Raw genomic sequence first — 72,089 nt, forward strand, 5'->3', positions numbered from 1 at the left:
CCTGGGAAGCAGGTGCTATAAAATTTCTTCCCACCTCACAGCACCTCTTTCCATCACCTCTGGGCGTGTGGCATCGTCCTCGTTTCTGCAAAGAGCCCAGATAGGCTTGTATCTTGGAGCGCACAAAGCCAAACACAAGAATGGCCGAGAAGGAACAGTGGAGACAGGTTATGGTCTGGGACAGGTAACTATGGCGGCTGTCTACAGCACAGGTCCTTTCTGGAGCAAGGAAGTATGAGGACTTGATTCTTGGACTCTCGCACGTTCCTGTGAGGGTGGCACAGTGCTGTGCATGCTCACTGAAGTGTGGGGTGAGAACACACATTTCAGCATGCTTTGCCCAAGGTCATGGACGCATGCTCCAAGGTCGAGATGGCCCACAGGACATTTCTCAGCATGTTCAAAAAGTGACCGAGGAAGGCTTCTGTACCTACGTCCCTAGCAGCTGACAATCCCAGCCGCTTTCTGCATCTCCTCATTGGCCTGGACACAGAGTGTGTGTGTGTGTGTGTGTGTGTGTGTGTGTGATCTTCAAGTCTGCCCATCTGTAAGATCAGCTGTACACACTCTCCATCCGCCCCAGATCACGTAGGGAGCAGACGGAGATAGAGCTGAGCCACTGATAGTCCTGTCTGTGGGGACCCGCTGCCCCTCCCTCCACACTGGACAGATAGCCGGGTGGCCTCACCCTTGTGTGAACCCTCGATGAAGTGGCCGATAGAAACTGCCTTTAAATTTTACAAGACAGTTTAAGCTTGCACGCAGGTGAAAGACCTCCATTTGTCTGGGATGCAGATTTTTCTCTGCTCTCCCGGAAAACCACCCAGAGGACCTTTAGATATGCAAATGCAGATCAAAGACTCTTCCAGAATGGGTTTTAACTGCTGTGGAAAACACCTTGGATGGTCCCTGCAGACAGGGGTGGGGCTGCATTTCTGTGGGTTATTTTCTCCGTAAAGAAACACTTGTTTCCAGAGGAAGGTGGACCTTTGAAAAACTACTGCTGATTTCAGAGGGTGGTATATTGGTATGTGTGTGTGTGTATATGTGAGAGAGAGAGCATGTGTGAGTACATGTGTGCTTATGTGTGCACTCGTGTGTGTGCTTGAGTATATATGTGTGTGTGTATCATGTGTGTGTACATGTGTATGTGTATACATGTATCTATGTGTGTTTGTGTGTACAGGTGTATAGGTGTATGCCTGTATGTGTGTGTATGTGTGTACATGTATGTGTATGTTTGCATGTGTATATGTGTATGTATGGATGTGTATATGTGTATATGTATGTGTGAATGTATATTTGTATATGTATGTATACATGTGCCTGTGTGTGTATGTGTGCATGGGTATTTGTGTGTGTGTGTTTGTGTGAGCGTGTGCATGTCTGTATGTGTATGTGTGCCTGTGTTGTTCATCTCTAAATCATGGTTTGTAGGAAACAGAGACCCCTAAAGCTCTCCTAATAGATATGGATACCTGCAGAGGACATCCTGGAAGCTGGACAGAGACGAATACTGACTAACACTGATGTGGAGCTGAGTTGTTCTTGCAACTTTTACAGCCCTGGGTGTCCTTTGGGATAACTGGCTTCCCTAGCCCTGCGTGTCCTGTGAGCAGTCCCGGATTGCACGGTGCTGACCTTAGCATGCCATCTTGCCGCTGTTTCAAAACCGTTTAAAGTGCAGCGCAAGAACTGCAAACCCGGCCCAAGCACAAGCCAGCTGTGATCTTTTTATTATTATCTCTGTTCTATTTTTTTAATTTATTTATTTTTATTTTATGTGCACTGGTGTTTGGCCTGCATGTATGTCTGTGTGAGGATGCCAGATTCCCTGGAACTGGAGTTACAGACAGTTGTGAGCTGCCATGTGGGTGCTGGGAACTGAACCCGGGTCATCTGGAAGAGCAGTCAGTGCTCTTAACCACTGAGCCATCTCCCCAACCCTCTCTGTTCTATTTTTATACTGTTAAGTCTGGGGGAGAAAAGGTCAAAGGTTGGGTGGAGGTGAAGACTGAGGTGGAAGGTCTTTAACAACACAGGCCTTGTAGCGGGGTCTGAAGTAGACAATTTGGGGCCAGAGGTGAGACAGCAAGGGTGTGGTTTTCAGCTTTCTTAGAGGAATGAGGAGGTATTAGATGCCAAGGAGGCAGGCTCAGTTAATGCTCTATGACCCAGGTAGATGCATGTGACTTGGGCTACGTGGCATGGCTTATTCTTTCTTTGGATAGGGAACTGGGGCCTGTTTCACATGGGAGCCTTAGGGTGTGAAGGTGGTCATATGGCTATGTATGACCCCAACCCCCTCCAGGCCGTGGGGAGTGGAGGAATGGGGGGGAGCGGGTGAGGAGTGTGGGTTAGAGCGCTGTGTGGGAGATTTTCCTGAACAAACATCTGCTCACCCAGAGACAAACCACAGTGACAATTTCACCAATGTCCGACTTGGCAAACCAGTGAGCTTCCTGGGTTTATTTACAGGAGTCGGGGTGAGAGGTACTTAGAATAGCAGGGACTCAAAGGCATGTGTGTCGCTGAAAGGCTCACCCAGCATGGAGGCCCCTGGGTCAGCTGCAACCCTGGAGCGATGTGCATGACTTGGGGGCAGCTCCAAAGGCCAGAGAGTCCTCCCCAGGCAGTTTGCTGAGTCAGTACCTTGGGGAGGGGCCTTGTGGATCTCCAGTTTCACAAACCTTCTGAGACTTGGAGTTGTTTACTCGGTGAGTCTCCCGAGCTTCTCTTTCCCCACCAGGAGAGAACACCTCTGTGTTGAGGAAACTGCTGTACAAGCCGGGGTAGAGAGGTAGAGAGATGGCCTCTTCCCAGGTCACAGCTATCTCTACTCATGGCCCAAGGGGCCTGGGTGCTTTAGCATAGTGGATAAAGACACCATCTCCCTTGGGTACCACATCATAATTTTGACTGAACTCACGACAGACTCTGAGTTTAAAATGCTTTCTTAGAATCAAGTATAAGACCGTATTTCTCTCTATTGTCAACTTAACATCCATCTGTTCTGATCTTTTCATGACCCAGAGCAGGGCTTAAGGACAAATCTCCATCGTTAACAGCCTTACCAGGGTTGACATTGATGTATTGATCTGCATCTTTGGGGACAGAATCTTTCATCCAGTGATAAATCCTTGCATGTTTCCCATCACCCAGAAGACTGTGTGGATACCAAAAAACCACTGGAGATCTTCAAACTCTCTTGTTAGAATTCATATCCATCTTTGTCCTCAGAAAACCTGTCTGAAACCAGCAAAATTAGAATTGTAGTGACTTTACCTGTAGATAGATAGATGATAAACAGACAGACAGATGGATGACATCATCTCTGTATTCTGTCTATTCTCTTAAGTTCCTTGTACACGTGTTCTCATTCAGAACATACAGTAACTCCAAAAAGCTAAGGAAGATCATCTCAGTTACTGCTGTTCTAATGCTGTGATGAAACACCATGACCAAGACAACTCATAAAAGAGAGCATTTCGTTGGAAAAAGTTAGTCTGTGATCATCAGGGCAGGGAGCATAGTGGCAGGGAAGGCAGGTATGGCAGTAGAGTAGCAGCTGAGAGCTCACATCTGATCCACCAGCGGCAGGCAGAGAGAGAAAGCTCAAAGACACACCTCTCCTCCAACAAGGCCACACATCCTAATCCTTCCCAAATGGTTCTACCAACTGGGGACCAAGCATTCAAATACATGAGACTATGGGAGCCGTTCTCATTCAGAGCAACACAAAAATAATTCCCTTCCGTTTTTCATGTGAGAACCTTGACTCTCACCTTGATCAGTTTTTATGGCAGTCACAACGGGTGGGACTCCTACATCCACCCACTTCATCCGCGATTTTAATGTTCCCAGTTCTACCCTCGGCCTGTAACTGTCACCTAAAATCAGTCTTCAACTTGGCTTGTACTAAATTATAGTCCCACCTTTGGATCTCAGTGTTGAAAAGGACCCGAGGTTCCAACTTCCTCAGCACCTTCCACTTCCCGGAAATCCCCTCTTCAGACCAACACAAGGGTGCCGGCCCCAATGTTCTCTGAATCCACCCAGACCATGGAAGGGCTCGTGCCTACAGAGATGACCAGATCACAAGGAAGGCAGGTTGGTGGTGTCACTGTGTAACAGCAGATGGCATGGCAGCTGCTTCTGCCATGTGGGGTTCTAGGTGTTTCTCTGATAGAGTCTATCCAGATGGATCTAGAGTCTATCTTCTAATCCTTCGGCTGTGAACAGTGGCTCTTATCTCTCTTCCCCAGCCACGCCTCTGTAGCATGCCTCACCAGTACACTAGCAGTCACATGTGCACTTTACACTAGCAGTCACATGTGCACATTACACTAGCAGTCACATGTGCACATTACACTAACAGTCACATGTGCACTTTACACTAGCAGTCACACTTGCACTTTACACTAGCAGTCACATGTGCACATTACACTAGCAGTCACATGTGCACATTACACTAGCAGTCACATGTGCACATTACACTAGCAGTCACATGTGCACTTTACACTAGCAGTCACATGTGCACTTTACACTAGCAGTCACATGTGCACATTACACTAGCAGTCACATGTGCACTTTACACTAGCAGTCACATGTGCACATCACAGTGCAGCTCTCTGCCCCTCCCTCCTGTGCTCCAGTTTTCAACAACTTAACATGTGACACCCGTAATTACACAGAAGGCTCCAGATGTGGTTCACTGGCACACATTATTTCGCCTTTTGTTCTGGACCTTGTTTCCAAGCGTGCCTACTGCCTCTTCTGTACTACTTACTTATGTCCTCCTGGAGATACTTCTGATCCCCAAAGCTCCAAACCAGAGACCTTTCTATTTCCTACTTGGAGTGAGCAGCTCATTTTCTTTGGATCTTATCTCTGTGCTACTGATTGCACTAGGTGGGATTTCATACTTATCCTACATAGATTTCACCTGCCATTTGCCACATAATTCAGTCCATCAGCCCTCATTACTTTAATATATTTGTTCTTTAAATTTTATGTATCACATGTACATGGTTTATGTCAACAAAATTGTCTCTGTCTGTCTCATGGTAGATGAGGAATGAACCCAGACCGGCATACACTCCAGGTAATTACTGCACCACTAAGATCAATTCCTATCCTTCTACCGTCTTCGGTCTTCGCCTCTTCTTTTGAGGCCAGGTGTTACTAAGTTGCAGAGGCGAGCCTTGACCAACTTCAGTCTCACGGCCTCTGGGTTCCAAGGCCTGTGCCACCAAGTCCAACCTTCAACGAAGTTCCTCCTGAAACCAAAAGCATGATTCCTTGTGACTTCCAACGTACCCCTGTCTGCTCTTGCCTTTCTCCTTTCTGCAGTAGGACCTAGTGAGATTGGGCCATCCTGCCGGTTTGGGCCCCGGAGACATATAGAAACACAACAGGTCCTTTGTTCCTAACGAATGAAACAAGTCTAGCAGAAGGGAAGGCACCAGTAGAGGAAAACTGGATAAGATCTTACTTCAAAGATGCTCCAGATTTAGAGAAATGAGGATTATTTTTCTCCTTTTTGAGAAGTAGGTAAAAGTTGAAGTTGCATATAATTAATTACAATGCAATGTATTATGTATCAGAAAACACTTGCGTTCGGAACTCCAATTACTGAAGAACCAAGAGCTTCACTGCAATTAAGGAAATGAAAGTTAAAGAGAGAAGGTGCCAAATAAATGGCCTCTGGGAGGTGGAGAATGAAGACAGGAGGAGGAGGAGGGTGCCACTGAGTATGAATGAGGCAACTGTATTCATACGTCAGTTCACTCATTCATTTAACAAATACTTGTGGCCCTCCGCTATATGCCAGGCGATTCTGTGAGAACAACAGACAACAGTTCCTCCCTCATCAGGATTTACAGAGAGGTATGAGATGTGGTGAATGACTGTCAATCAAGCATGAGGGCGGGGTGCTTAAGGCATCGGAGGAAGGATGTGAAGGCCAATGCAGTTGGTGCACAGATACTAGGCAGAGAAGGGGCAGATAATTTTGGAGGGGCGCAGGTGACAGGGTGTGTTTGGGGCTGGTCTTCTGGGCCACCCTAAGAAGGATGGTTTTTTACTACCAAGAAACGGGAATTGTATAGCAAGCTTCAAGAGAGAAGAGGGACCATGTGATTTGTGTTTTAATAAAGTTAATCTGGTTATTGGAGACCGAGACAAGGGCAGAAGTAAGAAGAACAGCTGGTGTGTGTGTGTGTGTGTGTGTGTGTGTGTGTGTGTGTGTGTGTGTGTGAATATAACATCTCTAGGAGCATAACTACTCTAAAATTCAATGGCACATAACATCAGACATTGGCTACTGCTCTTCAAGTCAGCTACACAGTCTGGCTTGGCGGGGCTCACTCTGTTAGCTGGATAGGCTAAATGGGCACTTCTGATGTCTGTGGCGGGTTTTCCTCATGTGTCTTCTGATTTGATGGCCTTGGTTAGAACCACTAGGTTTTGCTTTAACAGGGTAGCCTTGTCTGACTCACATGCCATGACGGGATTTTCAACGAAGTGAGCGATTAATCACAGATCCAGAATTTATGCTGAAGTCATTTTAAGCATTGCACACCTGGTTCCGTTCTGTTGCAGGGGGTGACAAGTTTCTACCTCTTTGTGAGGTCTGAATGCCTCTGTCACTTCCAAATTCATTTGTTCAAACATGTCACCCAATGTGCTATAATTAAGAGGTAGAGTCTTTGAAAAGCGATGAGAAATTAGTGTTCTGATAAAAGGGCTTGAGGTGATCTGGTTGTTCCTTCTGCTTCTTTGTCATGTGGGGATGCAGCTCAGAGGCACCATTTAGAAGGAACAGATCCATCCTGGCTTCAGACCTGTCTGCTCTGCATCTTGTATATTCCAGTCTCCAGAACCTTAAGAAATACATTGACATTATTTGTAATTCACAAAGTTTAATCTCGTAGCAGCTGAACAGAACAGGACACCTCTCTGGAGCACATGTAAAGACACCGCGTAATCCATGAATTCCTCTGGAGGTGTTGACTGTTTTGTCCTCTTTTATTATAGGCTTTATTGCTAGCCCAGCAAGTGGAGAGGGGCTCTGACAAGATCAGTGTCAGTAGTGGGAATTAATTAAGGTCGCTGGGCTTTGGACATTGCCTGTAGGTAATAAGTGTGTTAGAGGGAGGTCTTAAGGATTATTTTATGCAAAGTTTTGTCTGCAAACTTAGAAAGATGAGCTGCTGTCTACAAAAATGGAGAACAAAGAAAAGAGGATTTGTAAAAGACAATCCTTAGGTTTGTACTTATGGAGATGGGAGGCTGATTAGCTATCCCAGGGTACTGGTTAGTCTAGCGTGTAGAGTACATGTGTGTGGAATTCGGGGAGGGGAGGTCTGTGCTCTGCTGATTTAATTTGCAGATAGATAAACTGCATATAGAGGATGGTGAGTGCTGAGGTATTTCTGGAGATACACAAGCAAGAAACAATGAAAACACTGAGACTTTTCGAGGCATGGGATCCAGGACTTTCCAACAGTAAGTAAGGAGGAGGACAGAATATTAAGAATTAGGGAAGTGTCTAGAGATGATTTTTGTTAGGAAGAAGTATCAAGGTAGGAAGTTAAAAGAATATGAGGTCGGATCACAAGGTTTAAAGGGAAGCAAGAGATGACACTCATAGAAGAGATAGAATCACCATCCATGGGAGAACTTAAAATTCATAGATGTCTCTATAAAGATGCATGGATTCTGTTGGAGGGAAAACTGTATCTATCCATGGTGTTCTAAGTGCAACATGTTTTTAATCTCTGGTCTCATGAACCAAGGGACAAAAAAGAGAGAGGCCCCATCTTCCAACCACAATCCACTCCAACAGAAACATTCTGAGCAAAATATTCTGGAACAGGAAGGTTTCACAAGCATCTTGGACTCTCACCGTGCCAACTCCAGGAATCTTATGGCATCTGGTTCTAAAAGGATCCGGTGCTCATCAGCAAATAATCAACTGCCCAGGGGCTGTGTCTGGGCCTTCGTTTGCTGAAGCTTGAGTTTCTGCAGGCCTCCTAGGATCACCATCCTTGAGTGGCACTTCCCATGGCTTCTGAGATGGGGTCATGTGCAGAGTCAAGACCCCTCCGAGGCATCGCCGTTTTCTTCTCTATCGAGGAACACCGGTAGCTGAGCTCCTGAGCCGGAGAGCTGAACAGCTGAGGGGTGGAGAAACAAATTTTCTGCAAGGGACCAGCGATTTAATTTTATTCATCCTGTATCAAGTTTCTGCATCTCACAGTTTGGGCACAACAGGAGGTGACACTGTTAACTGTTGCTCTTTTCGCTTCCTCTTTTTCCCCCTCGCTGAACATAAACATATCATTACACAGTTACACTCCACTATATTTAGAGTTGATTTTTAACTATCTATTAAACCAAACAGGGAGGAGGCCTGGCTGCTCTACCTGGAGCCAGTGGAGCTGCTGGGAGATGGACTCACTAATGAAAGAGGAGGAAGGGACTGAGAGGTGTTTGGCCAACCACCCTAGGCTGCCTGGCGCTCCCAGGCAGATCACTTCAGACAGCGAGGGCCAGTGTCCTGTCTAAGAACCATCCTGATCAGCTCTCATAACATGAGCCTTGGCTTCAGTCTGCCGTGTAGATAGAAAGGGCTTAAGAGGTATTCAGTATCTAGAGTGTCTCTCATAAGCACTCCATTCATTAAAACCACGACTGGAGGTTAGGGAAGACACCAGGGACCAGAGTGCCCTGCAAAAATCACAAGTTTGCTTATTAACGTTGCTCAGTGCTACCTGCCAGGTCATCAGCTGTGATGCTTATGGGTATGTCAGCATGGAAGGCAATGAGGAGATGTGTGATACAGGAATTGTCCTGGCCTAGGTCATCCTCATAGCCTCGTCTCATTTCACTGACAGGATCTTTTACTGTTATCAACATGAATAGTACTGCTGTGGGATGGTCTGTATGGCAAATGTGCTAATAAATAAAACACTGATCGGCCAATAGCCAGACAGGAAGTTTAGGCGGGACTAACAGAGAGGAGAATTGAGGGAACAGGAAGGGAAGAAAGAGACTGCCTGCAGCCGCCTCCAGGACAAGGAAGATGTAAGGTACCAGTAACCCACGAGCCACGTGGCAAAGTATAGATTAATAGAAATGGGCTGAATATAAGAGTAAGAGCTAGACAATGATAGGCCTGAGCTAATGGCCAAGCAGTTTAAATAATATAAGCGTCTGTATGTTTATTTTATAAGTGGGCTAAGGGACTGCCGGGGCTTGGCGGGACCCGGAGAGAAAGTCTCCAGCTACATAGTATGGCAAGAACAGCACACACAAAGCCATCACGCTCACTCGGAGGACAGTTTTCCATACATCAACTCTGGTGCTGATTGTGACTCTGCAGGACGTTTCTTCCACCTCGTGATGTAAGAAACCGAGAGTTGGGGAGAGTGAGAGCTTCAGTGTTGAAGAGATAAAAGAGATGGAATGCTCGGCCAATGAGCCGGCTTTGACAGGTCAGCGCCACAGACCAGAGAAACCCTGAAGGCCTTTCCCCGAGATGAGGACCAGGGATTGGAATTAGACCAAATAAGTGTGGCTGATGAGGGGCTTTAGAATAATTTGGAGGGGGTTGGGACCTGTGAGGGTACAGGAGGTACATCACCAAGTTGTCACATACTGTCTATTCTTCAAATTCTTCATTATCCCTTTTGATGAAATTTAAACACAAAGGGATTTGTGGAAGTATGTTTGGGAGGCCACAGTGAACCTTCATAAGCAATGTCATGGGGACATGGTTATTTAGTGAATTCCTTCCTTCCTTTATTAATTTATTCTTTCCCTCCTTTCTTAGTTCCTCCCTCCCTCCCTCCCTCCCTCCCTCCCTCCCTCCCTCCCTCCCTCCTTCCCTCCCTCCCTCTCTCTCTCTCTGTGTAACCCAGACTGACCTCAGACTCACAAGCCCCTTACCTCAGCTTCTTGAGTGCTGAGTATTTTGTCTTATTTGAAATTTAATATTCTTTGTCTTCTCATCCTGCTGTATACTTGCCTCTTCTAGCCTCAAAATGACACGTTAGAAACTTCAAGTAGTGGCAAGGACCTAAAAAAGCCGCAGAGCTGAACGGCGCTCTTATTTAGAAAGATATGTTTAAAAGTTTACACACCAGACTTTTTATGAAATGTTCTGGTCGAGAATGGAATCGTGTCAAGTTGGTGAAATAGCCCTAGAACTCCAAATCTTCTGAGCTTTTTTTTCCTGGAAACAGAGTAGCGTCTGCAAGAGAGCTGAGGCAGTACAGGGAGGGATTTATGGAATGCTCGTAGCTCCCCTTTCTGAGTGGTAGTAATCACGTCTATTTTAACTTGATGGGCTGAGGGCTAAAATTTGCATCCTTTCTTCAGAGTGCATTTTTATAATCCTTTTTAATTGCTTTATGTGTTTTTATACTTTTTGGCACGTTGGGGGAGGGGTGTACATACAGTGATTTATAAAATTTTATTTTAGTGTGTTTTTAATTGAAATAGAGTTACATCACTCCCCTCTTTCCTCCGTCCAGACCCCCCAGCTATCCTCCTTTGAACTCTTCCTGAGTCCCCAGACACTTTTAAGTTGATAGCCTTTTTATGTTATTCTTACATATATACATGAATATATGTATGTGTGTGTACAAATATATATGTATGTATGTATGTATGTATGTATGCAACCTGTTGAGCCCATTTTTTGTTGTTTATGTGCATATGGTGTCAAGGCTGACCCCTGTGCAATGGACAGCCAGTAAGGGGCTCATCCTCGGAAGAGGCTAACTCCTCCCCACAGTCATTGTCTTGGGGAGGGGGCTCACAGTTTTTTCCCTTCCTCATGAATATATTTACTGCTATTGCTATTGGTCTTGTCTGTAGCATGAATCTTAAAAGTTCTTATTAATAAAATCAAACCTGAGGCCAGTTATTGGGGTGAAAGCTGGAAGATCAGAGAAACAGAACAAGCCACAGCCACCTCACCTTGCCAGTTCCTCAGCTGATCCTGTTTCCTCAGACTAGAAGCCTCTGAGTCCTCATACAGAATGAATCTCAGCTGAACTGCTGCTCCAAAGCCTGAAAGCTTAACCAGCCAAATGCTTCTAGTTTCTGGTCTTCATGCCTTATATATCTTTCTGTTTTTGGCATCACTCCCTGGGATTAAAGGCATGTGTCACCATGCCTGGCTGTTTCCAATGTGGCCTTGAACTCACAGAAATCCAGAGGGATTTCTGTCTCTGGAATGCTAGGGATTAAAGGCGTGAGTGCCACCATTTTCTAGCCTCTGTATCTAGTGGCTGTTTTGTTCTCTGACCCCAGATAAATTTATTAGGGTGCACAATATTTTGGGGAACACAATACCATCACGCTTGTCTTTTTCATGTAGTCATTTCTAGAAGAGGCTTCCTGGTATTCTGGCTCTCACAATCTTTCTACCCTGTCTTGGACAGTGTTCCCTGAGCCATGGCTGGAGGTGCTGTGATGTAGAGGCATCCGTTGGTTTGGGCTCCCCATGATCTGGTGACCTCTGCATTGCGTCCAGTCGGGGCTTCCTGTGAAGGTCTCCTTCTGCTGTAGAGAGAGGCTTCTCTGATGAGGGGTGGGAGCTACAAGTGACTGTGGGTAGAAGATTGATAATGTAGTAAGGAATTGTGCTGGGCTAGCAAAGTGGTAGTAGCATGTTCTTTTCTAAGGTCCATGACCCACAGGTCCCATGAGGCTGGATAGGTTTTCAGTTTCAAGCATCATTCCTCTACTGTTGAGTGGACCGTAAGTCTAATTAGACAACTCCTATTGGCTGCCATTGGCATGTGAGTGCTCCTTGTTGCACTTTTATGCATATCCTGCCATGCTGATAATTGTCATGATTCCCAGGTGTTGCAGCTAGGTCAGACTATTTGTTTCCTTCCTTTGGCACCTTGCATGTTTTTTTTTTTTTTTTTTTTTTCCTGGAACCTGGGGGGCTGGACTTCAGAAAAGAGTCTCTCAGGTCAGATCCAGCTCCAATCACCCCAGTCTTGTGTCCTAAGTGTACAGTGTCTTCAACAGTGGGGGCCTGAGAGGTGTTTACGGGCTACATGTATATTGTTTGGGGAATCGCTTGCAATACCCAACCGTTCTAGAGGTTTCTCATGCGTGGGACTGGGGTTTTTGTCTTTCTTAGGTTCTTGTTGAGAGTGTTGTCAGTCCAAGTAGCTTAATTTCTTTTAATATTTAAGATGTGTGTGTGTGTGTGTGTGTGTGTGTATGTATCCACATTTGCATTGTGTATAATTTAAAGTAAACATAGACGAATATGATCCTTGAAGCTTTATCAAACAACCTTGGTGTTATTTCTCCCTTGTCGCTCCTTCTCCTCCTGTATTGACCTCCCTCCTTCCTCTCCAGTAGGAGCCCCTTCCCGTTATTCCTTTCCCATTCATGTCACCTGCATCCTGCTATTCTCCTTCCTATCCCCACCCACACCAACACCTATATATCCCACCCATATATCCTATATATCCCATCCATATATCCTATATATCCCACCCATATATCCTATATATCCCATCCATATATCCTATATATCCCACTCATATATCCTATATATCCCACTCATATATCCTATACATCCCACCTATATATTCTATATATCCCACCCATATATCCTATATATCCCACCCATATATCCTATATATCCCACCCATATATCCTATATATCCCACCTATATAGTCCCTTTATTCTTTCCTGGTTTCTGCAGTTACTCGGTGCCATGTACTCACACCTGAAGATTTGGAGCTAGGAACTGCAGATGAGAGAGCACATGTAGCATTTGTATTTATGGGTCTAGGTTACCTTTCTTCATACATCCTTAATACAACTTTTCTAGTTCCATCCATTTATCTGCAAATTTATTATTTCATTTTTTTGTTACAGCTCAATAGTATTCCACGTTGTATATGTACCACATTTCATTACCCATCTATCAGTTAACAAACTTACTAGATTTAGGTATATTTAGGTACTCTCCATTTCCTAGCTATCGTGCATTGGGACGCTATGAACATTGCTAGGTAAGGATCAGTGGGGAATGATGACAAGTCATTTGGGCATATGCCAAGAAATTAGGTATAGCTGGGCCATACGACAGATTTATTTTTATTTTATAGTAAGTTGGTTTGTTTGAGTCTCCATCTTGGTTTTTAGAATAGCTGGACAAGTTTGCATTCCCCCCAACAGCGGATGAGGGTTCCTCTGCGTCTCTAACCTTGCCAGCGTTTGCTTTTGGTTGTTTTGTTGATCTTAGTCATGCTTACAGGGATGAGATAAAATCTCAAAGTTGTTTTAATTTGCATTTCCCTAATTGCTAAGGATGATGAACACTCTTTGAGCTATTGCTTACCCAGTTTTTTTTTTTTTTCTTCTTCTGTTGACAACTTTCTGTTTAGGTCCTTATCCTGTCTTTGAATTGCATCATTATTTCCTTTGGTCTTTGTTTTCTTAGTTCCTTGTGTATTCTGGATATTAGTCCTCTGTTGGATGTAGAGCTTGCAAGAATTCTCTTTTACTTTGAGTTTCTTCTTCAACAGATTGACTGTTTCCTTGGCTGTTCAGAAGTGTTTGAGTCTTATGTAATTCCAGTTGTCATTGCTGACCTTAATTCCTTGGCCAGTGAAGTTCTGTTCAGAAAGTCTGTCCCTGTTCATCTTACAGGGCAATGCCCATGTTTTCTTCTAGCAGCTTTTGTGTTTCAGGTTTCAAGTAGAGGTCTTTGGTTCACTTGGATCTAATTTTCATTCGAGATGATAGATATGGGTCTAATCTCATTCCTGCATGAGTATGTCCAGGTTTCCTAGCACCATTTGTTGAAGATGCTGTCTTTTCCGTAGTATATGTTTTTTTGCCTCCTTGTCAAGTATCAGATGGCTGTAGTTGTGAGCTACTTGATGTGGGTGTGGGGCTTTGAACTCAGATATTCTGGAAAAGCAGGGAGTGCTGTTAACCACCAAGCCATCTCTCTTGCCCCCAGAGTATATTTTAAAGGCATATTACACCACCTTGTGTCAAATACATTATCTATTTTGTGCCAAGGACTGAAGATTCAAGCCGGAGTGGTAATTCCTAGCTTCTTCACAGTTTATCAGAAGAGCTCAATGATTTGGGCATTCCAAACTTACGATAAATGTGGGCCTTAGTCAATCACACTTAAAACTAAATGGTGGTCAATATCAAGGATATATGCATTCTAACTTAATAGATGACAGCTAATCAATAAAATGTATCTGCTATGGAGCATGACCACATTAAAGAATCTGTTTGAGCATGAGTTTTAGTCCCAAGATGCTGGCATTTTCTTGGCAAAACCCTAGTACAGAACAATCAAAACAACCTAAATTAAATAGAATGACAGGAAATATGAAAAGAATAAACAGATTTACCTTTGCACTGTAGTGTCTCAGAAAATAAGACTTAGGCACTTTCCCCCCATATTTTAAATGAGGAGTTTTTATGTAAGAAGAGGAAGAGGGCTCAGAAAAAATATTTTGTGAAAGGGAAGAGTGGAAAGGATGGGAAGAGAAGGAAGACACGTTTGCAAAGAGTGAGAGTCAACAACTGTCGAGTAGATGGCGGAGGTGGGCGTGCCTCAGAACCACAGGCCTCAGCGTCCCAGAACAATGCAGCATCTTCTCACTTTCATTCTCTGTCAGCAACACTACTCTTCGGTTCACCAAGCTTCTTCCTTCTTTCGCACTTCCTACACTTTCTCTGGTATCTTCGTGGCCAGCTTTTATTGTCTTTATATCTGGCTCATCGCAAGATCCTTCTCTGCAAATCAAACTAGCCATTATGTAGCTGGAGTTTTCTCCAGTCCCGCCTAGCACCACGGACCCTGCAACCACTTATAAAATAATCACTCAGAAACTTATATTAATTAAACTCCTTGGCCATTAGCTCAGGCCTACCATTGACTAGCTCTTACACTTAACTCAGCCCATTTCTGTTAATCTATATGTCGCCATGTGTTCCGTGGCGTTTCCTGTTGCCTTTATATGTTGCTCCCTGGATGGCAGGCTGGTGTCTCTCCCAGCTTCCACCTCCCAGCCTCTCTTCTCTGTTTGTCCCACCTATCCTATACTTCCTGCCTGGCTACTGGCCAATCAGCATTTTATTTATCAATCAATCATAGCAACACCATTCCTTCTATGATTTTACATTTGAACCTCTGTTTGATGAGCCTCTATTCCAGTTTCACTCTCCCTGAGGTCCTTCTCACAGCCTCATGCTTCTACCGTGTTCACTTTTCATTGTGAACATCTGCTTTCTGCCTACACAACTATACTGACATTAGAAAAAAAATCTAAGACAACTGTGGCTAGAGAGATGGTGCAGCAGTTGAGAGCACTGGCTGTTCTCCTGAGTAACCAGGTTCAATTTCCAGCACCCACATGGTGACTCACAAACATCTGTGATTCCAGTCCCAAGGGATCTGTCACCCTTTTCTTGTTTCCTTGGGCATTGCACACACAGGTGGTGCATAGACACACATGTGGGCAAAGCATCCATACACGCAAATAAATAAAAATTTGAAAAATCTAATCATTTACACTTAGCTTTGCAATAGCTAGACTTAAAATTTTTTTTTATCTAAATTCATGTACTCAGAGATTCTGTACTTAGTTATATTCGGCACTAGAGATAAAACACATTTTCATCATTCTAGAAAGTTCTATTATCTACTATCTCTCATGAAAGCCTTGTGGTTTTTTGTTTGTTTGTTTTGTTTTAGTCTAGCTATTCTGTATCTCCAGGGCTCAAGAGGATACTAGAAAATGAATATTTACTCTGTGAATGGTCCAGCTTCATGAAGCAGATGGATTATATACAGTAGGAGAAATAATGAGATTGAATCCAATATTGGAGCCAAATACTGAAAGAACTTATGTCCATGACAAGCGGGATGACATTGGTCATGGCAGGTCAAATGGATTTCTGATGCAGAATGGTGTGACTAAGTTTCTACCTTAACATGGTTCTCCCAATAGCAGGAACCAGATGATCATATCAGGAGAGCTGGAAAAGGAGAGAACTTCAGGTTGCCCATGTAAGTCAGAAAAACAACCACCTAAGGGTCTCATTGGCTACAGATGCCACCAGCCACAGAGAGACCTAGTTTGATTTTTGGCTCATATTGCATGCACTACATGACTCTGTTCCATGTAGTCAATCAGGTACCCAAGGATCTGGAAATCCCCCTGTCTTTTGTCCACACATATGGAATATGTGACTGCCTTTGGTAAGGGCAGAGGAAGGCTGGTACAGGTTCATGTTCCATTTTTTTTTTTTTTGCTCTGTTTCTGTGAAATATCACCCACTAGTCGCAGCTATCTATCTACTAAACTGAAAGAGTTAAGTGTAGCAAAGATATTTATTTACTGACTTATATACTTTCAGACTTAGTCTTTATACCACTGTGAAATTGAATTTGGAGAAAAATGTACAGAGTGAGTCACAGGCCTCTCTGAACTTTCCTGCTCTTATACAACTACAGTCTCTCTATCAGTAGAATCTCCAGAGATCCTGGTGTCTGCCTAGAAAGAAGTCAACCCACTATAGTGGTAAATGGACTAGGCATAGCATCCCTGGAGAGAAGAAATAGGGAAATGATGTCATTGTGTGAGTCCAAAGTGAGCATGTGTCAAAGAGCATAGACCAAAGTGAGAGGGGTGGGCTTCATCCCGGCTCTGAGTCCCGGCTCTGAGTGACCTCAGATTGTAGTGTGTGAGACATTTAACAAATTGGTGTCACCATCCAATGGGATGTTTGTGGTCTGTAGAGCTAAGTAATAAGTACTTGTTTTCCATTTCTTCCTTCTTCCTTTAAGATTTCCTTTAATGGCTAGTCTTGAATGTCAGCTTGATAGGACTTAGATTCAGTGTGAAAACACACCTCTTAGTGTGTCCCATGAGTGTATCTCCAGAAAGGTTCAACTGGGCAAGAAAGACCCACCCTGAGGGTGGGCAATACTACCCCATGGGCTTGGTTTCTGGACTAAATAAAAAGGAGAGAGCTGAGCACCAACATCCATCGCTCCCTGCTTCCTGGCTGTGATGTGACGTGACAGCTGCTCACTCACCTGCTTCTGTGTCTTCCCTTCAGAGCTGGCCTGCACTCTCAAACTGTGACCCAAAGTAAACCCTTCCTCCCTCAAGCTGGGTTGTCAGGTGTTCACTCACAGCAACAGGAAGAACAACAAGGACTTTGCCTTTTGTATAAACTGATGACGTGACTGCTCCACGGCATGGTTAAGGGGAAAGTTTTTATTAGAGATATGGAGGGCGTTGAAATCTAGAAGAGTCCAGAGTAGAGAGAGAAAGAAGTAGACTGAACATGGCCAGCAAACCAGACATGGCCAGGGCTATCCATGAGAGAGGGGAGAAGAGCAAGGATAAGGAATAATGAAAACACGGGGAGGGAAGCAGGAGCAGAGCAGAGCAGAGAGAGAACATAGTGAGAATAGCAGGGTTATGAGGAGGATAAGTAGCTGGGGTAGGGAAGGAAACTCACGATCTGGAAGGAGTTAAGGGTAGGGGAAGAGGTGAGAAGAGCCAGGATGTGGACAAGAAATGTGTAATAGATGCTTATGATGCTGAGGGACCAGCATGGAAGCCAGCATGGGCTTTGATATGCTAATAGGTGCCACAGGTAGCTATAGGGCCCTCTGCCAGAGGTTAAGGGAAATTTCTCATTCTGGGTAGATGGGAACCAGTTTCACAAGTCCCCAAGGAATGCTGGCTTTTGTCCAACTGCCAGAAATGCTGCTATAGTTCAGTTGGAGCTCATTTCTGGATATTTGGGTAGCCTTTGGGGGCCTGGGGAATTAGAGTTTCCTTTGAACCTGACTGACACCTCTAATCTTTCTCTCTGAGGTTTTCAGTTACTCATTAATGGGGTGCGGAGGCATGTAAGTTATTAAAGCACTGGTTGCATTTCTGTGGCTGTGATAGAATACCCCAACAAAAGCAACTTAAGGAAGAAGGAAGGGGTTTACTTTGGCTTATGTCCTATGGAATCCATTGTGCATGGTGGTGTAGGAGCAGGAAGCAGGGTGGTCACATTTCATCTGCACACAGGAAGCGGAGCAAGAGAATAGGAAGTGGGGCCAGGCTATCATCCCTCAAAGCCCATCCTCAGTGAAGACCTTCCCCCATAGCACCACCAGCTGGGGACCAAGTGCTCAAACACACAAGGACAAATGTCATTCAGATGTCACTGCAGATGTTATGGCATGAGCCAGAGACTATCCCCAGTAGCCTTCAAAGCTCGTTATAGGTCCACTGCCATTGAATTTGCTACAGCTTTTAATTTTCTTCATTTAATGACAGACCCATGGGGGAGGGATCACAGTTCTTCTGTGTTTTTGCAAAATGCTCTCAGGATGGTTAACATTTGAAAACAGGCTACAAATGACACCTCAAAGTATCATAAGAAATCTGAACACATTAGCAGTAACATACTCTTAAGTTTACATGCCTCTGGCCTTTCAGTAGGTAGAATATCATCAATACTCTTTCCAGTGACTGAATACTAGACTCTGTGGAAGTGACTGTCATCTTTGCCTGTGACTGTAAGAATTAGGCCATGCTCCCTTGTTGGAGATGTAGAGGACACAATAAAAGCTGTGGTCAATGTGGAGTTGGCAGCATGTGGATTCACTCTTGTTGCCTTGGTTCTTCAGAGCTAGTGATGCTGGGCAGGGCTCACCAGCCCCAGAGCACTCTGTTCTTTTAAGGTTGAGCCTGCTTCCTCTTTTCTTCATTCATCGCAGGTGAATACATTCCCTGATCAATCCATTTCTGGCAAATGTCTGATAGGTGCCTCATACTATCCAGTGGGCAGGTCTAGGTGTCAGCTCTGTATCTTGCCTCTAAGGGGCCATGAGCCCAGACGCTATTCCAGCCCTATAAATGCCTCCCAAGTCAGGGCCAATGAACTCAAAGACCTTGCTGAATTTCGTAGAGCTTCGTCGTCGTCTCACTCCTTGTCTCCTGTCCTGTGCTCTGTAGAAACCACACTGCCCCAGGCTGGCATGACCCACCGAAACTGGACGGGTATAAAGTGCATGCTCATCTAACCACAGAGGAGAAATGGCCCTCACAGCACTGCTGCTGTGTCTGCTTCCCTCTAGTGCTCTCTCTCTTCCAGAGCAGGCACATGTGAGCCCCATGCTGGACCTGGCTTCCATGAGAAGAGGGAGTGCTGTGGGCAGCACACGGCGGATGCTGCCACAAGCAATTCCACAATACATAATGTATGACACAGCAGCAGGGGCCTGCCTGGCTTCTACTGGAGTGCCAGGGAGTCCAAGATGAATTTTCTCTCTCTCTCTCTCTCTTTTTAAAATCTCCCCCTTACACAGAAGCATAAATATCACCAACACGGTTCTCACGCTGTAGCTATGGCCTTCCCACCAGCCATCACTCACAGGATAATGGAACTCTGATGATATTGGGGGTGTGGCAGGGAAGTCGATGAGCTGTTTACTTGCTCAGGCAGGGCTCGGAAGCTCTGGGGTGGCGCTGTAATGGGAGAGTGCTTGCCATAAGATGGGCTGCCCAGATTTTTAGTTTTCGGCTTAATGGCTGATTTGATGACTGTTTTACTTGTTTTTCAAAGACAATTTGGACTCTGTGCTTTCAAAGGGTCGCCACTGAGTATCCATTTCATATGCTGGGGAGCCATTCTTGGCGCTACTATGTGGAAGAATCTATGTAGATTTTGCATTGGGGAAATTGAAAAGTAGAATACATGATTCTTTTTTTTGTCTTGGATGAGGTGGTGTTGAAATCCTAGTTGAGTGTAAGACTTGGGTATGGGACTTGGTCTCTCAACAGTGCGATGGGACTGCCAGTGTGGAGCTTGTGTAAGAACAAGGTTCCCAGGTCACCTTTGCAGGCAGAAGCACAGGGATGTGGGCCAAATCTGTTAAGTTCCTCAGTCAGAAAGTAAATTGACAACCCAGCTATCAAATCAGATCAGCTCAGTACACGCTGCTAAGAACCACAGCAAAACTTTTCAAGTCTTTCAAGATCAGACATCTGAAATACTAAAAAAAAAAAAAGTTTTATTAATTAAATTTGTTCTTTGAGAGTTTTATGCATGTATATAATGCATTTTGAGCAGTCTGTCCCCAGCTCTGTCCTCTGTCTTTCCCACCTCTATCAATCGCCCACCCCCATCAGCCCCTCCCACCCCATCAACCTTTCCCACCCATCAACCTTTCCCATCTCCCATCAACTTCTTCCCTTGCCTACAAATTCCTTTCCCCTATTCATTGGTTTTGTTTTGTGATCCAGCAGGGTTGCCTGTGGCTATAGGGTTGGAATTATTCACTGGAGCCTGGCGGACTCACCAGTGGACATACAACTGAAGTCTGTCGGCAACCAATAGTTCAGCAAAGAGCAGTTAATTATTTAAAATTCTTATCTACCATCCATTATATTGTTGACCATGCAACAGAATAACAGAGCTTTGCAGCTAGATGGGACTTGTGTTTTACAAAAAGCAACTGGACTCATGCGTCTTCACTCCCTTAGCATTCACAGCCTCCTCTGGAATGTTCCTTTCCTCCATCCTTTCTCTTTATTTCTTTCCTCCTCCTCTTCTCCCTCCACCTTCTCCTCTTTCTAGTCACCATCATCATCATCATCCCCCTCCTCCTTCCTATTGATTGAAGCCAGGGTCCTTCATATGCTAGGCAAACCTTTATCATGAGCTATATCACCCCCTTTTATTTTGAGACATTTCTCACTCAGTTCCTCTGGCTGACCTTGAACCCTGAATTTCATGGAGGTTTTGAACTTGTATCCTTGGTCCTTTCAGAAGCTGGCCTCACAAGTCTGTGCCACTAGGCCCGGCTTCCTTTTTTACTCCTTCCTGAATGGCATCTGTGCCAACACCCTTGGTTCACTCTCAACAGTGACAGCCAGGAGGACTCCTGGGGAAGTGAGCTGGTCCAGTCCCTGATGGGTTCTCTTCTATGTGTGGTGGTTGTTCTATGTCATCTCAGCAGGGAACAGGCAAGGCAGTGGTTGAACTCCCAGCCCAGCAGTGGCTTTCCCATCTGCCCATGGGAGGGTATGTCTCAGTCTTGACTGGTGCAAGATGTAAGAGGTGTGACAGTCTTTTCCAGAAAGAAAACTTAGTTTACTATAGCTGTATCTAATTGTGTGTGAGAGAGAAATGATTTGTTTCTGTTCTCATTTGGTAGCCATACAAATGTGAAGAGACACTGGGTTTTCATTTTATAGATGAAAGGGCTGGCCCTGCCCCAGGGCCCAGCGCTGCTGAAAAACAAATGCAGAGGTTCACTGGAAACAAATGAAACAACTAGCTATTGTTCTTCCCTGAATTTTACCAACCCAACCAGCTTCCCATGCACAAATCCCAAAGAAGTGTCCTCCATAGCCTCAAGCATGGGAACTCTTGGCCCCTAGTTGGCTTTGGGGAGGGTTAGGAGACATGGTCTGGCTGGTGGAAGTATGATGTAAGAATTCGATCCGTTCAGCCAATGGCATTGGGGTATCTAGCTCTGTGGGGCGTGGTCTTCTCTGAGTACATGAACAAATAAGAATGGAGGAGAGGCATCAGGCTTTCTCTCCTGGGTGGTCGGAGCAGGAGCATACAGCAGAAAAGCATGGCTTGCAGTCGGTTCCCATCACTGCCGCCCTTGGGCAGAATGGCAGGACCACAAATGACAGCTGGATTGGTAGCCGCGCCTACTTTGTTCTGTGTCGTTAGTGTATCGTACTGATTTCATTTCCCTAGTAAATTTTACCTGGTCCATTACATCAGTGTTCCACTTTAGAAGAATGTGCCTGGATAAAGGTTTGAGAGTTTAAATCCTGACCCTAATTCCAGTTCACACTGCTTCTTGCTTGCGGTCAAAGATGTGAGCTCTCATCTGCTGCTGCTGTTTGCTTCCTGTTCTGGATCCTCCACACATGATGGACTCTTCCCTCTGGGACCATGAGTCAAAGTAAATGCCTCCTTATATAAGTCACCTTGGTCGTGACATTTTATCACAGCTACAGGAAGGTAACTAAGGCACCACTCTTTCCATTCAGAGGTCTTTATAGACATAGGAAGATCAGCTTCCTATGGCTGTTAATATTGATCAGGTGACAAATGGTATTGATGTTTTACTCTGTCAGGGTTGCCATCATTTGTTAATTTGGAGTGGGCAGTGAAGCTCCCCGATTCAGCCACACCCATGTGGGAGATGCTGCACACAATGATTAATAGGGCTTCCTTTCTATAGAACACTGGGATGCTGAAGATTGAGAGCCAGTCTTGGGTTATCTTTAGTTCCCATAACAGCAATTTGTGGGCAGCCCTTGAACCTGAACTAACATCCTTTCGACTATTGAGTAAACCTTTGGAATATATTAACTTAGCAGACTGTCAGCCTCTATCAGGCCTACAGCTAAGATCGTCATCAGAAAGCATTTGGGGTCTATACTAGAGACATCCCAGCTAGATGGAACATAACTGCCTGATGTTTTATACCAATGTATTTGGTAAACGATTTATGACTTTCTTTTGTTCCATGAACATAAAAATTGCACGGAACTGCTTCTGTGATAGAATATTTCCTTTGGGGTATTCTGGGCTATGGCCCCTCATATTGCTTTCAGAATATACTTTCTCTTACTCACTTTGGAGAAAGGACCATGTTTCATATTGACACAGGAAGAAGCGCTTGGCCACTTTTCAGTTCTACATAGAAGAGTAGGTGATCATTTTATGTTGAGATCACTCTAAGTCTCTAGGAGCACAGAGCGAGGGCTGTCCTGGAAAAAGAGACACTTGACCCTTTTCTCTTTGTGGCGCTTGATCATAAAAGTAACTCGTGGTACAGAGTTAATGAACATTCCCTTTTGGAATAACTTTATTTTGTTGAGGGGGAAAAATCAGTTAAATTTAAAATTCTGTGGAGAAAAACTCACTTATTATGGAAAGAAGAAATCTGCTGAACCACCCAAAAATAGCTCAGGCAGCTAGCGTCCTCCAGCTTGCCTGAGCTACTGATACACTTGGTTTACTACCTCGGTTCTGTCTGCTAGAGGCACCTGCTCTCAGATGGGGTGGTATTTGCTAGCTGAATTAATGAAGAGTATAGCATCTTTGGAAAAGTACACCATTTTTGATGCATTATTTAACTTAGGTTGTTCACCACAAACTTTAGAATTAAATACACCAAATAATACTGAGCTCTCAGGCAAGCCAGACCAGTCCCACAGTGCCTGACAGGCTGAAACAGAATAGAAATTATTTGAGCACTAACTTCTTTGTGAGCTAAACGAGATTCATGGGCTAGGAGTCTAGACTTTAGTGAAAAACTAGGTATTTTTCCAGCATATCAGTGAGTCTCACTGTGTATCATTTATTCCAAACCTGTAGCTAGGAGAAAAAGCTAATACGCTTGAATGCTTTTACAATTAAGTGTTTAGGTGATGTCTGAATCCATGCAGTGGAACTGGTTAGTGCCCTTGCTGGGTGGAGGTAAAGATGGCACCATGCGGGGGTCTCCTCGAGCGCTCATCTAATTGGGCAGTGGACCGGTGTGTAGCGAGAAATCCACAGAGTCTATTGAATGGGCCAAGGAATTTATTAGGGAGTAAAACTCACTTCAGCACAGGAGATTGATTCTAGGATGTGGGAATGCCGAGCTATGTCCCACACTGACCTTCTGCCTAGTCTGAGATCTGCCTGGTCCGTCCTAGCATCCAAACCACGTGGGAGCAAAGAAGAGCGCCACTTACATGCATCCCATGTCTTAAGGGTCCCTTGTGGCTTGTACTTCAAGGTCATAGGCAGATGTAGCAGTTACTTGCAGCCTCTCTTGGGATGGTACTTCAAGGTCATAGCTAGAACAGCTACCCACTACACCAATGTAGTGCTTGGAAGATTTTGGGTGTGAGCATGTGACTCTTTCAGTTGGGGGGGGGGAACGGCAGTACTCATCTCCTCGGCGTAGTGTGAAGATTAATTCTGCTAAATACACAGTGTCCTGACACAGTCTCTTTGGAGTGTGTCCCACATCCCAAAGTGTCTAAAGGGGCCAAGCAGTTAGCAGGGGTCACCCTTCTGGGTGAGCAAGCGAGCGAGCGAGCGAGCGAGCAGTCTTCTGTCTTTCTGCAATTGTGTACGATGGGTGGGCTTTGGAGAAGATTGTTCAAGCTCCACCTCATCTCCTCTGATTCTGCAGTACTCACAGCTCTCAGACCAAGGAAGATGGTAGAGTAACATGGCGGCCTCGATTCAGGTTTAAATAGCTTTCATTCACTGCTGCTATTGAAGAGATTTTTGTTGTGGTGGTGGTGGTGGTGTCACCGTTTTAGACTCATAAAAAAGACATGGCTCGGGAGGTTGCACCTTGGTGTGATTTCAGCACAGGACAACAGGGGGACACCACTTCTTTTGATTGACACACAGAGCTATTTGTAAGATCTGAGGTGACTTCAGTGCGACCCAGACTGAACTGGAAGGCTTTCAAGTTTTAGGAAGGCCATGTGGTATACAGCATGGGAATCAGCAGTGGAGGGAGAAAAAAAAATTAGAGGCAAAAGTCTTCTTCATATCCACTTTCACCCCATGGCAACCCTCATACTGCTGTTCCCAGGTACCCTGGCAGGTGGTCTGTGGGGAAAGGAGATGGACCCAAGAGAGCCAGATATGAGTGACTTCCCAGAGAAAGAATGGGGTGGAGTACAGAGACACTGGTGAGATGAGAGCCTCTCTGGGGGTACAGCAGAGTCCCAAATGGAGGTATGCTTAAGCAGCACTTAGGTACCATCCCCTATCATGAGCACTAGACATCCCGAGGAGCCAGCCTGGTGGACTTGGGAAGGTTACTAAGGGAATCCACCATGGCAATAGATGCACAGCATAATGCTAACAAAGGTGAGCACTCGACTCTTTAAGACTGACATGGTCTTAGAAAATCATTCCCTAGCCAGTTGGCTTATCTTTCCTTCCTTACTCATTTCTGTTTTGCTTCTGGAGGGGTTCTAAGATTTTGCACTGTGTCCCTGATATAATTCTTGTTGCTGTCAAAACTGCAACGGAACCTAAAATACGGCCATTGGCTTTGCAGAACTTTCTCCTCGCAGAGGCAACAGTAGGGTGGAGGCTTGCGCCTGCACAGAGACTTGAAGCCCACAGCTCTACACTAAAAGCCTAAGTAATGGGCCCTGCCTTCCAGGACTTTACCTCTAGAACAGCACTGTGATGCCTGTTGATCCTGGCAGAGGAAAACCAGAAGAGTCTGGAGCATAGAGTAACCCATGAGCATTTATCCCCCACGTGGTCCTTTTGTGCAGAGGTATGAAAATCAAATATCCAAATTGCACTTCTAGGTTTGAGCTGGCACATGCATCCATCATGCCGCACATGGTAAAACTGGACATCTGAGAAAAGATCCTTAAAAAAAAAAAGTACAACACAAAGCTGTGTGAAATAAGTAATAAATCATTCATTCATTCTCTACCTTCTGGCAGCTGGAGTTAGAGCAGCCATCCTGTGACTTTGAGAACAAATGTCACTCAGAATAAGAGCAAAGCAAGAAAAGAATGAAGAAGTGTGATGGTGATCAAAATGTCTCGTATGCATCTAGGAAAGTGCCTGTTATTTTGTACAAATAATATTTCCTAACAAACAGAACTACAGTGGAAAGTGTCAGGGAGTCATCAGACAGGATTGTGAAAGCCAGACCATTGGAGTGAGTACCACACAGTGGTATGTGTGTCATGAAGAGTCGTCCCTGTTCTAGACTCGGACCCTCTGCAGGTTGGGTCCAGAGGATCTAGCACTCTGTTAACCAATTTCTTTCTAGGGCTTAAAAGACTAGCACATGCCTTCAGCTTTTCTGTTTTTCCTAGTCTGGGATGGAATGTTTGTGCTAGGGGGCGCTTGGGGTTCTATGACTTGACAGTGGAGGAAACTGAGGCTCAGGAGAGGGAGACACTTGAGCAGGCAAACGGGACCATGGTCTCAGTGGCTTGGTTGACTCCTGCCCCAGGCCCCTTCCCTCCCCCACAGGAAAGCCAGCTGCAAGGTAAGTCAGAGAAGGTAGCTTTTGACTGGGTCTCCCAGCTCCCAGAGCAGCCGCTTGCCCATAGGCAGCACTGTGGGTCACACACAGTCTCTGCTGGTGGCAAAGAGGAGATCTGGGGCTGGAATGTGAGGGGGTGAAGGAAGGTCAGGGGAAGTCAAGGAGGGTCAGAGAAGGCCGGGGAGGGAGGGGGGCACTGGGAAGCAAACACAGGCCGTCAGGGCCACCCCGGGTTAGTTAATCCGTAAGCACAGCTTAAGGAAGGCACACTTTTTAACATAGGTGGTTAGGACAAGGGTGTGAGACATAAGCAGATACAGGGTGTGGTTGACATGCACAGGAACAATGCACCAAACTGGGGGAGGACTTGCCATGGGTAGAAAGAATGAATCGGACCCTGGATTTGGAGCGATTATGCTCATCATGAGTGTGTAGTACGTGTGTGAGAGAGATGGAGGTTAGGGTGTTAGAGGGTATAGGGAATCAGGACACAAAGTCAAGCTTGTGGGACACAGTCCCCGGACTGGAGAGAGGCTGGGACTCAAATGTCCTCCTACCTTCTGTTCTTCGCTGTCCTCCCTGTGAAGGGACAATAGTCTCTGCCCATGGCTGTGTGGCCCGGCGGCACCTTCCAAGAGAAAGAACACAGGCTTGCACGCCGTCCATAAAGCACTGTGCCTGTGGCTGCCTCAGCTGGTCTGAGAGGAGAGTGGAGCAAGCAGGTCGGTCACTAGACCCTGAGGTTGGCCTGGAAGACAGCATAAAAAGTGAGCCTCGGATGGTGTTAGTTGCAGAAGCGTAGGGCTCCTGGCTCGCTACACCTCAACATGTGGAGCCCTCTCAGCCCCTTCCATTCTTATTGTCCGAGGACCCACCCAACTCGATGCAGAGGTTGAAGGCGACATCACAGTGCTGATGGTGACTAGGGTCAATCTGCAGCCTGGTGGGAGAGGACCTCAGGCTGTGCAGGCAGGAGGCAGGGCAGGCCAGTCTCTGCGTGAGCCCTGTTCTCTATGGATGGGTGTCTGTTCCCGGCCTTCCCTCCCAGTTTTCTCTGTTTCTCTTCCCTTACTTTCTCTCTCCCAATCTGTCCCCATGTCTAAAATGGAAGAATATCCCAAGCCAGCCATGCTGGGAAGATGAAGTGAGGCACAGGAGCCGCCTCTCAGAGCCGGTATAAATACTGGCTCTAATTATAACATTAATATGGCTGGGATCATGAAGCCAGAGACAACCGACATATGGCGAAAGTTGCGGGCCCCAGAACTGCAAATGAGAGATGCTTTCTGAGAGAGAAAGCATGTTGCCCCGGAAACCAGGCTGCCCTGCCTCACCCACAGGAGAGTGCTGGGCTCTGGAGCACAATGTGGGTGTGGCTGGAGAGGGGACCAATGAGAACTGGGCAAGGACTGGTCCCACCTTGTGACTCTGCCGTTGGCACCCCCCCCCCCATTAACTTATTTCTTAGCACAGGACCCCATACACGGGACAGGGGAAGCAGAAGGCAGGCTTCGGCTCCAAGGCATTCAGAGCCCTTTAAAAGGGGTGCAGCATGAATTCCAGTCAGCTGGTACAGATGTGAGTCATGGCAATGGCCAAGCTCTCGGCACAGCTGGCAGAGGAGACCTCTTTCAGGGTGTTACTGAGAGGTTATGAGCCTCAAGGGCTCTGAGGTTGGCAGGAAGGTAAACTGAGGCACTATATGGAACTTATTTTATCCTCTATAGGGCACTGTGGATATGGGGCACCCATCCACTGAACCCAAGGGACTGAACACGAGGCCCCACAGGCCTACGACTTTCTCCCCAAGCTCCACGGCGGATCTTACTGACTATGCCCACAGCCTGGGCAGGAGATGCCCCACAGTCCTCAGCACAGTTCCAGGGCTCTCACACCCCCTTCGGAGCTCCTCCCTTGGATCCCCAAACCTTATCTAGGAAGAAGAGCTTCCCTTTGAGAAATGAAAGTTCTTACCCAAGAAGTGTCCCTAGAGAGCGCAAACCTCTGCTTCCCTTGTTCAGGCTGGAGCTGGGTCTTCAACACATTTCAGAAGGGATAAAGTGACATGATTTTCCGAAAAGCAATGGAGTGCGGGTGCGTGCACATCTTCAGAAAGTACGTGCACTTCAGCCAATACAGAATTCTTTCCCCTGTAGTCAGTAACCATGAAACAGCCGTGTTGCCAAAGACGTATACAAGGCAGCAGAGATGGTCACTAGCTGGGGGAAGCCTACACTGGCTGAGCACCAGGTTCACCATCAGAGGAAAAGACAGAGCCGTCAGGCTGCCTGTGCAGTAGAGAGGGTTGGTCCCTCTCAGTGACACGGTGGAGATTTACTGCTTCAGTGCTATGCGAGGCCCGAAACCTCTGGAGCCATGTCTGTGGTGAGCGTGCGGTTTTTATATATAGCAGGGCTGAAATGGTCAGGTGCTGTGTTTTTTCCATTCTCTCTGCCCCTTTCTCAAATTCTAACATCGATCCTGCAGTATTAGTAATCAGTAATAAGCAATGAGCCTTCATTAGTAGTGAGTCTGTTAATCCCAGATCATGAAGAGTATCACAGTAGACTCTCCCCCAGGGAGATGAGGCCTCCTTAGCTGAAGATGGTGAGGGAAGGGATCAGGATGGGGCCAAGGGCAGCATCAAGCTTGTCTCTTTGGGCTTTTTCTGGCACTGAGGCAGCTCATTCTTCTTCTAGTAGATGTGAACTCGGGACCTACTGTGTGCCACGTAGAGAGTTACTCACTTTCAAACGAATTTATCTAAGGCATTGTCCCTGTGTGTTATGTGGCGCTCCCTTATGGGATCATGGAGTGAGCTATAACTTCTGATCAATTTGGTCGGGAAGTAACTTCTCGTCTTCCCTCCGGGCTTAGTTTCTCCAAAGCCAGAGCGGCCCACTGACCTACGCATTTCCAGAAACTTCTTCGGAGGCCTGTCCGTCCACCGTTGCCTGTACCTCGCCAGCAAACACACATTCCCCCTCCTCTCCACACACATATGCATTCGCAACCACGCACATGCATGCAATGCAGGTGTGCACACCCACCGCACAGGCATCCTGAGCTCCCAGGCCTCTCTGGCTAAGCTCCCTCAGCCATCAGCTGCTGTTTATTTCTTGGCCTCCTCATTTGGCTCCTGGGAGGATGTTTCAGCAGACTCTTCAGAGAGAAAGGGAAAAAAATACAATAGCTCATTAAGCTAATGACCCTTAGCCAGGCTGGCTGCTAGCAAAAAAAAAGAAAGAAAGAAAGCAAGAAAGAAAACCCCGCAGGCAGGGACAATTGCTAGCTTTCCACTGCACTGCCATTGCCTCCATGGAGGGCTCGTTTGTTCTCCTGTCCTGTTGTTTCTCAGACTAAGAAGCTTGGGGAGGGCAGCTGTACCTGCATCTGGGGAGAGGTTTCAGACTCTACCTGTCACCCGAGAGTCTGTTTCCCCTGGAAAACCACCACAGCCGTGATTGGGGTAGCAACAGAGGAGATGATGTTCTGTGTGTGTCACCCTTCAGGGTTCAGATGCTCAAGCCTTTGTCCTTGAGTGACTCAAGCTCTGGTGTTAGCATTCCCAGAGAACAGGAGCTTGGAGATGGAGAGATCAGCTGATCGTCTGAATTCTGGAAAGCTCGGGGTAGAGCACAGCGCCAGATTTTTGACTACACACATTTGTCCGCATACCATCATAGTCTAGGCACATGGCTTGCTGATTTCTGTGCAGTCTCCAGACATATGAACCCCCTGTCTCCCTTGATTCTTCCCAATGACTTAACTGCCTGGCCTGTCTTTAGTGTTTCAAATCTTCATATGTGTTTCTCGAACAGTGTTGTTGTCATGGGCCTGAGGGAAGAGGCTTGTCTCAAGCCCATGTGTCCACTTTGCTGCTTCCTGGGGATCTTCAGTCCTTGTCTTTCAGATTTTTTGCACTGATTCAATGAGAAGACAGGTCTTTGTGACTCTCCCGAAGAGTCCGATGTTCTGGAACATACACAGACACTCTCTGCATTCATTTCCTTCAGAAAATTTGGAAGACCTGAAGGGATTTAAGAGACAGTGAGGTGGGAGGGAAGACTTAAAAACACAAAATAAAAGAGGGGACTGGCCCAGAAGCCTGTTAAATTCTGTTAACCCGAAGGCTTACTTGTGAATTTCCTCTCAGCCAAACCCAAGGAGGAAGTCCACTCCTTACATCAACCCTTCCTCATGGCTATCTACTGAATGTCATGCTACAGGCTAGGTCCTGTCCTATGCACTTGCCCTGTTCAGATTCATTTAATGTCCAAGGATACCTTACGGGGCGAGGGGATAATTATGCTATATGTCAAATGAGGGAACTGAGACAGCCACATGACTTATTCCTGAGTAGGTTGAGTGAGCATTTCAGTGTGCATGCTCAGATTCCAGAGATGAACCACACTTTCTGAGGAAAAAGTCCACCATTGACCTCCACAAACACTACTTGCCTAGAATAAATGATGTATCCATAATCCTAGCACATGGATTTGGAAAAGTCATACATATATACGTATAATGACGGGAACAAAACAGTCTCCCCACCATGAGCAACATGGTTTCTCTGGCAGTACAGTACTGACTCCCTTTACTAAGCTTCCTGAATCTGTGGACATGCCAAGGGTATTCCATAATTAGAATAATAGTTGTGAGGGCTAAAGGAGTCATTCTATGAGAACAAATGTCAACTTTGTAGGTCCTTCAGCACATGATGAAGTGATCTCACTCATTAACATGTTGCGAAAGGCTTTGAAAAGTCAAGACTGAGGGACAAAAAGAACATGGTTCCCATGATTTTGCTGTGCAGATAGGCATGCTCCATGCCAAGCCAAGCTTGAACTTGACCTGCCAAAGCCATAGGGTGGCATCTCTCACTCCCCACTTAAAAGAGGGCACTAGAGACATAGAAGATTTCCAAGTCATTTACCATTTGCTTTAACAGAAGCCAAGTCACCAATCCTTACTTCTTGGGAAGTACAACAGACCTAAGTACCATAAAGAGGAACAACTGAATCCACTTCAAATCTTAAACTATGCACACAGCCTCTTGATAGACCATCTCTAATATTTTAATGGGCATTTAAAATAAAAAGATAATAGGTATTTTGTGTTTTGTAGTATGTGGCATGAGGCTGTCATAGTGTGAGACCAAAATGAGCCATCTTAGACATAAGACCAAAATGCTTTCACCCTAAAACTAAGGCCTAAGATTTCTCCTTTTGGGAATAGGCCATTAGTTACTGAAACCAGTCAGTTCAGATTCCAGAAACCAGGAAGTGTAAAAGTACAGAGTCACAAGATAGTCACAAGGTAATGCCTGCCAGACTATGGAATGTCCTCTCCCTGGTTTCCAGGGCAACTGACCACAGAAATGCCCCCACCTGAGGGCAGCCAATGAGAAATGGTGGCGGGCAACCACTCCCTTAGAAGTAATTTCTAGAAGTCCCTAGAAGCGAGCCAATCAGAATTGTACCTGTACTAGCACCCCTAAATGATGTAACCTTGTGACTTTTCCCTTTAAAAACTGAGCTTGCAGACAGGTGGGCACTTCCTCCAGCCTCCACTGCGATGGATGTATTGGACGAAGTCCCTGCCTAGGCTTGTATTGCTTTTGGATATCCAGAATTAAACCTTGCTTTTGCATTCCGGCATGCTCATCTTTGGTGGTCTCTCTGGGGGTCACGATCTGAGCACAACAATAGGACTTTAATTCTGAGAAACAGAGAATTCACTCATGTCAAAGACTTGATTCTTCATTCCCCTTGTGTAGAATCTCCTGTCCTGAACTTTGGGACCAGCTTGTCTTAACCACATCGTGTGACCCTAAGTCAGTCAGCATTGCACATACTGGCTGGGTCTTTGAAGGACCCTTACCCTCCAGGATGCTCCAACGCAATGCAGTCTGCCCCCTCTCACAGCTCACTTCCTGGGCTGCTTGGCCTAACTTGGCTTGTTTGCTCTTGTATAATATTAAGAGAACCAGCCTCAATATTATACATCCCAGGGGCTCAGGAGAGAGAACTACTAATAGCGAGGACTATTTTCAGGAAATAGAATCTCAGCACATGGAGCTCTATAGTCCACTTGCTTTAATTCCTCTGGCATAACATCCTTTATACACAGCTTCAGTTCTGTTCTCACGTCTAGTTCCTTTCTTGCCTAATTTCTCTATATTTATCTCCTGTCCCCTCTAGGTTCTATCTTAATTCCTTCATCTAGTTCTGTCCCTTCTAGGTTCTCATCTATCTAGTTCTTTCCCCTATCAGCTCCTCTCCCATCTCCTTCTCGTTCATCTGGTTCTTCCTCATCTTGTTCTTCCCCATCTGGCTCTTCCTCATCTTCCATCTCATTCCTCTAGTCCTCTCTTTTAGCCCTCCAATCTAGTTCTTCCCCATCTCAGTTTGTTCCTCTCAAGTTCTTACCCATCTAGTTCTTCCATTCTCTTTTCTCTTCTCTCCCCGTGCCCTGGAAGTCTCGGTATATAAAGGGAGGGTCCGAGCTAAATTGTGTAAAGCTATTACTTAATGTCCACCTCTCCTAGGAGGTGTCTCCTTGTGGAATTTACCGTAAGTCAGGAGACTTACATGTGGGCTGTTATCATTGCTAGTCCACCTGGGACTAACAATGGGCGCCCATCTGAGTGGTGTTTCCTGTAGTCCTTGAAAGTGGCCAAGGGAGATAATCTGATTCCAGAGAAAGCCTTTCCTGAGGCTGTTCTCCAAATACCTGGAATGTGTATGTCCAGAGACTGATCAGTCTACACTGTTAGTCCTTCTTAGGGCAAAGTCAATTGGAAAAACTATGAAGGCACACATGATTTTCATAACAGAATACAGCTGATATATAACAAGTCAAATAACACCAAAAACTCCTTGGGATTTGGCTTCTTCTGCAGGAATTCCCTGATTCCTCCAGGTAGTGACTTTGCCATAACCAGCTGAGTTCTGAAATCTAGCAAGTCTAGGTGGCAACTTCTGTCCAGTTGGGCACTGTAGTCCCCAACCCACCTCTGCTTCTTTTTCTATTAAAACAAAAATTCTGAAAATGCTATAATGGATCCGCAGACGCTTAACACTAAAATAAGAACCGCTGATCATTGACTCCGTCTATTTTAATTAGAAAGAGGCTTCACAGGTGAAGCTGAATGACTTTTGTATTTGCAATGGGACCAAAATCCTACCGAGTCGTTAGTTGCAAATTGAAGCAGACATTTAAGACACTGACAAATATCGAAACTAAAATTACACAACACCTTTTAAACTATAACAACTTGGATACTATTGTGCATCTTTTATATGTGAAATAATTTTATTTGGAAATTGCTGTAATTCTCTGTCCTAATAGATTTTCTTTTCTCTTTCTTTTTTTAAAAATCACATTGGATAGGACTATTGGGTGATACCAGTACACCAGACAGTGTTCTCAGGCTCCAAATTAAAATGCAAATGCTTCTAAAATTTTTTCCATGTAGCTTAACATTTCATTTATATTTTGAATAGTTAAAATTTTTCAGAGTAAAGTGACTTCCTTGATTACTATCAATACTTCTTTAAATAAGTTTTTTTTCTGAAATGTTTTTCCTTCCTCTACCAATTGGATCATATTTATTTTATCACTCTGTCAAAAATGTTATGAAGTGCATTGGTAATTTTTCTGGTGTGTCAAATGATAATTGTATTGCTATGGGTAAGATTTTATATGTCAAAAATTAAAATGTATGTATTTCTGGTTTGTATTTGCTGGTATTTTAAGGTCTATTTCACTTTCGTGTGTGTGGGGGTGGGTGGGTGTGTGTGCGCGCGCGCACATGTGAGTGCAAACTCCTGCAGAGACCAGATGTGTCAAATTCCAATGGGGCTGGAGTTATCTGTGGTTGTGAACCACTTGGCATGGATGCTGGGAACCAAACCTAGGTTCTGTGTAACAGTCTAACCCCTGAACTATCATTTCTAGCTTCCTCAGTAATATCTTATATGGAATCTTTTTGGAATGTGTATCTATTGTCGTACATCCATCTATCAGGAGACTGATAATGTGGGCCCAAAGGTAAGCAAGGCTCTCTCTTCTTACACTCTAGTGCAGATACAGGAATATAAAGACAACAGCAAAACATGTTTGACAAGATGAAGGCTATATACTTTAACTGACTAACACAGACATAGATGGATCTTGATCTCTTTTCCCATTCTCCCAGATATTAAAAGCCAGAACAATTCTTGTTCTTGATCACTTTACTCCTGCTGCATAGGTCACCACAAAGCTCCCAGGTTTTCAGTACAGTTCTAGACATGGCTGCAGTGGCTAATTCCACCCTCATAACTCACAAGGCCAACAGCCTCCTTGGCATTCTAGCTTAGGTGTCTCACAGCTATCTCAAATTATAAGACCTCTTTTATGTAGGTTTCTTGCCTCAGTAAACATCTTCGCCATACAGCTAGTTGCTCAAGACAGAAAACTGAAATTTGGTATTGACTTCTAACCCTCTTCTATGTCTAAGATATACAATTTACCAACAAAACACATTAAATAGGAGCAATATATGTAATGCTTTACAATCCAAGAAGTACCATCATTTCTTATAGCACACACCCAGAAAATATGTATAAGGGAAGAAAGTTAAAAAAAAACACTATGGAATTTGTAAAGTAAATGGAAAATATATGCAGAAATCTAACTGGCTTTTAATCAAATCTACTAAAAATGTGTGACTAAAAAATTGCAAGGTGCCTTTAAAGCAGCAATCTGGAATGCTGTGTAGGCGAGCATGGCTGTAGTGCCTTGGTGTTTTGAACATGGTGGACTTCAGAGATACATATTTGAATGAATTAATGATTGAGTTCATTGTTATACAGTAAATTGAATCTGCTTGTTCACTCTGCTCCAGTGAACATTCAAAAAACAATTTTAAAATGACTGTCCATACCATTTTAGCATGCTGTGCTGAATGTTTTGCTTATTACATTTTTGTTATTATTACAGGCAACACTACAGTAAAATCTCTATGTGTCTGGATTTTATTAGGGATTTTATGTCTGTCTTTAGAATTGATTCTGGTGACCTAAACTATTGACTGAAAGGGGGAACAAATTCCTTCAGACGACGTGTACGGAACAAGGGTTCCAGGGTCCTAGCTGAGCCCTCAGACCTTCTTCCTTCCACACACGTTCAGTTAAGACGCTCTGACCAGGAGAGACAATATGAGGGCTGGTGAGTATGACTCTGTGTTCGGCCTCGGGGCCACTTTATTCATGAGCAATGCCTAGCAACTGGTGGAAACAAGGACCCCTGAGAGGAAGTCACAGAGCCCTAACCAATGGCTCACACGGAGACTTCGGTTCACTGGCCACCCTCAGAACATAAGACTCTGGCCGGTAGACACCTTATAGAATATCTGTTATTGGGAGGACTCTATTATTTGTGGGCAAAATATAAGCATAAAGCCCCCTAACTATCCTCTGTTTCTTTGTAGATGACTACAATCTGATTAATGAAAATATAGCCATGAGGAAATTAGCCATCTAAATATCCTTTACTCTGGGAAGTTAGAGTCACTTAGAGAATATGAAATAAAAATAAAAACAAAACCCCAAAACATCCTACGTTCCACCTGAGACCAATTAAATCAGAACTGCTGGAGGTGAGGTCTGGGCTCCCGTTCTCTTTCGAGTTTTCCAGTCAACTCTTTTGCAGCCTGGGCCGAGTGTTCCTGCCATCTGCCCTGGAGTCCTTATTTGTCAGGACTGCCAGGTCCTCGGTGGTGCAGGCTGCCAAGGAAGGCTTCACAGGGGCAGTGTGACTTGACTTGGACCTCAAAGGAGATGTAAGTTGGACTGAACACAAGGGTGATGTTATACATTACAGGCGAAAAGAATGGCGCTCACCAAAGTAGGTCAGAGAGAGAGAGAGAAGAGCAGATGTTGCTGTAGGCAGGAGGGCTGGAAAAGGAATGACTTCAAACCAAGTGAACTGAGGAAAAAAATGAGAAAAGACAGTGTGGGGCCCAACTTGACTTGAAATGCTGGAGTTTTCAAACTGGTGGCCCACAGCCCCCACCAGACCCATAAACATGTTTATGTGCCTCATACCATCATTTTTCATTCCAGGCAACATTTATATATCTGAGGAATTTCACATAAAAAGTCAGACCTGCCAGCTCTAGGCCATGGCAGGCAGGAAGCAGAGTCCTCTGGGTGACAGTGCACTCCTCACCCCCACCTAGGGTGACTGGGTGTGCACACGTGCCCACTGACCTGTTCCTGGAGTCACTGGGTTCCTTACTCCTGTTTGGCACAGATGGTGTTGGGGAGGCAGTGTGGTAAAGACGGAGGAGTATGCAATTGCAGACCCATGACAATCACGGCGGCAGCTTCTTCTCAGGAGGGTGACCTGGGACCGCTTCCCTGACCATCCAGCTACACTATGGAAGTGTGGGCACCGAGGACAGGAGTCTTGTGCTCGATGAAGGCAGGGTGAACACTGAGGTTTGATGACTCTAACTGGAGATGGCTTGATCCTGCCAGCAAGTTGCATGTCTTGCATGCATGGAATAGGTAGGTATTCCATGTCCATAGGTGTGGTGGTAATCTAATTATACTGAAATGTGATTTTGATTGTATGTTAATAAATAAAGTTGCCCAGGGGTCAGAGCTATTAGAGCCATAGCAAGAGTGTGGCGGTGGTGGCACACACCTTTAATCCCATAGATATCTGTGTGTTCAGGGATATAGCCAGCATTGGAGACATATGCCTTTAAGACCTAGGGGGCTGTACCTTCAGACAGTGACGAGGCAGTCACGTGTTTGGGTTTACAACCAATGAGAAGGCAGAAAAACTCAAGCAACACATAGGTACCAGCCCTAAAGAGAACAGAGAGCATTTGAAGGGAAAGACACCTTAGATCAGTAGATTCTACTTCTTCACTGTTAAATAAAGTGTGTGTCTGTGTGTATGTATATATGCGTATATCTATGTGTATATCTATATGTGTATATATGTATATATATGTGTGTGTGTGTGTGTGTATATGTATCCATACACACACACACACACACACACACACACACACATCACATACACACATGGAGCTTTGGCCCAATAGGTAGCCACAAAAATGTCTTCTTTGTTCTCTCAGGGCTGAAAGAGCTACTGACCTCACGCTACTCCACCCTACTATGGAACCAACTTGGCCTCAGGAGCCTGGGAGTCAATCTTTAAAGCACACTCACATGCCACAGATTCTGAAATGATGTGGTGTGCTCCATCCACCTGGACACCCGACTTCTGATTTGCCCCCTTCCTTGACACGGTATTATTTGCAGTCTGGGGCTCTCCAGAGCTCAGCAGAACCATGAGGTAATAATTGTTGGTATTGTGACTCATGCTCCTCAAGTTGCTGTATCTTCTTTTGATGCTAAAATTCTCATCAGGGCACCACTGGGGTCTCTGAGCGCCTGAGAAATGCTGGCTAGCCTATCCTGGTGATCAGGAGCAGTGAGGGCAGGTCGGGGTGTGGTGTCATGATGGTGGATGCTGCACGTTCACAACCCAGAGACGGGAACACATGATTCAAGTGTGCAGACAGACCACTCTGTGGCCCATGCTGGCATGTTTGCCCCACCTGGGGTGATTCTAGACTCTCTCTGTCCAAGCAGCTTCCAGCCTATGCTAAGCACTTTGTCCTGGATCCATGCTTTGAGAACCACTGTTCCACAGCACTTAGTCAAAACAAAACTAAACCTCCAGTGAGCCGGGGAGCTCAGGCCACCATGGGGACTCTTATTTGGTCCCCTCTCAAATCTGTTGCTTCCAGTCATGGTTGAGGAAGAATTGGTAATGTGGCCAGCACTTGGAACTGTGGTCCTCGGGCAAGAGGATCCAGCTACAGTCAGCTCTGGCATCTGTGCTTCTTCTCACAAGTCTCAGCCAATCTTTAGTATCTCAGGGTAGCATGCCTCCCCTAGTGGGAGTTTCCCTGGATCTCCTCTCCAACTTGGGACTTTCCCAAACCCTACACCTGGAATAAGCCCTGTCTGGCATGAATCACCCCGGCAGGCACCTGCCTTCCTCATGGGCTCTTACCAGCATCCCCCCTGGGCCTGCAGCAAAAGTACCATTTGTGTTACTCACCTGCCACACCCCGGAAGATGATGAGTCTGCAAATCTGGGCCAATACAGGTCTTTTGCAAAAGCATCTAAAAACCTCATTTTAGGGCTGGAGATTTAGCTCAGGGTGGGAGGAAGCATTTGCCTAATGTGTTTGAGACTCTGGGTTCTACCTGTAGCACCAAAAAAACAAAACAAAAACAAAAACAAAAACAAAAACAAAAAACCAAAAAACAAAAAACAAACAAAAAAAAACCTCAGACTCTCCTTTTACTTACATTTATGTCCCCCAAAACACCATAGTAAATTATGACCAGATCTTGTCAACACACACACACACACACACACACACACACACACACACACACACACACAGAGAGAGAGAGAGAGAGACAGACAGACAGACAGACAGAAACAAAGAAACTCATATCCATCAGTGGTCATTTGAAAGAAAATGGCCCCCAAAGGGAGTGGCACTATTAGGAGGTGTGGCCTTGTTGGAGGAAGTGTGTCACTGTGGGGGTGGGCTTTGAATCTCATATATGTTCAAACCATGCCCAGTGTCTCAATTCACTCTTGTTGTCTTTGGATCAACATGTAGGCCTCTCAGCTACTTCTCCAGTGCCAAGTCTGCCTTCATGCCCCACCATAACAATAACAGATTAAACCTCTGAAACTGTAAGCTGGCCACAATTAAATGTTTTTCCTTTAAAAGAGTTGCCATGGTCTTGGTGTCTCTTCACAGCAATAGAAACCCTAACTAAAACAACATCTACTTAAAAAACAAGAACCACTCCCCAATAGATAATCTGAGAACAGAATAACCAGAGGCTCTAAACACAAACCAGATTCTGAAGGAACTTTGATTCAAAAGAGAGGAAGCATTTTTTCAAAGTTTCTCTTTTGTCTTGAGCCGTGATAGTATAGGGTGGTATAAGACTCCAGGCATGTGTGAATGGTGTGTGTGTGTGTGTGTGTGTGTGTGAGAGAGAGAGAGAGAGAGAGAGAATGAATGAATGAGAATTCTGTTTCTCTCCTTGGCTCTCACTTCCATTTTGTATTACATCATCTGTATTAAGTCTATTTGGTGAGATTTTTACAGATAGAATGAAAGGGTATTTGTGATTTGATGTTTCTGATCTCTGCAATGCACCAACATTATAGGACCAAATTCTTGCATCTCATTAAGTTAGAAGATTAGTTATCTGATTATTGGGGTGTAAGAACTTCTCTAGACCAAACACGTCATATGTTTTAAAATACTTGACCTCCTGTGGTTTTTCCAAAACTGCTATAAATGATCACTGCTAATGCATTGAGAGGAACTTGAACTGCAAACATCTCATTAGAAGCCTCAACCAATCACCTCCACTGTGCCTGTTGTGAACTCTATCTTATTTTTGTCTTTGTCTTTGTGGGGTATACTGTTTGCAATATTCAGGGGTAGATATAAACATCAGAACATATATATCAGCACTTTTAATTTCATATTGTATTTGCAGTTGGATTAACTAGTGCAAAGTCACAACCTATCTAATAAACATGAACACATGGGGTCACCTGTGTACCATTAAAGGTAATTTGCTACTTAATTCCTTTGGTAAAATTGAGACTGTTGGGCTTACTGCTCCTTGTTCAGAGAAGAATTTCCAGGACTATCATGTTACAAGAAAGCATCAGCAAAGGTCAGTATGGAAAAGTTTGGCAGGACAAATGGTGGGGAGAAATGGCTGGAAATATTTTCTCTTCTAGGGAAGAATGTTCATGGTTCCGAGAGACAGACATTTATCAGACTGTGATTGCTCCAAACCACAGAAAAGGCAGGCGCGCGCGCACACACACACACACACACAAAAGCTACAGGGAACCATGACACCTAACAGTGACTTTGAAATCTTCAAAATTTCAAAAGGATAAAGGGACCCCACAAAGATGATTCCACATGGACTATGATAAAGCCATTAAGCTGATTAACACCACCAAAAGATTGACTTTGGACTATAAACTAGTCAGGACAATTTTGAGATGGCTAGCTGAGATGATCCAGCCTGACAGACTACCTGAACAAGGACTTGAAACAAGCCCTGCACTTTCTCATTATGCAGAGACTGGACAAATGATACAGGACTTGACAATTAATCCAAAATTTTTCTTTTCAGGATTCCCTAAAGATGTCTTTGCTCCCAGAAAGCAGGAAGTAATATTAAGAAAATGACGCCCACATTCCCAAGAGGTGGGGTGTGTGTTTCTTGGTCATTCAATGGCTTATGGATAATTGTCATTGTTTCTGATGGTTGGTTACAAGTTGTTAATTGTTAATGGTCAGGAAACAAAGCTAAAAAAGGAGATTAGATTCAGAGTTTTTGTTTGGAAAAAAAAGAGAGAGAAAGGAGAATATAGATATGAGGTAGATTATTGAATCTACTCTGAGAAAAAAGATAAAGAAATAATAGGATAAATGGGCAGATCATTGAATCTACTCTAAAAAGAAAAGGGTAAGATATAAAAATGACAAAAGGTAGATTACTGAATCTATTATGAAAAGAAAAAATATGTATATGATAAGATAAAAAGGTTAATTATTGAATCTACTTTTTAAAGGGAGCTACTTGTTTTAAACAGGCAAGTAATGAATTTTTTTGTCTGAGTTTATCAAATGTTACTGGACTAGACATTGTTTATATATATAATGGAGTTTTTTCATCTGAATCTGTCAAATGTTAATGGACTAGACATTGTTTATGTAATTCCTGACTGCATATATTGTATATAGACAAAAAAGGGGAAATTTGATATTGTGTTCCCCAAAATATTGTGCACCCTAATAAACTTATCTGGGGTCAGAGAACAGAACATCCACTAGATATAGAGGCCAGAAAATGGTGGCACTCACGCCTTTAATCCTAGAACTTGGGAGGCAGAGATCCATCCAGATCTCTGTGAGTTTAAAGCCACACTGGAAACAGTCAGGCATGGTGACTCACACCTTTAATCCCAGGAAGTGATGGCAGAAAACGTATATAAGGTGTAAGGACCAGGAACTAGGCTGGTTAAGCATTTGGCTGGTTAAGCATTTGGTTGGTTAAGCTTTTAGGCTTTGGAGCAGCAGTTCAGCTGAGATCCATTCAGATGAGGACACAGAGGCTTCTAGTCTGAGGAAACAGGATCAGCTGAGGAATTGGTGAGGTGAGGTAGCTGTGGCCATTTCTGCTTCTCTGATCTTCCAGCATTCACCCCAATACCTGGCTCCCAGGTTTGATTTTATTAATAAGACCCTTTAAGATTCATGCTACACTCAAGAAGAAGAGGAATTTTAGAATGTGTTGTCGCAGCTCAGTGGTGCTAAAGAATGCACCCCATCCTAAAATGCAGCTGACAGCATGTTTTGGGCAAATCCCTTCAAAGCCACTTCATTTTCATTACCTAGTATTTTAAGAGTAATTATCCTTTAATGTGATCCTAAAATTATCCTCAAAGCTAAGGTAAATGCTGGCTGCTTTTGCTATTTGATTTCTTTACAGAATCACTTAACTAACAGCTGTAAAACCAACAACAAAACTAGTCCAGAAGCGCAGAACAGAAAGCATTGTTCCCAAAACCGACTCCCGTCTTTCACTTTGGGGGCCCAGTTGCGGACAGATTAACATACGGGTATGAGCTGGAGGTGGGAAGACTATAAAATATCTCACTTCGGTTCCATTCACCTCCCCACATCAACTTTGGTTGTTCCTTTGTAAACTTATTTATTTATTTTTAGCAATTAAGTCCTCAGCTGACAGCCTGTGGCAGATGCCATTCAAACTGCGGCGGCTTATTGGGTCGTTAGCAGGATAAAATCAAGTAGCCAATCTACTAATCCCTTCACAAGGAAATAACTTTCCGCATAAAGACTGGAACTTATGTGGCCATTAGCAGATGCTCCATCGAGCGACCAAAAATATACACATTTAAATTCTTAAGCACAATCTATGAACACCACGCAGATGGTTTCCAAGAAACTGTACCTAAATTGATTACGATAAAAATGATCTGCTGCGATTGTTTCTGTCAAAAGGGAGAAGAGAATCTGTCCCAATGTGTCGCTCTGCCCACTCATGCAGAGAACCCAGCTGCTGGGACAGATGTTGCTCTAAGCACTTTGTTTTAGGGTCATTAAAATGGTTACAGGGGTTAGTCATTCAGTGTTTTATAAATTGTGCTTACTAGCTGAGCTCAACAGATGCGACAAAACTTGTTTGTGGTGGATCTGAGGCAGACTTGCACAGCAGATCCACCCTGGGCTTCAGTGCAGAAATTAAGAATAAATGGGAAGGAGCAATTGAACGGAGATGAGGCCAGGAATCCTGGCGCGTCCGATGTGGACGGCATCTTCACGTGGATCTGCTTATAGCGCCGGCTAGGGTGCTTCCCTGACTGTCCCTGTGAAGCGGTCTCAGAACCACGTGTGTGCTTGTCCATCTACGGAGTTTGGGGTCTCATGCTTGTGCTGTGTAGCTGCAGAGTTGAAGCCAACCGCAACTTGTGCTGCTGTGGTCCCTCGGATTTTGCTAAGTATCGAGGCAGATCTTCATAATGCTCCTAGAACCTTCTCCTTTGAAGATGGATGGTTCCTGAGCCTTTCCGAGAATATGTTTTGCTGTCTGTCACATCAGGTTCTATCCATAAAGCTATGCTTTCTCATTATGATGATGCCTAGTACACCAACCCAGACCCAGAATTCTGCCGAAATCAGTCTCTGTGCAATGGTGGCCTAGGTGTGAGTCTGGGAGGATAGCTGTACCGTGAGAACTGCTGGCCCCTTCTGACTATGGTTTAAACAAGCAGTCTTACCTCCCCTGAGTAGCTGGGGTGCAGGTCTGGCTTCCCCTGAGTAGCTGGGGTGCAGGTCTGGCTTCCCCTGAGTAGCTGGGGTGCAGGTCTGGCTTCCCCTGAGTAGCTGGGGTGCAGGTCTGGCTTCCCCTGAGGAGCTGGGGTGCAGGCCTGGCTTCCCCTGAGGAGCTGGGGTGCAGGTCTGGCTTCCCCTGAGTAGCTGGGGTGCAGGCCTGGCTTCCCCTGAGGAGCTGGGGTGCAGGTCTGGCTTCCCCTGAGGAGCTGGGGTGCAGGTCTGGCTTCCCCTGAGGAGCTGGGGTGCAGGTCTGGCTTCCCTTGAGGAGCTGGGGTGCGGGTCTGGCAAGTGGTACACAATAGGAAAATCACATTCTAGGAAGACAGTCCGATCAAGACTGAAGGGAGAAGAGTGGGCGAGAGGTCTAGACCACAGGAGATGGGCTGCAGAGGGGCCTAGGAAAGCTGGCTTTCTAGAGCAGCCTCGCTGCAAGGAGCACAAAGGAAATCTGCTTTTCAATGAAAGGGAGACAGGTGGAGACAGGGGCTGTGATGGGTAGAGGTCCTGCAGAGTTAAAAATCAAGAAATAAAAATCATAGCTGTAAATGAAGGCAGAGGAGCAGACAGTAAACCCAGTATTTTCACGTCATTTGGGATGGAGTGTGTGTGTGTGTGTGTGTGTGTGTAGGGGGCAGGGGTGCTATAAAGAAAGGAACACGTTTGACAAGGTCAAACTTAGGTCCAGTGTCTCCATACTCTTGGGCAGCTGAGATCCTTACAGCTTAAGCTCAGAATTTTGGGTAATAGACATCTGATTTTGAGGATTCAGTAGAATGACTCATACTACTTCTTGGTTAATTAGTGTGTGGCCTACTTCATATTTCTAGAAAACTACTTATTTATGCGGCAATACTGAGAATCACAAATCTTTATCCCACCACATCTATGTCTGGCTCTTCAGGAATCAGCTGGAAACCTCATTTATCAGTCCTTCACTCGGAGTCACCATCAGACATGCCAAGAGCAGGTTCCACACCCTGTGCCCTGTGTAATAAAGATCCTGAAATTCCAAGATGGCTGACTTCTTCCTCACTCTCCTAACTTCAGACAAAAGCCTGGCAGCTCAAAAGGCTTTGTAGGCTTTTGTTTCCCACCAGCAGGCCCCCTGATGGGCTGGCTCCAAAAGTCCAAAGCCTGCTCAGGACATGTCACACAAGAGTTGCTGCCCAATCAGCCACCACAGCTGTCTTCAAATTGACCAACTCTGCATTAGGGGAGGAAAATTCTTCAGAGGCTTTAAAACCCCCAGATCTCAAGAGGAGATTTTTCAGCTTCCCGAGGCCCCTCTCGGCTTGGGAGAGTCTTCCTGTGTGTCTGCTGCATGCCTGTTCTTCCTCACCCCCAACAAATGCTTTTCTTCAACTGCTGATTCTGTCTGTGGTGACCTAGGGTTCTCTATTGCTACCTGTTGTGTTTTGGGTTTTTCCTGCCTTTTAATTGGAAGAGAAAACAAACCCAATCAGGACCCCTAGTCTGTATCACTTTCTTGCTCACATTTCTCTCATTTTGTTTTCTTCTGTAGCAGAGAGAATGCACAGAGCAAACTGGATTCCATGAACAGGAACAAAACCCATGGCAGAGAGGACGGCACTCTTCAAGTCAGCGTGTGGAAGGGGAAATGGATATTGAAGGGCAAACATTATGCCACAAAGTCCTGGCTCCAGCAGCTTCCAACCTTGGTTCAGGAAAAGAAACGATGATGAAATCCGATCCCAGAATGAACCTGGTGTGGAAATGAGTGTCATATCTGGCTACTGCAGTGGACAGTTGGATGGGAACCAGTGTTTCTGGTATCTCAGCTCATGTCGCCGGTGTGTTGGAGTCTAACAAGGATGCAATTCTCAGTCTGTTCTAGAAATAATCTGGGCAGGTGTTGGTCCCCTTTTCAGAACAAAATGGTAAAACTACTAACAGGAACATTTGAACAGCTTCCCAAGCAAACAGGTCTCCTGAATGGGTCGTCCTTGTAAGGTTTGAACTGTTGCCCCATGGTTGGTGTGTAGTGGGACACAGACCTTTCTCCTCACATTTACCAGACATTGTAGAAGCTGCTTAGCCTGTCCGACTCAAAGTTGTCTCCTATTTAATTACCATAGAGTAGGTAATGTGTCCTCAGTTTGCTAAGAGGCTGTTACCTAGTCAAGGTGACTTTGATGCGAGAGTTGGTTATGAGTTTGTGAAACAAACTAATACAATCTACGTACTTCTCATGGCATTTGTGATCCAATGAATGTGGTAATTTAACGGACGGCTTTAGAACCTCGTCATTTTTATGTTTATCATGTGGTAAGGTATTGACGTGTTCCCACATGATTGTTTCGTGGAGTCACTTACATTGCATTTCACTCCTCTGTTAGGACAACCTGGAAACAGAGCAGCCACAGCCAAAGGACCTCAATTTGCCCAACAATTTGGAGTAGTGTCTGTGCTATGATTTGAACCACAGGCTGTCCTTTGGTCATGTGTGACCTTCAATGTGGGAACTTCTGGAGATAACCCCATGGACAGTCAGGCTTTGGAACAACCAGAAGTGGAGTACCAATGGCTGTGGGTTTGGCTGCTCCTCAGACGAGCTAGGCCGTTTCTGAAGATGCAGAGGTCACTGGTAGGGCTTTACCTGTGGGCCTACCATTTATGATTCTCCAACGGATGTAACCAGGGGTAATTATTGAAGGACATTTCTTCGATATGATTAAATTTTGTTAAAGGGTGGGATTCACTTAACCAGATGAACTTTGTTCCATGTAAGAAAAATCTTGCGTGTCCTTCTGTTTTTATATCCAAGGCTATTGTGGTGGTCAATCTGCTTTGTAAATGTGACCTAATTGAGAATCCCCTAGGAGACACACTTGTGTGTCTGTGAGGGCATTTCTAAAGACCTTTAACTCAATAGGGAAAACTCACCCAAGTGTGGGCAGCAACCGTCTCCCAGGTTGGTATCCAGGACCCATGAGCAGGAGAGGGTGAGCTGGACACTAGGCTTCATCTCTGCTTCACGTCTGAAGACTCGGGTGACCAGCTGCCTCAGGTCCTGCTGCTGCTTGTGCTCCACACCATCCCCATCACGATGGACTCTGTCATCACACAGGAAGCTAAGTTCACCCCAGCTTCCTTAGGATGCTTGTCAGGCGTCTTCTCACAGCAACACAATAGGAATTAATACAGAATTTTCCAGATACTGGAGTGGGCTTAAGGATCCCAAGACATTTTCTCCGCATTGCCTTAACTTTTAGTTCCCAGAACCCTCAGTTCATGATTATATACCATACTGGTCACCAGATTCAACTTCCTTATTTTTTATCAAGAATCTAGGTTAAGAGAAATCCAATTAATGTTTTCTCAGCATCTTAAGCCCTGAGACAGTATTCCATATATAATATACAGATAGTGTGTATACACACACACACACACACACACACACACACACACACACACGATATACATCTATAAATGGAAATGAGGTCATCCAGAAGTATTGTCCAGTAATACATTTCTTTTTATCTTAGCCTGTCCTTTCTGCTGTCTGTTCACATACATGCACACGCTCCATGAAATGTACTACACGTGTTGATGCCAGAGTTGATGGAATGTATCTGGGTGGTCTGTTCATCTCCTTTCTGTTCCCAAATAAAGATTCCAACTTTCCATTTTCAAACTCTGGTAGGGCACACATAGTGTGAAATAAGCCTCACCTTATGAGAGGAGAGCATTAGCCCGAAATAGGTCAAAACCACAAGATCAGACATGTTGTAGTCACTTGACACGGAGGAGACTGATTCCTTCTCTATTTTTGTTTCTTCAGTTTTAAGCCATTCTTTCTGGGTGTTATGATATTGTTGAATCATGGGATTTTCACACAGTTGAGTTGGCTCATATACATATATATGTATGTATGTGTGTGTATATATAAATTTTTATTATATAATAACTTTAATTATATGAAAGTTATGTATATATAGTTAGGTATGTATTTTATATATATATATAAACTTTTATATAATAAACCACTGTACTATCATAGTATTTTTAAAGGAAGTTTAGAAGTAGAGAGAGGTGTGCAACACTCTTGGTATTATTTGGGTACTCTGACCTGAGTTCAAACTCTTCAGCCTTGAGTTCTCTACCAACTAAGGGAGCTGGACTCATCAAGAAGTAATTACAGCAGAGACCAAGTAACCCTCCTTGGGAATATATCAGCAGTTCATGGTAGCTGGTGGAGAAGGCTTATGAGACACCCCCTTCCCTGGCATCTACAGCCAGCCAATGGTTGCTGGTTGTTGTGGGAGACCTTTTCTTCAGTGGCATATCTGCTGGTAAGGTGTCCATGCTCCTGTAAATAATCCCTGACCCATGTTCCTGTAACTCCAGTTAAACTCACTGGCTCCCAAATAGAAGATAGGAAAGTTGAAGGAGAGGAAAGAGTTCAATGAGAGCGAGAAGGGAACAAGAGAGGGTACTGGGATGTGAATATGATCAAAATACATTTATATGCATATATGAAATGTAATCATGAAACCCTCTATTGTGTATAATTAATAGATGCCAACCCACAAATAACTTTTCATACAAGGAAAAGGAACCTTCATTATGATGAAATTGGGGCTGGTGAGATGGCACAGGGACCAGTGATGCCTACGGCCAAGCCTGAAGACACAACCCGAGTTCACTCCCTCTCAGGGAACAGACACACGCTGAGTGAGTTTCTCAGCATTTGTAAAGTGACAAGGCCTACGTGGAGATGAGCCATTAGTGAGTGTAGAGTCTGCGAACAGTGGACAGGCATTGGGATGCTTCCCTTGTATACTCCTAACAGCCTGAGATTTCCCGCTCCTTCCCGTGACCTCCAGTTCAACTCTGCTCACACCATGCTCTTCTGCGTGTCCCATCTCCCCTACTGAATCCCGATTTCCTCAGAGGCAGTGACAGAGTTCCGCTTTGCTCTCAGTCTCCTCTACATGCCACGGCACAGTTGGTCTTGCCCGGTAGGCGCTCAATCAACAGCGAGTGAATGGTAATCAAAGGAGATAATTGCAGCCTTCACTTTGGAGGGAACCGTGGGCCTAAGATGAAACAGCTCCGGATAACAAATCGACACACAGAGGTAACAGATGGTAGTGGGGTTTAGCTTCGGCATGTGACCCGTATTCGAGAAATATGGTGGCATAAGGGCATGCATTGAGAGTATTCACTCTGTAACTGTGTGAGACCAACATAAAAGAGTACACAGTCTTATTTATCGGGAAGAGTGTCACACTTCTAAAATATAAGGTCTCAAAAAAGTGCCTGCTTACGGAGAAATAGACAAGTGAATTGAGTTGGTGGAATAATCCACCAAATTATGGCCCATTTTCCCCATACACTGAGAAGGTCATATGGTCTCCATTTGGCGATTATTAGAGTATCATGCAGCCATCATTTTTTAGTTATATGAAAAATCCTAAGTTAGACTATACTTGATGTGGTTTCTATGGGTAACACTGATTGGAAGAGGCCACCAGGGGACCTGATAGGATTGCTCACCAAGTAGTCCTTGTAGATAGAGGTGGTGATGACCAGGATGGTGTCCAAGGCAATGGATAGACAGATTTGTAGAGGAGCACATCGTAAGCAACGGTGGGAGGAGCCAAAGAGATGCTCAGTGGCTAAATATCTTCCTGTTCGTGCAAAGGATCAGAGTTCAGTTCCCAATGCCTGCACCTAGGGCTCACAACTGCTAATAACTCCAGCTCAGACGCCTGCACTCACATACACAGAACCACACACAGACACACCATGCAAAGCACAAAGCCAGACACACCAACACGTGTTCTCTCAGACAGGTGGGTTGAAGTTTCCAGGTAGATTAAACTCAGTCCTCCCTCACCCCATATATCTAATGGCCAAAAAAAAAAAAAAAGCTAAAGAGAGAAATGACATTTGACTCATTCTCCTTTTGGCATTTCCACATGTGACCTTCCATGTGTCAGATTGCACTTCAAGAGAGCCGAGTACTCCGGTCGGTGTTCCCATTCAGTAATCCAGATCACTGTCAGTGTATCATTTCTCACCCCTGCGACAAAACATCTGCTGGAAAAGCAACAACTTAAAGGAATATCTGAGTATTCTGGTTTGCAGTTAAGGGAATAAGGTCGTCATGGTGGGCACAGCACAGCAGCAGGAGCTAGAAGCCAGCTGGTCCCATGGCACCTGTACCCAAGAAGCAGAGGAGGAACTAGACGTGGAGCTGCCCCCGTGACCCTCTTCCTCTGGTGAGACTCCACTGTCTAAATATCACATCACCTTCCTGGTGGTACTACCAGCTGGGAATCAAAAGTCCAAACACAGCCGGGCAGTGGTGGCGCACGCCTTTAATCCCAGCACTTGGGAGGCAGAGCCAGGCGGATCTCTGTGAGTTCGAGGCCAGCCTGGGCTACCAGGTGAGTTCCAGGAAAGACGCAAAGCTACACAGAGAAACCCTGTCTCGAAAAACCAAAAAAAAAAAAAAAAAAAAAAAAAAAGGCCAAACACAAGGTGAGCCTATGGGGGATGTTCCGCATTCAAGGCAGAGTGGCCAGAATGTGTGTCCCGTCCCATCCCTGCCCCACCCCCACCCCCGCTTCCCTGCTCAGCCCTTCGCAGCTGATCTGAGGAAACCACAGAAGAGGCTCAGGCAGAACCCGGACTAACAGCAGGATTAGCACAGGTACGGACCATTACTATGTCCTCCACCGCAGTACGTGCTTTTTCCTGACCTCATCGCCTCTGCTGGCAGCCTTCATGTTCTACCCAAGAAGGTGATGGAAAGACGGACTCCTTGGTCCTCCCTCAAGGCTGGCATGCCAGTCGTTGGTGCCAGAAATGTCACCCTCCCCTACACACTGGTGTATCATTGCTTCGCGTGCAGCACTAAAGTAATTGAGAAGTACTGACTGACAAGCGTACTTATCCTTTACAGAATACTGACCTAGAGCATCTTCCAATGCAACAACAACAAATACACATAAAATGCCCCCAGGGGCCCCCTGGTGGTAGAATCAGAATCCATCCCTGGTGCATGAGAGGGCTCTTTGGAACCCACTACCTATGATGGGACACCTCATGCAGCCTTGAGGAAGGGGGAAGGGCTTGGACTTGCCTCTACTGGAGGTGCCTCCCCACCAGAGGCCTTGCCTTCTGGGGGGGGGGGCGAGTGGGAGGTCAGTTGTGGGGAAGGGCTGGGGGGTACGGGAGGAGAGAAGAGGGGGATCTTTGATTGGTGTGTAAAATGAAAAACGAAATTTCTTAATAAAAAAAATGCCCCCAGATAAAGAGATTGCAGATTTTTTTTAAAATTCCCTTGAAATGACTCAATTCCCAACCACCTCATTATGTTTTCTTCTCTAACTTTTGAAATAAAGGGAAAAAAGTTATCATGAGTTCTAACTGAATAATAAGTGTCGTAAACGAGCATAGGCAATGCTGAAACAATCAGAGAGAGGGGAGTGTCTTCTGTGTTTCACTCCTGGTTTAAAATCCCTTTGCTGTCTCCTATCGCAGAGAGTAAACAGAAACCAGGGTAGGACACAGTCACTAACCCTCTTCACTGCGGGCTACCGCATCTGAAAAAACATGCCGAAACTTCTGTGAGTCCCATGGACAGTGTGAGGTGGCCCATGGCACACGGTTCGGAACTACACCAGCCCATTTCTCTGATCCCCAAAGATCTCCGGGATTGACAACCAGAGACAGATGGTCTGTTGCCATGGCTCCGGTGTGAGGCCAGAACCTCCACCTAGGTGAGCCTTCTACGTGCCAGGCTTTCATCTGGGCCCCCTGCAACGCATCCCGAGAATGTCTCTGCCAAAGGAACTCTGACGACAGGAACCAGGGGTTGTGGCTGGAGGACAGCTTTGAGCCTGGCATGACGACCTTGACGTATGACCTGGGGACAGATCTGGATGGAATGGAACTCTTCCAATGGGCTGTGTGCTGCCTGAGCCTGGAAGGCCTGGCTGGGGGGAAGGATGGCTTCTGTTCCTTTGGCACAGTGCTCTCCGCTTCAGCATTTCTTTCCCCATTAATCACATTAAAATGGTCTGAGAAGCGTCATTTGCTTTAAAAAAAAAAAAAAAAAGTTGTTAATAACATAGGGGAAGGTTATGTATGGGGAAGGATGTTAAAATAATTAGAGCAAAGTCATGAAGGCGATAAGTTTCTAGGGCTTTATATACCATCATGTATGTAATTGTATATCACATATAATATCCATTATAATTCCTCCATTGAGGATATGAAATAGAAACCTATGAATTTTCAACATCTTGCCATATAATAACATAAAATCTTTTAATATCTTTCAAGAAAAATGTGATAAGGAAGTTTGGGGAGCTGCCAAAAGTCCCCAAACTTTTTAAGTAAGATCAGCGAGGCAGTCAGATGCTAGAGTGATAACCTAGAAAATCTGTGATTTCTATGTTTAGAAGAAGTGATATTTGTGAATATTTACCACAGCGCTTATCTGCACTAAGTTCTCAATAACTGGCTGACGTGCCACACACTCAACTTCAGAACCCAGAAGCCACTGGGCATCATGTGCGTGCACACTCAACTGTGGCTTGCACACTGAGATTTCTCACCTCCGCCATTTTTCCTTTGGCTAATTCCTGAACTTATGCAGAATCCTTTTGAAGAAGCCATCCCTGACTTCGGCATGCCCAGTCTTCAATTTGCACACACAACCCTTTCGGACAGATGAACCTACTCTCTAGTCATCAAACTGCCAATTCTTCGAATCTAATTTGCAGTCTCCCTACACTATACTGAAGCCATTCACTTCCTGATGAGGAGCTAAGTAATACAATTCAAGTACAGTTTAAAATCAAAAGTGGGGAGACCTGGTATAGCTCTTGACAAAATAATTCAATTTTACTTAAATTTTATATATGGTACGAGGTAGGTGTGAAGTTTTTTTTTTTTTTCCTTTGACTATCTGGAAGTTCCAGTACAATCTGAAATACAGACATTTTATTATGCAAATCATACTTTCATTCAAGTAAAACTTAAAGAGAAGGAAAACTGCTGTATGCGGTCTGCCCATTCTCTAGCATTTGCCCTTGTGTTTGGGCTTCTTTGGTGTTTGTGAGGAGAAGGGTCTCTGGCTTTCTTGGTGTTCTCTCATCTTGGCTTATAACCATCCAATTTCGTTCACTGCAAAATGCACAGGTAAAATAGTATTGTTGGGATGGGAGTTGTTCTAACAGTTATTTGTAAAGAGCAAACAAAGCAAAAGAACCTTCCTGGGGCCAAGATAGAAAAAGGCTCTCGCCAGAGCACTGTGAACTTGGCCATGTGTGAAGGAATTTACTATTTTAAAGCCATGTTGGCTGACTTATTCTCATTGGTAGTACCAAACATGTTTAAAATTTAGCTTGAATGTGAATTACCCATTTGTCTAAAACAATTTGAAAAGGCATTAAAATAAAAGATGTGAGAACTTGAATGCTAACCACTGAAGTAATGGGAACCACATCTTTACTCTTCCACTAAAACAAATGGAAAAATAGGCAAAATATGTGCAATTACTTTTTCAGATATCAGCCAATGGTGTGTAACTGTAATGCCTGGGATGAGAAACATGAATAGGCTGAGTCTTAGGAGAAAACTGATTTCCTTCTTAGAGGTGCCTAACCTTGTTCTTGTTTTTGTTTTACAGAGACAGAATAAGTCAAACTGATGTAGTACATCTTCATCTGGGATGCAGAGATCATAAAGTGTGATGATTATATACAAAAAGAATTCCAGAATGAGTTTTGAGGAGTTAACAACTATTCTGACCAAAGTGCTGCAAATAAATTGTATGTGTGTGTGCATGTGTGTATGTACATGCATGTATGTTTGTATGTGTGCATGTGCCTGTATGTACATGTATGTATGCAAATGTGTTTGTGTGTATATTCATGTGTCCACTCACATGTGCATGTGTACGTGTGTGTGTGTGTGTGTGTGTGTGTGTGTGTGTGGCCCCCACTGAATCTGCTGCTGAAGTCAACTCTTCGTGTATAAAGTTTGGACATAGCAAAAGACAACAGCTATAGGCTGATTGATTCCCAGAGCACATATAATGTTGACCTGACTAAATACCTGGAACATTCAGAGACTGAAATGGACACATCTTAGGGAAAGAGCTAAGTTATCCCTTGTATAAAGTTTGGTAGATTTTTTTTTAATCTTTTCTAAGAGAAATTAAAATTGAGCTCAAAACAAGCATGATATTTAAACACAAAGACACAGCTAGAAACAGAGAGACAGAGACACAGACACACACCCCTCATCTGTCTCAATGGTCTCACTAAACAGAGTCAAAAAGCCTTTAAGGAAAAACACAAATAGACATCCAATGCTCAATGACACTAACATCACATTGTGCCACCCATGAGTCCATGACACATGCCCTTTTTATTTTTTAATTAGTCAAGGAAAAGAGTTGGTCCAATCAGCTGTCATGAGACTGACTAATCAAGCCTGTAAACCTGTGCTGTGGGATGGTGTAGTGGGTAGCCATTCCAGCTTGGTTCTGGAAGTTCCAACCCCCATTGAGACTCTGGCAACTGTCACGCCTACGAGGCGGGGCGAGGGGAGGCGCCTGGGGACCCGAGAGCTGGATGGGCCAGCGCTCGCTCTGGGCGCTGACCGGTGCAGATTGACTGTGCAGAGCTCCAGAGAACACCGCTGGACTGCAATACACCTTCCCCAGACCCTGCGACCTACCCATTACTTAATTTGTGAGTTACGCCATTTAATAAATATCCTTTTAACTACGTGGAGTGGCCAAAATAATTTTTCCAATAGGATGGTCTGTATGTTAAATTGCTCTGATTTGTCAATAAATAAAACACTGATTGTCCAATGGCCCGGCAGGAAGTATAGGCGGGACTAACAGAGAGGAGAGCAGAGAAAACAGGAAGGTGGAGAGAGTCACTGCCAGCTGCCACCATGCAGCAGCATGTGAAGTCGCCGGTAAGCCACGAGCCATGTGGCAAGGTATAGATCTATGGAAATGGATTAATTTAAGCTATAAGAACAGTTAGCAAGAAGGCTGCCACGGCCATACAGTCTGTAAGCAATATAAGTCTCTGTGTATACTTGGTTGGGTCTGAGCGGCTGTGGGACTGGCAGGTGAGAGAGATTTGTCCCGACTGTGGGCCAGGCAGGACCAGAAAAACTCTAGCTACAAACCTGTTAGTGAATATGTGTTAAAAGATTTAAAGGACAACATGAACATAATCATTTTAATAAGTAAAGCTTTATGATAAAATTTCATGGGATGTCAAATCCTGAAAGTTATCTAAAATGAAAAATGTTCCTCGGGATCTTAATTTCAAACTAAATAAAACAGAAGAAAATATTGAAGTTCTTGAGATCCAGGTGGTAGAAGTTACACAAACTGAAACACAAATAGAAAATAAAAATGCCTGAAAATAGTAAGAGAATCTCAGTGTCCTGTGGACACTAAGAAATTATAGAAAAAGGAGAGAACAATGTTTTTGTTTTTGTTTTGAAATTTCTTTTAATTTCTAAGAGGTAACCTCAAGATGATATTTTGATGAGTACACATGGTTTACTCCTCCTCCTCCTCCTCCTCCTCCTCCTCCTCCTCCTCCTCCTCCAAGTCACCAGGCACAGGACCCTCAGAGTAGGCAGAAGCTCTGGCGCCCTTGCTGCAAGGCCCGGAGGCGCCTCTTCTAGGAAAGAAAGGACTGCTCTCTGGACACACAGCACCCTGGACACTCACCTGGCTGCCCTATGGATTCCGTGCCCCTGGAGACACCAAACAACCCAACATCGAGCCTGTCTGCACATGGTGCTTTTTGCAGCCCACTAGCTTCACAAAGAATGGAGACACTAGATCTCACCACTGAGGTCAAAACCTGCTTGCCAGTTGAAGGCTTCATCTTAGAACCTTCCACATCCCCCTCATTTGCATGGCTGGCTCCATGGACAGAGACTCTCAGTGTCCCCTATTTCAACAGAACCAAGAGTACTGGGTTTACTATGCTGCCACTGTCCTTTCTGTGTTCTCCTGACTGGATGGAGACTTGGCCTTGCCTTGGCCCTCTTGGACAGTTCAAGCTGCTCCTCCAGGAACCAACAAATGTCCCAGTGGGAGAAGATGGTTCCTAGCCCTGAGTGTATGATGCTTCTGTGCCCCTTCACAGCCATGCCCGAACCTGCTGGAACATTCTTCCCTTGTCTATATCCTCAGGACATCAAGGCTACACAGTGAAATGTCATCTCAGAAGACAAGGCTAACAAAGAAACCAACAAAAAGACAGCTACTGAAGGAAGCAGTTGGGGCTGGGGAGCTGCCTTGTGACCTTAGCTCCCAACCCTGGAAAACCAGAGGCTGTCTAGCACATCTCTGAACCGGAGCTAGCTCTCCAACAAAATCCCCACTTTCATGACTTACTTTTGAAATGCTCTTCTCCAGAGCAATATTTGTACTTCCAAACTTCACTTAAACACTAATAAAATTTGTGTAACCCAGTAAAAAAAAAAAAAAAAAAAAAACAGATTGACGGGGAATTTTTTTTAAACCTTCCAGCACACCTTTTTACAAGTAATTTTCTGTCTGTTTCTGTTTTGAAATGATTAGATAATGGAGTGAAGGAAACTATTCCTATAAGCTCCTAGGAGCTCATGGACACTGGACTGACAATTAGGGAGCCTGCATGGGACCAACCTAGGCCTTCTGCATGTGTGTGACAGTTGTGTAGCTTGGTCTCTTTGTAAGGTTCCTAGCAGTGGGATCAGGACCTGTCTCTGGTGCTTAGCTGGCTGTGGGGAACCTATTCCCCATGCTGGAGAACAATGTTTCAAGAAACCATGAGTACAGAATGGGGCAGCTCTGTCATACCCACTTCCTCCCAAGGCTCAGGGATCATTGTGGAAGACATAGAGGCTGCAGATGATTTCCAGGTACAGCAGGGCTGCTGCACACATGAACTAGCATGTGACAGCATGCATAAGATCTGTGCAAACTGTACTCAGAGAAAACTCCAGAGTGAAGAGGGGAGGTAGCCAAGAAGCCCCACTCCCAGCTATCAGGATTGACACCTTCTAGGGAAGGGAGAATATTTATTTATTTTTAAGAATGCATCCCTGGTAGATCAGCCACCAGGGATTTCACTTGTCTACCTCTCCTTCTGGTTGACCAGAGTGGAGAGACATGCCTTCTCTGATAACATGATGAAGTTCCTACTATTTCTGTTCATGCCTCTCCCAGATCTAAAATGCTACACATATGAATGCTTTGAGCCCTGGAATGCTTCCAATTCCAGATTTTCATATTACAGAAGTTTAATTGATGACATTTGGGCAAATATCCCACACTATGAAAGACTCCCTTCTGGTCCCAAGCATTTCAGATGAGCTGAGCATCACGCACCCCATATCTGAAGAAGCTAGGATAGTATTACTATGGGTTTTTAACATAAAAAAATTTCTGTCAATTGAACAGAAAAATCAGTTGCATGATTCAGGTGTCTATACAGTGCTATGTTAAGCCCTAGAGCACCTGGAATTTTCATAACAGAGCAACTATTCATTTAATTCCAAATACAGTTTGCTGAGGGCATTGTTCAATGGTAGGGCATATGCCTCATGTACCTTGGGTTTTGTCCTGGGCACAGAAAAGTAGTAAGACCTAACTCATTGGATGAATGAATGGAACAATAATGCAGGTGAATTGTTCTGTTCCCAGAAGAGTCTTTCCCAGCCTAGTTGAATTCCAATCATCTCAGTCAATGGGTCCAAAACTCTGACACAGGAAATTTCTATTGATGCTAAGGTTTTTGTTACCTGAGGATTATTGATGTGCAGCCATTTCATCTGAATTGAAACATCCCCTTCTGGAGGGAGATTCATGAGGACTCATAACAAAACACAACTTCCAAGGCTTGGGGAAAACAAGCAACTCACAAATTTCACGAAGTTCCTGAAATGAATGAATGAGACTCACAAAACCCCTTCCCCAAGGATGTATCAGTACCAACATTGGGTAGAGGAGACTCTGTTCTGTCAAGCTGGCTGCAAATCCTGCAGGAAGCTTCAAGAATGCAACATTCACAAGTTCTCACTCATGGTGGAGTGAGTTTTTTTTTTTTTTTTGTCCATGTTCCTGTAAGTAGCTCCTCAGCTATAATTAACCCCAATAAACTTAACAATGTGAAAAGCTGGGTGTGAGTGGAATCTTTGCTTTGATCTATCATCAGTGCCATATCTGGGGAAAGCAGATATCCATTCACATTTCCCCGGGAAGTCACATGATAAAAGATATGCATCAGGAAGTGAAGATTGTATTTAAACTCCAGATTAAAGGGAGATGCCATCCAGTCTGAAAGAAGATCCCCAAGGGGTCTCTTCCTCAGAGCACAGAGAATTGCTAAACCTCACTCACGGTAGGTCTCCTTAAATGTTGGAGCGCAGCAATTATGGGAATGGGGTTTACCAGCCGATTATTGGTGATAGTTGAAAGGCCTATGTCTGTGACTTGAAGAATGGATTTCCCAAGCCTCTGTAGGCAGAAAGTCCTCTGAAAACAATTTTTTTTTGTCTGTTGCCACATTATAATCACTTGTCTCATTGTTGAAATTCAGTTTGAGAATAAAATAACAGAGGAGGAGAGAAAAGGGGTTGTCATGTGCAGATGCAGATGTGCCACTGGACTATTTCAATTTCCATTCACCCTTTCAGTTGTCTCAAATCAATGGTGTTGGCGAATGTTGACTTTCAACTTGATAGTGTCTAGAACTATCAGAAAGACGCCTGTGGGTGTGTCTGTGAGGTTGTTTCTAGATCGGGTTAATTACAGTAGGAAGACCCCCCCTGAATTTGGTTGAAACCTAAATGTGGCTCATTCCATGGACTTAGGCCCTGGACTGCATAGAAAAAGTCAATGAACAGAGGCACATCTCAGCACTGTGGATGCAGTGTGACTGGCTGCCTTGTCTTCTTGCTCTGGTGGACTCTGTATCCATGAGCTATGAGTCAAAAGAAGCCCCTCCTCCCTTAAGTCACTTCTGGTAAGGCATTTGATCAAAGTAATGAGAAAAAAATAACTAATGTAAATTATCTAAATAAATAGAACCTATGAATTCCAACTCTGGAGCTAATTTTATCATTTTTTATAGGTTGATGAAATTGCTGATCACTCCTTTATAAATGGGTACAAACTATAGCAAAGAATTGGATTTCATATGAATTTTCAAAGACTCTTAGTTTATATCATCATAAAATAAGAACTACCTAAATCATTGAGGACATACACAATCCGCTCACCCCCACCCCGTTGTCATGGTAATTGTTTGTTTCCCTCACTGAGAGTCTGTGAGTGGGTTTCTGTCCCTAGAAACTTCTGGGATGTCAAGACATCTGGTCCATTGTCACACCTCTCTGAGAGAATGGATGACAAACACACCACTTCTCCCTGGGACCTGGATTGAGTGCTACTTGCAGTGAGGGACACCTGCAGAGCAGGATGCTGGACTAGAGCCCTTGGGTCTACAAAGTCATGTAACTGCTACAGAACCATCCCTTTAGGCTTAAGGACTCCAAGCTGTATTGTCTCATTAGCATTTATTTGGTGGTAATTTTTTAAGAAAATTCTTTGTTGTGTGAAAAATGTTTTTTGAGTTAACGAAAACCTGAAATGTGCTAAATAAAGAAGGTCCGTGCTTAGCTTTCTCCAATGTCCTCCATTATGCCACTTGCTAGTGGATGGGCTATAGAACTCAGGGTATTCCTGGTATTCGGCTAAAGGAGTTTATTTTTATTTCCTAGAAAGACTGTCTTCAGCTAAAAATGTAATTCAGGAGTTGGATGCAACTGCACTTACTTTACATTGTTCTACCTGACATGGAACAAGTTATTGAATCTCTTCCCCTTAACTTTTCCCATCAACAAGTGGGAGTGGCCATCTGCATTAAAGCCACTAGACAGAGAGAGGAACACACAGAAAGTCACCTGCTTACTCTGGAGTTCAGTGGCTCCCAAATACCCCGTCCTTACCACCACGTAGACATTTACCTTGACCAAGATGTCTGCCTACTCAGATGATAAATGAGTATACAGTGATGATAACAACAGTGATTACCAGTGAGGGGAGGGGCTGTGTGCACTTCTGACACTGTGGCCAGTTCTCAAGTTCAGGAAATATCAGCTAATAATCTAATCATAGACCTCTCTGAAGCAGCTAATGTCTACCACAGCATAGATGATAGGAATGGAAAGTAATGGATTCGATACAGATAAAACCAGTAATTTTGTACTCAATTAGCTACTTAACCAAGTGCAGAAATAAACACTAGTCTTGAGAATAAACCTGCAAGGGGCTGTGGAGGTGGATACGGTGGTCACATGCTTTCTACACACTTGAGAATTCATGAAAAAAGGTCAGGGTTGGGGGTGTGCATTTATAATCTCATTGCAGGGGAGGTGGAGACAGGTGGACCTCTAGGGCTCACTGGCCAGCCAGCCTAGCCACACCAGTGAGCTCCAGGCAAAAATGAGAAGCTGTCTCAAGGTGGAGAGTACCTGGAGAGACACCTGAGGTTATTAGTCTGTGTCCTCCACAAACTGTACACGCACCTGTACCAACACACACACACACACACACACACACACACACACACACACACACACACACTATATCTGACCAGTATATCTAGTCATTTCATTCAAAGGATGTGTGTGTACATGTGTGTATATATGTGCCTCTGTGTGTGTGTGTGTGTGTGTGTGTGTGTGTGTGTGTGTGTGTGTGTGTTGGTGCAGGTGCAACATTCTATAATCAGCTGGTTTTCCCAGCACTTAAACAGGTCAAGGATGTTTAAGGAAACCACTTCATGGAGAACTTTAGAGAACAGTGCAAGCAACTGACCAATCACAGCCTGGGCAAGATGACTCAGCTGTGTTGGCATCAGGTAACAACCCTGGTCTTGGGCACACACGTGGATTGGACCTTTTAGTTTACTGGTGAGTTTTTGAGACAGAGTGTCATGCATCCCAGGTTGACTTTGAACTCACTGTGTAGTTGAGAAGACATTAAGCTTCTGGTCATCTTGTCTCTACTTCCAGAGGAACTAGTATTCAAGAGTGGGCCCACCATGCCTGGTGTATGCAGGGCTGGGGATCAAAACCAGGGCTGTGTGCATGCTGGGTAAATACTTTCCCAGGTGAGTTACATGCCCAGGCCTTGGTTCACTTATCTTGACTACACATTCCACACCCTTGTGATTGTCTCTCCCTCCCCCAAATAAACAACGTCCCTCAGTAGATGAATGAAATATCGACACCATATGCTAGTCAACAGTTTAAATTAACAAAATTGCACTGTAGGAATCAATAGCATAAACCTCGCTCAAACATGTCGTCTTAACAAAAATAAGAGTGGAAGAAAATACATATGCAGTGTGATGTCGTTTCTAAAACATTTTCAAACCTAAAAAAAAAAATACATTTAAAAATTCCTCATGATAAATAGGGACCATTTCAAGCACTTGCCTAGGAGCAGAAATGGCAAATGTGTAACAGAGATGACTTCTAGGGAAGAGTCAGGAGAAAAGGATCCTGGCAACACTCAAGGATCAAGCAGCTGAGCAGTGTGTGTGTATTCACACAGAGAATACTCAAGGATCAAGGATCAAGCAGCTGAGGAGTGTGTGTGTTCACTCAGAGAAACTGCAGGAATGTGGTTCCAGTTCCAAATGGACCAGTGGAGATGATGCAGAGCTGTTTGATTAGTTTCCTCTCTATTCTTGTCAAAATGTCTATAATAGTCGGTAAATAAGCAAATAGGTGAATAATGTTACTTGAAGGGATGAAAGCTCAGGTTTTACCTTGGCTGCAACAGAGACAGAAAAATCTCTTTCTGTTCCAGCCCTTCCCTGCTGTCTGTCCTCTGTCATGTATAGGAAACGCTGGACCATGCCTTTCAATAAATAGACACATGGCTGCCTGCACCTCCAGAGAGAATATCACCCCAGAAGAAGCCCATTGAATGCAGTTGCTGAATTCCACGCCGTCTTCATAGGGCCTTTGGAGTTCTTTATGCTCTGGCTCAGATATCCCTGTTAACAATGCAGGCATGGCCGTCAGCACAGACCTCCTGCCCTTTGTCACGGGTCTCACCATTACCATCCCAAGGAGTCCTCGACACCTCTGTACCATGGTCCAACGCTCTGAGTATTCTGTTTCTTCCAACTGAGTACCTATCTGTTAATGGCAGCCTGATATTACACAGTGACCTAATGATGAGAGGAGTCTAAATGTGTTCCCTCCCACAGTGTCCCCTCACCAGCTCCTGGAGCACCAGCACAAGAAGTACTAGATCTCTTTGCAAGTTTTGTTGCTGTTTAAATCTGTTTGTTGAGACAGCCTGTCTAGGCAGCCCAGGATGGTCTTTCTTGCCTCAGCCTTCCAAGTGCTGGGATTACAGATGTACCCTTCCCTTGTCTAAGTAGATGTGTTTATTTTAACATTTCTATTGGGGACAGAGGTGTAACAGTCCTGATTGTCCCCACATGACAGGAAAGCAGAGGACAGACTGAGGGGCTTGCTTCCTTCTCCAGATGAAGGAGACTTTCTCTAGCTGCCCTGCACACTGTGAGGGCTCTTCCAACCGCCTGCTCCGGCTTCGTGTCTCTGCTGTAACCTTATTTGCTTGTTCACATGTCTGTCAGTACTTCCTGGAGTTACAGGTGGTTGTGAGCCACCTGACCTGGGTTCTGGGAATTGAACCTGGGTTCTCTGGAAGAGTAGCAGTCCGGCCCCATTTCTGTTTACTCTTGTAGAATGGAGCCTTTCCAGGCACGGAGGAGCTGACTCATGCTTTTCCTATGGGGTTTTGTTTGTTCGATTTGTTTTGATTTTCAATTATCGTACAAAATATTAGGTTTCAAGGTGGCGTTTTCAAACAAGACTTGTTACTGATATTCTCCTCCCCCTCACTTCTGCCCCCTTCCTCCAGCCTCCCCTACCCGAGTCTCATCTCCTTTCATGTTCTGTTACCCTCCCCTCCACCTTCCTCAGAACCTTTTTCCCCCTCTCATAGTCCCTCTCTAGTTTCTTATGATTCATTTCAATGGAACCACAGATTCAGCCACCCTGTTCAGTAATGTCCCTACCTCATGTCATTAGCCCCAAAGCAACGCAGCCAGTACCAATAGGACTGAAAGCAGAACAAAGCCGTCTTTATAGACCAACTATCTCAGAGGTATTGTTACAGACACAGAAAGATAACTTTTCTCCAGAAGGGCATGTAAGGAACACAGTAGTCCCACAGTACCTCCAGAACGGCTTGTGCCGAGAGGTTATGGACCCCGGTGTCCATCTGTCCAGCTGTGATGATACCATGAGGGTTTTTCTGAGGGACAATGAGTGGTTCCTTGCTGGTCCACTGAGTGTGTGGGCACAGGGCAAGGAGAATACCCTAGTAGTCAGACAGACCTCTGTGTGCACAGGGCATGCTCCTTACCATTTAAAGACAACTGTGGCCTCTGGGGTCTGTGTTGAGCTTAGATGGAGAGGTCTGGATCCCAAGTCTGACCTTAACATACATGTCCACATTTTTGAAGAACAGTCAAGCTTTCTGATACTGTAGCAAGATACCTGAGGTTAACCCACATTATGAGAAAGGAAAAGCTGGCTTTGGTTACCTGGTTTCAGTCCCATGACTGCTGGAGCTATTGCTTGGGGCTGTGGTGACAGGAGATCCACACCATGACAGGAAGCTGCTCATGTGAGGGCTGAGATGCAGGAAAGAGATGACGAAAGACCAGAAGACCCTCTCCTAGACCCCACCTCGAAGCTCTCACCACTTCCCTTCCCTGCAGGACAAGAAATAAAAATTGCAGCATGAAAGCCTGCAGGGGATGCTCCACATCTGAAGTACAGTACTCTGGTAACCAGCTTCCTTTCACCGTGGAAACATGGCGTGAGACGCACCTCCCCAGAGAGGCTGTGGAGTTGAGAGACGTGTGTGAGTGAGTGTATGAGAGTGAGTGAGTGAGTGAGTGAGTGAGTGTGTGTGTGTGTGTGTGTGTGTGTGTGTGTGTGTGTGTTTATGCAAGAACTCATAGGGGCAGAGCAGATCCTCCAAGGGCCAGCAGGGTCACAACTGCCAGAGTACAGGAGAAGAACCTAGGAGCAGGGCTCAGTCCTAGTCCCCGTGTGCCCTGTGAACAGCACCAAGCTGGGATGGGGACCCTCGATCTTCACCTTCTTGACCTTCAGTCTAGCTACCATCTGTTCAATACTGCTACGAATGATGTTTTTAATTAATCCTGAAAACGAATTTCAAACATGGCAAGAAAATCTGTCACTTAAAAATAAGCCAGAGACCAACAATAACAAGACACAGCTCACCATGGAGTCCCTCCGAGCGCATCAGATGTGACAGAGGAAGGGTACAGAGGAATTGAAGACACAATGGCGGATTCAGAGAGACAGGAGCTGTGGGCAGTAGGGATGTTCTATGGGAAGTGAGGTGTGTCCTGGCTTCTCCCTTCATCTTCTCTTTCTTGAACAAGAGACTGTCCACGTGTGAAGACACGTCTCCTCCTCACTTTAATGATGGTATATGATGGGAATGATGTAAGCAGAGGGGATCTTTCCTTGGAGCAAGTGCTGTGTGTGCCTCTTCTTTCTCCCTGCACCAGCCTGATCTCTGCCATGAACAGGCAGGCTTGGTAAGGCAAGGGATGACATCTGCTTGCTGAAACCAGCTCCTTAGACCCCTTGGGTTTGTCGACGGAGTGGAAGGTAGGAAAGTTCTAGATGGGAGAGAAGTTAATTCTAAGTGGGCAGATGAGCCTGAAGTGCTCTTTGTGCCCCTGAGCTTGTGTCTGTAAAAGACTGGGATGGACAGACAGATACACAGACACATGGACACAGACACAGACAGACAGACAGACACACACACACACACACACACACACACACATACACACAAACACCTGTGATTTTACACAAAGAGAAACTAGAGCTGGTGGTCTCAGTGAGCCTCCCACCCCACTCCAGGAGCTGTAGGGAACAGGGGCAGGCAGCCTGCACTCTGCACCCCTCCATAGGTCAGCTGCACCTGGGACTGCAGGCAGCCTGCACCCCACGCAACCCCCCGCGCCCCCCCCCCACACACCACCACAGGCCAGCTGCACATGGGACTGCGTAGGTGTGTTTTTCTCCTCTTGTTGATTCGGTTACTGAAAAGAACTTTTGATGGAGACCACATCCTTTGACAGAGTATCAGGAAAGTTTATTAAAAGTGGTTCAGAGAACACAATGAAAGCCCAGACTATCTGATTTGACTGTATTTGCCTGACTCCTTTCTCTGTCACTGAGTTATAAACACACCTCCGCAATCAGCTGTACTTTCCCTCTTGAAAAGACATTTCAGAAAGTGTGATAAGATAGCAGCAAGAAGGCCCTGCTGTGATAAATCATGGTAGAGTTCTTTACCATAGCTCGCCCGAGTTCTCATCTGCACAGTCTGATAGCACACCTCACCACTGGTCACACACCCCCAACGCATGGCCCAGCCTCTGACGGCTCCCAGGAATGTGTCCACCAAAAGGAGCAAAGAGCTTTCAAAATGTCCTTACCTTTGATTCAGACTTTCTTAATAAAGGCATATTCTTACATCTTCCCTGACTTATCTCATCTTCTCCCTCAGCTGTTGGTTTGAATGTAATTTCTCCTGGGTTGTTTTCCTCATGTTCAAAATCTGAGCAAGAGCTCCCTTCAGGCCTCAGAAAATCTCTATAACCTTTGACCTCTACCTCTGCAATGACCCCATCACCGGGCTCTTGTCTTTCTCAGCCAGTGATAGGAGTCAGGTAGGGTATGAGACCAGTGTTCGTTCGTTCGTTCGTTCTCTCTCTCTCTCTCTCTCTCTCTCTCTCTCTCTCTCTCTCTCCCTCCCCCCCTCTCTCTGTGTGTGTGTGTATATGTGTGCATGCATATGTGTGCAGGATGTCAGAGTATACATGTACATATGTGCATATTCTTGTGTGGAGTGTGAGTGCACACTTGAAGGTCTGAGTACAGTTTTAGGCGTCATTTCTCACCATGTATCTTGTTTGAGGCACTATCTCTTCTTCACCACCATGCCAGAATAGCTGATGTCTGAGTCTCCAGGAATTCTCCTGTCTCCCCACATGAACACTGGAATTATAGGCATGTGCTACTATGCCTGGCTTTGCTGGGGCTCTAGGGATTTGAACTCAACTCTTTGTCCTTGTGTGCAGAGTGCTTTATCACTGAACCATCTGAGACCTATCTCCCTATCTGAGACCATTTATATCTTATATGCCCTGGTCTTGGCAACAGCAAGCAAGCCCACAGCAAATGTACCAGTGCCTGTTAATAAAGAATATAGAAATGAATCCATGCAGGAAAGTGTCTCTGCCCAGAAAAGTCTCTAGGAGAGAGAGTGAAAATCGCAACCCAGACAGATCTAGAAACAATGCAGCAATGCAATCCAATACTGTGCAAATGAGCAGAGTAGACAGAGAGCACGGCAGACAGACAGACAGAGAGCACGGCAGACAGACAGACACAGAGCACGGCAGACAGACAGACACAGAGCACGGCAGACAGACAGACACAGAGCACGGCAGACAGAGGCCGGAGGAAGTGGCCTCGCTACCACTTCCCAGGGGAGGCAAAGGGGAAGACTAGCCTTGATGAAGCAGGGAGGGGCTAGGTCCAGCCCCAACGTGGTATGCCAGCCTGTGTTGACTACCCAAGGGAGGCCTCACCCTCTAGGAGGAGGGGATGAAGGTGGGGTGGGAGCTGGTGGTGTGGGGGAATGGGAGAAGGGGAGGGAGGGGAACAGGGGTTGGTATGCAAAAGGAAAGAAATTTTTTTAAATAAATTTTTTAAAGTATATAAATAAACATTTTTTAAAAAAAGAAAAAAGTTGGGCTGGGTATAAAGCTGGGGTGGGGTATGTATGGCAAACCCTGTGGCTGGAAGGCAGTGTGGCAGTTCTTCAGCTCAGCTGAGCATTCTACTTCTTGACAGTTGAGTGAGACTAGAAAGAACTGGAGGCAATACTGTTGAAGAAGTGGAGAGTCATAGAAAACATAAACATGTCACCAAGGGCATTGGTTGATGGCAACGTGAGAGCAACAGATCCCAGCAGTGGCTGCTACGAGCTCACCCATCAGGAGACTGATTGATCCGCTCCCATTTCTCATCTTTGAAAGGGGTGTGGCAACACCTGCTTCCCAAGACTTGCCTTAAAGATGAAATTAAGAGCATGTGTTGCCAGGTGTGGTGGTGCACGCCTTTAATCCCAACACCTGGGAGGCAGAAGCAGGTGGATCTCTGTGACTTAGAGGACAGCCAGGGCTATTTAGAGATACCCTGTCTCAATAACTAAATAAGTAAATAAGTAGAAAACAAAGTACTTGTTGAATGACCTTGAACTCCTGATTCTCCCAGCTCCAGCCCATGAATGCTTGGCTTACAGGTATACATTATCTCAACTAGTGTTTTTGGTACTGGGGATCAAAGCTAGGGCTTTATGCATCTTAGATGAACCCAGTTTCTCAACAGACCAGCCACAGATAAGGACCAAATGTTGAGACCCATAAGCTTATGAGAAACACTTCACATTCAAACCACACCAAGAACTTTATGGCCAGGGGTGGAAAGTAACAGCTTAGCATGGAGTGCTCCGTTCATCGGTAATGATGTTGTGCTGGGAACTCTCATTACTGAACAACAGCTCTGCTTCAGCATCTCCCACAGGAGCCAAAGACACAAATGATGGTCACTTGGCAACTAGTGTTCCCAGTTTTCACCACTGACCTTAAGCAGGAAGTGTGACCATGAAAGGGCCAATGGGGAAGCTCATAGCATTCATTCTCACCAAGTGGAGCCAAAGATGACCTCCTCTAGACCCAATGCTCTCAGCACTGTCTATTGGGCCATGAAAGTGTCAAAGCAATTGTTAGAAAATGATGCTCCCACTCTCCAGAGACCCCGTGTCTTCAAATTCAAGCACTGGGAGAAGGAATTCAGAATCGTAGGTGCCTATAGAAACATTTCCAAATATTTATTCCAACCTGAGTTTAACTTAGGCCAAAAAGCAACAGTAAAACCCAGCCTGGGTTAGATTAGTAGTCGAGTCAACAGCACAACTCTTTCCTCATTGTGTGCATGTGTGTGGTAGATGCACTAGACTAGTTGGCCATTGAGCTCCCAGCATCCACCTGTCCTGACACTGGGGCTATACACACATGTGGCCATGCTCTGTTTTTACATGGGTGCTCTGGATTTGAACTCAGGACTTCTTGCATTACACTCGCTTCCTGTAATGCTGCCCTCTTTCCTTATAAGTTGCCAAAAAAAAAAAAAAAAAAAATGAGGGAAAGGAAAACAAACTGGGATCGAAGCAGGAGTTTGAGCAAAAGCTAGCTTTTTCACTTTCATTTTCTAAGAGGAAAGGTCTCAGCATGAGTTCCCGTAGCTACAGAGGTTAATACCTGGGAAGATATTTAAGATCTCCGAGCGGAAGTCATCTTGTGAAAAGAGAGGGAGGCCATGATCCCAATTCTTCTCAGAGCAGCAGGAGAGCAAAGGCTGTCCTAAAGGGATTAGATACTATTTTATAAAGCCAAAATGAGTGCACTGAAGTCCCTTCCAAAGCCTGCCAGAGATGGGGCATTTATTTTTGTGAAAACACTGGACAGAGCCATCTCTCCCGAGGCTCAAATGGGAATAGCATTCAGATGAAAACACAAGTCCTCACGAGACAAATAATTCAGAGTGCAAAATATACAAAAAGTATCACCCTCTCTGATAGAAACAGGAACACTGAAAGGGATGTTTTTGGCTTCATATATTCGTTTATTTGTCTATTCTCTAAGCACTCTGGAATAACTGTTAACCTCAGTAATTTGGTTCTGTGTTAGAGGCATTTCTTGGATAAGCTAAACCTCTGCCCTACATGGAAGAACACAGGTGTGGTTACGGTTAACACAGTGGCATCACTCAGACACTGGAAGTTCAGTGCCCTCTGTGTTGTGATGCCATTCCAGACAGGACACCACAGCTCTCTCCACAGACTGCGGTAACCACTGCCCTGCCTAGCTTTATTCGACAAAAGCTAGAGTCGTCTGAAGGAGGGAGCCTCAATTGACAAGATGACTCCGTAAGATCCAACTGTAGGGCATTTTCTTCTGTGGAGCATGATTTGGTCTTGCATACAGTGTATACAGAAGATGGAGCATGGTTTGTTTCCACATGTGGTATATATGATGGGGCAGTGTTTAGTCATACACATTATATATACATATACATACATACATATAGACACGATTCAGTCCTATAATGGATAAACTCTGATATGTGCTGAAGCAGAATGAACCTCGAAGACATAATACGAATGAATAAATCAATGAAACAAAAATAAAAGAAATATAAATGAAGAAAGCTGGTCACAAAAATGAGAAACCTCATGTTCCCACTCCATGTGGCAGCACAGTAGTCAAGTTCACATGGAGAGAAACAAGACAGGCATAGGCATGAAATGAATGGCGGTTAACAGGAGCAGGGGACTGTAGGTGGGTGGTGATGTCTGGACATCCACAAGAACGTCCTTAATGCCAGTGAGAGGAAGTTTCTAAATGGTCAGGATGGCCATTTTCATCTTAAGTCTGTTTTACCTCATGGAAACAGTATCTGCAGAGCTTCAGAGCACTACCACAGAGAATAGCGGGCAACTGGAGGCAGGAGCAGACAGGAGGAAGGGTCAAGGGTGGCCTAGGTCACCCAGGAGCTTTGACGAGAACAGTTTCAGTCTAGTTGGCAAAGGCAGGGAGAGTTTATAGACAGCCTCTTCTAAGGACATGGCTGCAATAGTAAGCAGATATTTACAAATGCATTTTAGAGAGAGTGAAAGATAAAAGAATGCATGTGAATGTGTGTGTGTGTGTGTGTGTGTGTGTGTATGCATGCATGTGTGTGTGTGTATACATGCATGTGTGTGTGTGTGTGCATATGTTGAAATATTGATAAGGAAAAGAAGGTAACATTGAGTAAAGACTAGAGGGATGTGAATAAAGAGGCACAGTTTTACACTATCTGTGTTAAGGTCTGGTCCAATGTCTTAGTCAGGGTTTCTATTGCTGTGATTAAACACCATGACTGAAAGCAAGCTGGGGAGGAAAAGGTTTATTTAGTTTATTCTTCCACATCATAGACTATCTCTGAGAGAAGTCAGGACAGAAACTCAAACGGGACAGGAACCTGGAGGCAGGAGCTGATGCAGAGGCCCTGGAGGGGCGCTGCTTCCTGGCTTGCTCCCCATGCCTTGCTCAGCCTGCTTTCTTATAGAACCCAGGACCACCAGCCCAGGGATGGCCCCACCTACAATGGGCTGGGCCCTCCCCCATCACTCACTTAAGAAAATGCCTTACAGCTGGATCTTATGGGAGCATTTTCTCAATCGAAGATTCTCCCTTTCAGATAACTCTAGTGTTTGTGAAATTGGCATAAAACTAGCCAAGACATGCAGCGAACATTCAGAGGAGTCCTTACAGGAGGGAAAGAGGGAAGAAACACACGGTAAAAAACGTGGTGAATGTGAGCACCATCAAGCATGGAGAGGGCTTTAGACGTCAGAAGGAAGAGCTAGCTCTTCTTGGATTACTTCTCCTTCATCACTGAAGGAAGGAAAGAAGGGCCTTACTTCCCAGCAGCAGGAGCCAGTTACTGTGGAAGGCATAAATAGCATGTGAACAGGAAATTGGTAACCTGGTGAGCGAGGAAGCAAAGTTTGTAGGGAGATGCGGGGGGGGGGGGGGGGGGGGGGGGGGCGTTGGATGTAGGAAATCCATTAAGCTTCTTTCGAAGGGCTCACAAGTTCATAGCACTCATTTGAGAATTTTTAGTTAGCATACAAAACAAAGTAATGAGTTTCACTATGAAATTCTCTCTCTCTCTCTCTCTCTCTCTCTCTCTCACACACACACACACACACACACACACACACACCTGCATACAAACACACATACACACTCATATGCATACATACAGACATACACACTCACCTGCACATACACTCACACTCATATGCACACATACAGACACACTCACACTCACATGCACACACCCCACACACTCTACTTCTTTACTTCCCACTCACTGTCCTTCCCGATCTCCTCTATTCTCTACTGTTGGTCTCCTTCCCGCCTCCAAACAGCCCTCTTCCTGCTTTCTTGTCGCACATGGTCCAGTGATGCCCTTATGGGCCCTCCCCTGACTCCTGCAGACATTTTCTTCTCCATCCTGGTCCCCCTGTACTATGACAGTGATGAGGAGGACAGCGTGTGTGCATACAAATGTGTCAAATTACACCTGTGCCCGAGGAAGGCCTGGCATCTGTGTTTCTGAGTTTGGTTTAATTTGTCTACTACAGTGGCCTCCGGGTAATTGTTTACCTTCCAGTGCTGCCTTGACTTCCCCCAGTGACCGAGCGTGGTTCAGTAGACCCTTTCCTCACCTGAGCTGCTTTTAGTCAGACTGTTAACCAGAGCAACAGGAAGGAAGCAGGGTTAGGTTTAGCTGTTTGGTCAGAAATGAAAGAATACGAAGCCCAGCATCAGGTGAAATTAAAACCAAAACTATTACTGGGTTTCCAGATTTCTGCTCCTCCACCACCCGTTTCGGGCATTGCAGACAGAATACTCCGCACCCACAAGTTGCATTCTTTGGAATACCGGCTTCCATAGGCTCGAATTTCCCCAGACAGTGGGGAAATGCCCAAGAACAAGAAAGCGTTACTGAGAGTCAGAGTGACCTGTGCCTCTCCTGCTTAGACATGTCTGAGTGTGACTTCAACTTCTGTCCTTGGCATGCCTCCCCCTCCCCCACCCTCCACCCCCACCTTCTCATGAGCCCCTCCATGTCAACACACACCCTGTCCCAATCTGACACATACAAATAGCTCAAGATCTCATCTCAAAATAAAATGTCATTATTTTTCCAATGTAGCTTTTTGTATCATCCCATCTAAAATTAAATCAATCTATTTGTAAGCATGGTATTGCAGATACTGATGGAAATGATTCGATTTTTAAAAGATCCACCTATGTGTCAAAAATACCATATACAAAGTTAAATGACAAGCTGTGACGAAAATTAAAATTACATATCCCCCCAAATCCAAATTACATGATGAAAACCAGAAACACAATAATGCAACTATGGACAATACATATATAAAAGACAACCGCCAGTGAGAAATGAAGTGCTCAGTAGCTGTGCAAGCATGTCTGTGTGACAAGCCTAAAATCATAGTGCGGTTATAATCATTCTTTGATCACGAGATAATAATTTAAGTAAATTTAAGTAAAGCATTCCTCCTTGAACCTTAAAAACACCAAGGATGTATGCATATGCAGAACAGTAATCCACGGTACACAAAATTTTATGAGAGAACCTAACATTCTATTAAAAATAATTATAGCTATAATAGTAACCCTATTTATAAGAATGTGTCACAGACTAGAGGGCCAGGGAAATGGCTCAGTGGTAAAGGTGTTTGCTGTGGGATCTCAGGATCCCAGTCCGATCGTGGGACCCACAGCCTGCTTTCTTATAGAACCCAGGGATGTCCCCCCCTCACAATGTCCTGAGCCCTCCCCCATCCATCGCTAATTAAGAAAATGCCCTACAGCTGGAGCTCCTGGAGGCATTTTCTCAATCCACATCCCCTCCTCTCATAACTCTAGTTTGTGTCAAAGGTGGGATCAACGCAAGTGATTTCACCCGAGGCCACCTTCCGCTCTGGAGCGGCTCGTTTTTCTCACACTAAAAACATACTGGTCTTTCTTGCCATCTCCAGCTATGTCCACATCTCACCGTTCCAGATCTGTCTTTCTAACAGCATCTCTGGGCTAAAAGAGATACTTTGCAAAAATCTCTTTTTTTTTTTTTTCAAGTTTCAGATCCAATCTATCCCCTTTGTT

The 72,089-nt window shown here is 44.9% G+C and overlaps 2 long non-coding RNA genes across 9 annotated transcripts; one reads left to right on the plus strand and one right to left on the minus strand.

Annotated features, from left to right (window-relative positions):
* Nucleotides 1-18,327: 18,327 nt before the first annotated feature.
* On the minus strand, nt 18,328-37,438 carry LOC121825083 (uncharacterized). 7 transcript variants are annotated; one of them, XR_013046974.1, is made up of 6 exons: nt 37,334-37,437; nt 29,487-30,129; nt 28,074-29,261; nt 26,657-26,847; nt 25,259-25,468; nt 18,328-20,090 (listed from the first exon to the last, which is right to left on the minus strand). It is a non-coding gene; the product is annotated as an uncharacterized LOC121825083 (long non-coding RNA). The 7 variants fall into 7 exon arrangements; XR_013046976.1 differs by lacking the exon at nt 25,259-25,468; XR_006067170.2 differs by having other exon boundaries at nt 28,074-30,129.
* Nucleotides 37,439-37,509: 71 nt separating this feature from the next.
* On the plus strand, nt 37,510-46,958 carry LOC121825199 (uncharacterized). 2 transcript variants are annotated; one of them, XR_013047068.1, is made up of 3 exons: nt 37,510-37,585; nt 44,621-44,906; nt 45,453-46,958. It is a non-coding gene; the product is annotated as an uncharacterized LOC121825199 (long non-coding RNA). The 2 variants fall into 2 exon arrangements; XR_013047067.1 differs by lacking the exon at nt 45,453-46,958 and having other exon boundaries at nt 44,621-45,036.
* The last annotated feature ends 25,131 nt before the right edge of the window (nt 46,959-72,089 follow it).

This window comes from Peromyscus maniculatus, chromosome 22 (genome assembly GCF_049852395.1).
Source record: "Peromyscus maniculatus bairdii isolate BWxNUB_F1_BW_parent chromosome 22, HU_Pman_BW_mat_3.1, whole genome shotgun sequence".
Classification (NCBI taxonomy): Eukaryota; Metazoa; Chordata; class Mammalia; order Rodentia; family Cricetidae; genus Peromyscus; species Peromyscus maniculatus.